We start from the raw sequence: 71,868 nt of genomic DNA, 5'->3' as shown, positions 1-71,868 counted from the left end.
CATATTGTTTTACAGTTCCTTTCAGGGGTGTTTATAGCGCTATTCCCGTTTAGGTTAACAAGACTATCTTTATACGCATTTTCTGTGCAATCTACGTTGCAATAAAGCACTGTCCCTACCTTCATACACCACATTAACTATACCTGTCACGTACAAAGCAGTTTTAGCTTTAACTTTAGCCCCTTTGTTAGTTTATCTACAAACCCTTTCGGAATCCAGGTGCAATGAATGAAGTGCAGTTGGTACAAATTCTAATATACGTGGTTTACCCCGGAGCTTTAGATAGCAATTAACATATCGTCACTGGTGGTGATCAAAAGAACAATAAGTGAACAGAAGGAAATAAACGTTTACTGGGGCGAACTTGTGCCCAAAACAGAAAGAAAACAGTCGATAACAACAGAGCTTCGCGGGCGTCGAAGTCGGCGTAACAGCAGGATCGAGCGCAGGGGCGAGAATGACTGCGTCTCCGCCACGCAGTCATTCTCACGCGTGTAGAAAATGGACTTTGTCCCTTTTCTACACGCGTGGGCTTCTAGAACAATCGGTGTAGAAGGTTCGACGCGTAGAACATCCTAACCTCGAATCAGCAACACGGTTCTCGAATTTACCAGAACATGACATTACAGGGTCAACAAAAATGTGTAACCGCGGCCAGGCATCGAACCTTGGTTTTTTGCGTTGAAGACAAGCGCGACAACCGTTAGGCCACAAGCGCGCTGCCTACTTGGTCAGTTGTGCGCGCGGCAATATATCTTCAGAATTTTAAAAATTAGCTCCTATATGATTGAAAGCAAATATATAAATAGTTGAAATGAAGTCACTGTTTTTCCGCATTGTACCATAAACATGTCGACTTTGCATGGCAAATTCATTCCCGAAGTCCCTCAAGCAAAGCTGGCTTCAACAGTAACCATAACTGCTATGGTGGCCTTGCTCGCGGTACTCCAAGAACCAGCCAGAGAGGCTCCAACTTGCAATCACTCATTGCTATTGTCCGGACAAGCGCAACACAGCCCCACAGCCCTTATATACACCGGCCACGTCCAGCCTCGAACCACCCAACAGTCTTCCACTTGTTCGCATTTCGTTGTTTCATTCGTCGAGGCGATCAAGGGCGAGGCCCCAGTACGGCGTAGCCCCTTCGTTCCCAAGCAAAGCGCCCCATTGTTTGCAGACGATGGAGTCTGCGGAGGCCCAGGACAGCGGGCGTCGTGTTGCCGAGACCCAGTCTGCGTCGAACGCCCTTCGGCAACGTTCCACCTTGGAAGACAAAGCCGACGACCTCGCCGCTCGCTGCTCGGACGTAATCGTAATCGTCGCAGCGGGCGCGTTGCCCACTCGGTGCCTCGAGGCCCTCTTGACCACGGTCGCCCAAAAGGGGTCGACAGAGCGGAGGTGCCTAATTGTGGTTGCTTTGGGCGGTCGGCGATTACGTAAACGTTACGTAGATGCTTTATCAGTTTTTTGGCACCGATCTCACTCTAGCTCTCGTTTTGTAACGGTCGCCTAGAGTCTAAAAAGGATGGAGCAATTTGGTTCATCAAAGTGGACATTTAGTACGGTGAAACCTCGAAAAAGAGAATATGCTGAAAAGGAAACGGGGTAATCACGAGGCTCGGGAACCTTGACGTGTTTTATTCGTCTTCTCTCTATTCTAAGTTTTGGACCTTCACAATGCTGAAAATTAACCGGCCTGCAGGTGTTAAGGCGTCCTAAAACAATAAGTGGACGACGCCAAAACGTTAAGGAAGTTTCATCATCATTACCTCTTTGCTACGCAAAAAAGGCCGCCGTGGTCTGCAGTATCCATAGGATACCAATAATACGCGATGACAAGAGAATGCACCAAAAGCCCTAAAAGGACGCAAAATATGATTTAAGAAATCGTAAACTTCTTTGTCTCTTGGTGGTCACGAATAAAAGGTGTAGGACTAAAATAAAATGGTTTAAATGCAGGCCGCTGATAAAGTCCAACTCACTTGATATCAATTTATACACTGTTTAGTTCCAACAATCTGCGATAGTAGATCCGCTTGGTCTGTCTAGACTGCGGTGAATGCGCAAAGTTTCCATTGTCTAACCTTTATTTTGATTTTTATAAGGAACACCGAAAGAATAAGAAACTTGTGGGACGATGCACGATGTACAGTTTCTTGAAACTGTACGGATCGCCCACCTGTGTCTTTTTAAATACTTTTAGCAAACTGTTACCATGTTCCGAGTAACGGTAACGGTTTGCTAAAAGTCCCTATTTTTTAAGTGTTCAGCCACCACGCTCGTGAGTCTGTATTGCTTTTCTTCGTGTACAAGAATTTGTTTTTCCTACAACAAGAACATTGATTCAACCTCGTTTAAAAAATGAGATTTATATCTGGTGAGAAAAACTGCATGGTCTTTGTTCCAGACCATATGACCTCTGGGCCAGAAACCCCGAAGGACTAAGTGGTTCATAGAAAAAAAAGAAATTCAGATATAAGCTCCTCGCAAATCAGTGTCTACTCCAGAAACACTCATATATTCTTGGAGGTTGTTGAATTAAATGTTACAGAGTTCAACTGGATAAATGTCCTACTGAAACAAATACCCCCAGCCACGATTAACTTAATTGAATTCTTGGTAAAACATTGCAACCTGTCTTATGTGCTTTTTTGTTTTTTTTCTATGTTAGCTTAAAAATTAGGCAGATAGCCCTGATCAGGGTACTTGTTGAAACCAAAAACAATACATTTTTAAGTAACTCCAACAACAGAACATAACATATAAATATATATTTAAAAAAACATTGATCTTTTGAAAGTGGTACTGGCATGAAGTCATTAAAAGGCGGATATTTAACACAAATGTGTTATAGACAGAGAGTATGTATGAACACTCGTCCTCGTCAACAGTACACTATATACTTAAGGTCCTTTGTTTTTGGGCGTTTTATAATATTTACAGACCAAACATGGCTCTCTTTTCTTTCTTTTTTTTTTTTTTTTAATTGGGGGGAACTTGATTTTCGCCGAAATTCAGGAATTGAATTCCACCATTTTCCGAATTACTCTGCTCCAAAAATATATTGTAAGAAGCAAAGGGTCGCAAGGAGCACATGCGTTAGTTGCAGACCTCGGAAACAAATCTAGATTGTGTTGGTGTCCGTTAAAAGAAGTGGCACAAATCAAGTCCCAAAATGGAGCTTTTATGTCTATTGTGAAGTATACGTAGCCCTTATTTTATTTCTGGTTCATCCAGTTGAAAACACAAAAAAAAAACAGGATGAAAAACAACTTTCAACATTTTGTTTGCAAAAACAGAACCGGTTTTTTGCTTCTGTCAAACTGAAGTAATATTACTGTGCATTGAAAATGCCAAAGGGTAAACTGTGATATAGAGAGTATGTTCTTTCAATTTAAATATGTTCAATAATCAAAGAGGACTAGGATTGATGTCGAGATGCTCCACTTGCAGAAGATTATGTAACAAGGATTATAAGAAAGCAAAAATTCAAAATCATCTCTTCTATAAAGTTCCACTGCTATCTTGTGTACTTTAGTGACTTGGTTGTGATATTGATTTAAACAGACCAATGTTATTTATTGTCAGTTATGCTTTTATCTTTGCAAATAGAACCGAAAACACTTGAATCCCAGGATATCTGTATATTTTTGTAAATACCATTTCTCCCCGATTACCATTTTGAAGTATAGCTTTTCCAATTTAAAAAAAAAAATCCCTAGAATAAAAGGAGCCTATATATACTGTAGATTGATGATCAAAACACGGAAACACAAAACAAGCTTAATTGCACAAATTTCAATAAAAATGGCTTTATAGAAAAAGAAACACACCGCTACTGAGTTTCACAACCAATCGCAGTGTGTTTCTTAATTAATTGTGAATTAAACGAACACTTATGCTAACCCTACTTTTCCGTCAGATATCGTAAAAGCTCATTAATGTCGTTGCTTTAGAATGATAAAGTGTAAACGACATAAATTTAAATGGTGAGAAGATTAAACAAAGCTTCTAGGAATTTCAATCTGTAATTGTAGCAAATGCTTTCGGGCTTCACAACATAAACGTACAAACATACAAACTGTGTACGTAAGAGTGCCTTTCGTATACTGATACAATTAATGTCAAGCTGCAACCGGTCAAGGGAAGCCCTTGACCACGCACCAACCTCTTTCATCCTACTGCCGTTTGCGCACGGGCAAAGACATTGTTCATATTCGATTTTAATTGGCGGTGGACAGAGACAGGCTCAACTAAACAATGCATAAACGCGGAATCGACACCTCCATCCAAACACAACAACAACCACCCACATGCTGTCACCGACCCTTTTAACACCCTTTCCCTTCTATTACGCGAGCCCGCTCGAACCGAAAACAAGTGTCCACGTCGAAAGCACCTTTCAAATTATCAAGCTTGGGGCTACCAGACTTCCCGCCGCCTTACTCATTTTTACCATTTTGTTTTCTTTCTTACACGTGCGTGTTTGTGTATGCGTTTATATTGGGCGAACCCTTCAGCAAACCTGCCTTCCGATAACCCTGGAAGGTAAGACGGCAAATCGGCGCAAATCATCCGCTTGTTCCAGGAGCTGCCAGGTCTGCCCCGAGGGCTATTCACAATGGAAACAAAGGAATGCGCCAAGAGATCGAGTTGACAACCAAAAACAAAAAAAAACAAAAAAAAACGATACCAAATAAGGGGCACTGTCCAAGAAATTCGGTTCTGATCGACACCTTTGTAGTTTGTTTATGTTGTTATACAGCTTTTTCTTGTCGATATCGGAGCAAAGTGCCTGTCCTTCCATTCCAAGAGTCACGCCCGGCCCAGGAGCGTTGGTCTCGAAGGCGTGCCTCAAGACTTTTCTTGGCAGGGGTATAAATACGTTGCACGGACAATCCGGAAGTCATACTTGAACTGTTACCCACACAGCAAGAGATCGAGAATCATGCAGGCTCTGGTAAGTTCTCATATCAAAACCACTGTCCTCGCCTTATCTTCCTCGTATCCAGAGCGCGACAATGCTTGTCGAATGAAGCTATTGTCATCCTACTCGAATCGGCTTAAGAAAAGCAACCTAGATTATTGTGTTGATGCATTAAACATATCATCCAGCTACTGAACTCTCCTGCGATCTCCACAACATCGAGTCATAGTTATGGGAGATCGGTGGCCGAGTGTGTTAATGCAGCGCAGCTGAGAGCATGTGTGGTGAAACTCGCGCTGCAGAATCCAGGGACCCTGAGTTCAGTTTCCACCCCTGCCTGTTTCAATCTGAAAGAGCATCGTACTGGCATGCGGTCGTGTATCACTACTTTTGATGAAAGTTAAAGACCCCAGGCAAGCAGCGGTATTGCATTTGCGAAGTTTTTCCTCTACAGTGGTGACACCAGGCGCCCACTGAGGTTCACCAAATTCCCGTTGTCTAAACGTAGACTCAACGCATTGACTTTACTTTATAAATGCATCACCTAGAAGCCTCAGGCTCTGAACAACTACAGGCGAGATGTATATTCGAAAAAATGTTAGACTCGTCATGACCTTGAAGGAATCAACCAAACCAACCTTAACTGTCACTTTTTTGTGTGTGTGTCAATTCATCGCAGACCGCTGCCCTCTTCCTCGGCCTTGTGGCCTTCGCTGCCGCTGGCTTCATCGGCCACGGTTACGGCCACGGCCACGGACACGGCCACGTCGTCGTCGCTAACTCCGCCGTCACGCATTCTATCACCCCTGCTGCTCATGGCGGATTTGGCCACGGTGGGTGCGGCGGTCACGGCTGCGGCGGTCACGGTGGATACGGTGGCTACGGACACGGAGGTTACGGTCACGGTGGACTCGTTGTCCTCGCGGGCCACGGCGGCTACGGCCACGGCGGCTACGGCCATGGCTTCGGGCATGGCTTCGGTCACGGAGGTCTTCTTCTCGGAGGCTTCGGCTACGGTCATGGACATGGCTACCATGGTTAAATTGTAAGTGCCAATGTTTCATACTGCAAAGTCACTTAATTTCCGTCAGACTTCCGAAACCATTTTGCGAATAGGTCGAACTATAGGGGGCCGCTTTGTTCAGCTTCTTTTCCACGGAGCTGGGAGCTTACCAAACACAAGGCCCATGGACTGGATTCTTTGCGGCACTTTTCTCGATCTAGAGCGGGACACAGATTGAACACAAACGGTGCATCAACGTTCGGCTCCTTCTGCCCAGCACTGCGTAAGAAACACGAACAGACTAGTCACGCCGTTGTTGTCCCCGTGGATTTAATTCTCAACTTAGCCGCCACGGGCGCAACGGTTAGATTTACTTTCCAACTCTGTTTCACAACAAAGAGTTTTAGTAGATCGTTCCGATGGCTCCGGTAATGATACCCGATACCCCGCCACAGTTTTTGCGCATTCTATGTACGTAATTGGCAAAACCGATGGTAGCAAACGCACAAAGGCGACGAGTGCGGTGACCATGCACTTTTTGGAAGTGTTTGAGTGGCTCCATCGGGCCATATAGCGTCGGCTGCGCGCGGACTCGGTGTGGAATAGGGTATACCAAGATTTTTCTCACTCACGCGCGATGGCGTCTCCGTAAATCTATAGCCTCGTAATGGGGGCGTAAAAGGTGGCTACGTGAATGGAGCTTTAGATCATTGCACGCGCTCTGCGTGTTTTCAGATTCATCAATTTGTAGAACCGATCGTGAAATAAAACTTGTTGCGAATCGAAAGAAACAACAAGGCTTAAATGACAGTCAAATAAATCATGTTGTTGGATGTACACTTGCCCAGAAGACCTTGAGTTATCTGGTACAAATCAACAAACTCCATCGTTTCTTTTTTTTTTTTCTTTTTAGGCATTGAAAGGTGTTTTTTGTTATCCTGTGCGGAATTGAAAAAGGTGCACCAAAAAGCCTTATTTCAAAAACACAATTAAATTGGCTTGTAAACTCCCCCCCCCCCCCCCCCCCCCCCCAAAAAAAAAAAAAACAGTGCAATCATCCACAATTCGCTGTGGAAAGTCGTCATTCAGAATAATGTGTCGATAATATTAAAATTGGCGCTTGGGATAATAGTTGCGTGTTAGTTTCTTTCGACAATGAGGCATATCGTCTTTAAAATCGGATATAGTCAGATACACAAAAAGCTAGCAAACAACCTTTAAAGTTAAGTTTCTGATTTTAATCCAGAGCGAAAAGTTAACGTTTAGTGCTATTTCGTGTACGTCTTACTGTTCAGCCAAATTCTCGTGCAACAATCGCGTCCGTATTGTTATTGCACTTTCAGCTACAACTAATCGCATATCTCTTAAATAGTAATCGTTAGCAACATTTAAATGCTTCATTGTTACCAACTCCTCACAAACGAGCATGTTTATGAAGGAACAGCTTTAAAAAAACCACTGAGGTGCCAGAAACTCTTTATTTATGGTTAAAAAAAAATGTTTGTTGCGTTCCTGGAGCTTGGTCAGAAGGTATACTAACCCTTCTGTTGCTTTTTCTTCTATCTTTCAGACTGCTTCCCTAGAAAAGGATCTGAATGCGGAGACCAACTAAGGACCGGAAAACTGTTATTTAATAATGTTTGAAAAGAGTGTTTAATAAAAGAGTATTTCTTAGCCCCCTGTGTCCGCCATCATTTCTCGCAGGACGTTCACTATATTCCCCTTCGTCATTTTTATGCGCCCATCTAGTGTAAAATTGAACAAATAAGGTGCCATAGTTTCAACACGAAACAAATAAAATTTCAAAAGACGTTTTCTAAACTTTTAGGTGATAGAATGACCACCAGTAGAGGCCGGGATAGACAAAAGCAGCGCCTGAACGTAAGAACCTCGATTTTTTTATTTTAAGTAAAGTGCGTTCTAAAATTATTAAAAATTTATTTCACCGCAAAAAAAAAAAATAATAATGAACTACACTTCGCCGGATGCCCAAATTTACGCCAAGATGTAGCGCAAAACGTCTGAGCTGGAGGTCAAAGTTTCAAAGCTAACCGTTGTCTCATTCAAAAATTATAAGTGAATTTCTAAAAATTCCAATGGTGAAATGGCAGGGGCCCGTTCTCGATGACTGGCGCCATCCAGCTCCACGTATTCACGAGCTCCGTCGGCTGCCATTTTCCAAATAAAAATTTCAAAATAATCACGGCACTTTTGAATAATATAACGATTAGTTACGAAACATTGGCACAGTATTCGGACAGCTAGCACTACATTTGAGAAGGGAATGAGCGGTCGCGATGAGTAGTTTATTTATTTATAAAACAAACTGTGTGTCTTGTTTGTTTGTTTGTTTGTTTGTTTGTTTGTTTGTTTGTTTGTTTGTTTGTTTGGGGGAAAGGGGGCGGTTTGTATATTCTAATAGTGAATGTTACATTGAAAAAAAAAATTTAAGGCGTAGTATACCTCTCTATATCAACAACCAGGCACGTAGCCATGGGGGGGGGGGGGGGGGGGGGGGGGGGGGGGGGCGGGGGGGGCATGAGGTTTGCCCCCCCCCCCCTCCCCCCGAAATCTTCTATTTTGCTGGGGCCTCCTCTCCCCCCTACCCCTCATACAGCATTTTTTCATGGGCGGGGCCTCCCCCCGCCCCCGAAACAAAATCCTGGCTACGTGCCTGCTGTGATTTGTAAATTAGGTTGCTAAAGTCGGATTGAACCGCTTTTGAGGCAAACAAGTGGCTCGAAATTTCGCCGGAGCTCTTGAAACTTCTGCCAGTGAAAGCCGTAGTAGCGTAAACTTCGTTTCACTATGAATGTGAATGAACCAGAGGAAATTAGCCGGCAGCGTTCGGAGACCGTGGGGTGCTGTCAGATTTCGAACGGAGCTGCAGACCGCCCAAGTATACCTTTTGGATGCCGACCAGCAGGGAGGCGTGCTCTTCGTTCACATCCATGCCGCTGTAGAGGAGGTCTGCGAGGGGCGTCACGTCCGGGACCGACTTGAGGGGCACTTGGGACAGCGGCAGGAGGTCGCAAAAGGCCGTCTCGTCCGCGAGGCTCACTCCGCCGTCCTCCTAGCCCGCATTCACCTCCAGGTGGAACGCGCTGCCACAGGAACTAGGGTAACTGTATAGGCTCTGCTTGCAGAGCCAGAGTATCGCGTTCCTTTTCCTTTCGCCGCCATTTTCGGATTGGCGGAGGAGTGGTCACGTGAGCAGAACTGGATCCGACCTTCGTGCGGGAAAGCGGCCTTCCAGAGCGCCGAGTTTCGGGGAGCATATTTTCCGCTTTGAGTTCGCAAAATGTAGATCCTATAGACTAAAATGCGAACAAACCGAAAGCTTCCTAAGTCATGGGACATTATGTGAATCAACTGGGTACGGAACAATCCCGTTTTTTTATAACGCGAGCGATGTTTGAGGACATCCGTCTCCAAGGTATGGGAAACAGACGACACGGACGACGATCGCGTTGCTCGCGTCTGCGGCTCTCGCGGAGTGATACGCGATACGCGATTGGCACATCCGGCCATCTTGGCGAGTCGGGGAGCTCTCGTCCGAAAGCGAGGGGACGGCGTTTTCGTCAGTCGCTGCGTTATTTAGTGCAATGAATTGACGAATTAACACGCGACCCACAGGAGCTGCGGGTGCGATTTTTGCAATCGAGAGGTAAACAGGAAACGACAGGAGAACGATGACGGTGCATGCCGCCTCGCATCTGCGCCTTCGCGTCCCCTGCAAAATCCAACCGTGGCTTCCCGCAGTACTTGGCTCCAGAATGACACCATTGCGGTACTCTGCTCCGCAAGCGGAGCATATACACTTACTCTAACAGGAACGAACGGCGCAATCAGTGACGGGGAGAATGGCGGGGCGCCACGTCTCTAATGAACGCCCGGCCTCGCGCTCTATGTCGCCCGCTCGTTGACGCTTGCTAGGTTATCAGAAGCGATGGAACATCTGGAACATGGATGGCACATTACCCGCGGTGGAAAGTAGTTCTCTTGATGTTTTTAGAGCGGAGCTGCTAAGGGCTAGTTTCCCCAGGATCGTGTTTCCCCCAAAGAAATGAAGACACCGAATTCTGGACACCTACCGCCATCTATGAGCGACGGCGGCAAGCCACATAACTGGTGGCCGCCATCGTTCATAGATGACGGCAGCCTTTCCACTCTGTCTTGCCGATTTGCGGCCGGCCATTACATTCGATTGTACAGCTCCGCTGGTCTTCCTTCTTCACCAAAGTGGAAAGGCTGGAAGTTTTTTCTGGTGAACACAAACGCCTCAGCGTGCATTGAGTCCTTGACCATGGAAGCTGGGGCGGAACTGCTGGTGCAAAGATGCGTACAAATAGATAACCGAACCTAGAAAAGCACTCAAACTGTTTTTTTAAAGGGGGGGGGGGGGGGGGGAGCCATATATTGCTCTACATTCGTTGCATCTTTCTAAACCAGATGATTTAACTGTTTTTGATAATGCCCAGAAAGTTTCTATTTTGAACCATAACTTTAAATGTACTAACATAAGGAGTTAATTATTCGAAAGTAACTAATAACCTAATGATACCGAATGTTATTATTTTCCCAAATAGGCCTTTTGGCAGAGGCCAACGCGACATCAACCTTTTTTTAGTGCGGTGCTTGCTTGCAAAGATGCTTTGGCCCGCGTTTTGAGGAACACCTGGTATAAATATTACATACCAAGATTCAGTAATTGCAGTCAGCAGGCCTATGACTTTCGGTAAACAAACAAGAAAAACTTGTTAGACGGCAAGATACAACAAAAATGGGGCTACATAACATTAAAAAAATATATTTTTTGTTTTACCACTAGAATAACAATATATTCAGAAAAACTGATAGTGAACAACACGTAAAACCCCATTGACACCAGGCTCCAGATCAAGCTCAATTTCAATGCAGACAAGAATGTCTCATTCTATTAAGATTTAGACTCTTCAAATCCAGACTGTCCAAGGCTGTGGAGAGCAAACCACACTTTTACTTTCGTAGGGCATAAGACGACCGTGGGATTGAAATATTATTTTTACTCCATTGCATCGTGGGAGTGAAACAGATTACTCCCATGGCAGAACGGGGAGGGGAACGTCGCTTCACTCCCTTCGCTAAAACGGAGTGCAACATTGCTTCACTCCCATTGCGACAAAGTAGACAAACTGCTTTACTATTACCACGACTTTAAGTATTTCTTTTAAATTTATTTTCAATTTAATTTTGTGGTTGTATTGCAGGGAGAGGAAGGTACCACTGATTTGCGGTGCACTTCCATCGGCATCAAGCTGGCGATGGCAAACGCAGCAGGGTAACGAGAGCCGTGATGGTGCTCTTTTGACGCTGCTTGACTGGTGCCGTTGGATTGTATTACGTCGGCTCCGGTAAAACAGATAGCAAACCCCTCGCCTCCCGAAAAAACTGAAAAAGCTATCGACGTTGTTACCGCGCTGTAGACCAGAAATTTAGCCACTGCAGCACCCAGTGGTGTCACCACTGGCAGCACCACTGCTGGCCTGGAACTATAATGTGCAACATCTACAGTAGGTGACAGGTTAAGAGTTTAGGGGAAGTTCCTTCCACCCCTCTTCCACCTTAGCGGAGCGAACGCTGGAAAGAAGGCGACCTCAGCCTTTGCTCCGCTGAAGTGGAAAGGGCTGGGAGGGGCTTCCCCGAACTCTTAAAGGGATACTACAACAAAATTTTGGCGCTTATTTTTTGGTCTATACGCCTTCAAATGAGCAGTATCACATCGAACACACCAATACCTTGTTAAAAAAAGCCCGAAAATGAATTTTAGAACCAATTAAACGATTAGCAAAGAGCACCTGGTAGATGTCACTAAAGCCTCGTTTGTAATGCCCGTCTAGGAACTTTGACAGGAAGTCACGATAACTGTCTCACCTAGAACTATACATGCTTTGAATCTGACGTCGCCCCTTCTTCTTCTTCTTGTTATGAGGTCCAGAGAAAGAACGGGAAAGCCGGGAGAGATGTTGGCCTCCTGTCCGGGGCGAGTCGCTAGCCGGCTTGGGGAAGGGGGAGGAGCCGTAGGTGGCTAAAGGAGATAGTGTGGAAATTTTGAAACCAGTCCAATAGTGTGATGGGTCATCCCGGCAGCTCTACGGCCAGCGCAAGAGATGAAGGAAGGGAGAGGGAGGAACTCCCCATCCAACGGGGCTCTCTTTTGTGTGTCCCACACGTCGCTATTGTCCCTCTTCAAAATTACAGAAGATTACCCCGTCACTCAAAGTTCACACAAAAGCAGATTTGCGGCTAGTTGCAGTGGTCCGATCCCTGGCGTGCTTTGACCGCTTCGGTGGCTGGAACGGCTAGGGCATCCTGACGACGTCAGCCTCGCCGCAGCTTTCTTCATCCAGAGACGAACTACGTCACGATTGCGCCGAATCTGACGTGCTCTCCGCTGGCGGCTCTCCGAGCGCTTGCCGGAGTGGGCCGTTTATGAATATAAATACAGCCATCAGGCTGAAAATACATACGTGCGATTGCCATTTACAAGTATTGCGGATTATATTCAGCCTATTTCTGAACAAATATAGTTCAAATATAGTTCGAGTATCCCTTTAACCTGCCGCCGACTATATATTGTCACGGATGACAAGTGATGAGGCGACGAAAACTGAAGCAAACTAAACGTTTAATGAGGCGAACTTGTGCCCAAAAACAAAAGGAAGAATATAACAACAGAGCGTCGCGGGCGTCGAAGCCGGCGAGACAGCAGAATCGAACGCTGGGGCGAAACTGACTCGACAAGGTCGCGAGCGGCCTCTTATCTAAAGTGCGTCGCGCGCTCGGAGCGAGAATGAACACGCACTTTCTAGCAGACTTGTACGTAATCCGTTACAAGTAACGGAATTACTTGTAATCCCTTACATTTATCAGTAATTTAGTAACGGAATAATTACATATTTTCTAGAGTAATTTTTAAGTAATTCCCTTACATTTTTGACCTAACGGATTCCTTGTAATCCGTTACATTTGTTATTGTCAAAACAACCCCCCCCCCCCCCAGTCTAAATAATTTTTTTTTTTTTTTTGTAAAATTGAGCGCAGTGACACTGTCACGGGAATCGACCACCGCAAAGGGAGGCTTGGCACTCTTCAGTTCCGCAAAGCCTTTTTTTGCAACACGAAGCCCCTGAGTCTATCTTTTCTTTTTTTTTAGACCCTAACATTAATGTAAAAAAAAATCCAAATAAACAATTCTACAAAAAAAAGAAGGGGGGGGGGGGCAAGTTATTTCCGCTTTTTTTAGTCCCTTTGTTTTTTTCTTTGCGATCGAAGTCGGGGAGAGGAGGACAACAAGTGATTGTGCACCTCTTCGAGAAGCTCGAGGCAGTAAGTGCGCCGAAAAAAATTAACAATGTCCTTCTCGGATATAGTCACTACGACCATTTTCATAATGTCACAACACCCTTTTTGTGAGTCAGCTTTTTGCGAGCACTTAGAAAATTGTAATAGTCTTCCTTTCTTCTTCTTCCTGTTTTGCCCCAGCAGGACGCATCTTATCTCAAGCAGATATTTTTACAAATAAAACATAATGGTGGCTGACGTAGACTTGATATTCTGGGCTTGAAGGAGAGAGTGAAATTCGTCAGTGGGGCCATAGCGCGGCTTACTTAGTACTCTACCCTTTGCTGCCCGTGGCATCAGCGGATGTCTATCTGAAAAACACCGGAGTAAACTGCAGTCGGTCCGTGCTCCGTGCGTTTTTGAACGGCACCAAGAAAGGTACACACGCAAACGTGCGTCCGCATTTCGTTGTTTTAACTGACGTTCTGTTGTTATGAGTGTCCTTTTTTTTATTACTTATATTTATATACTGGAAACTTTTTTATTGACCAACGTCTCAAGTGAGGCTTGAACTGTTCAGAGCCAAAGGAAGAAGAATATCAAGCCAAACCTTATTTATTATTTCATTATCACCTTACGGTTACAACTATGTTTTGCTATTGATGACTTCTACAGCTTCGCCGTTTAGACTATGGAGAGTTTTAGTAGATCGGTCCGATGACTCCGATAACGATATCCGATACTTCGCCGCCGTCTTTGCGTATGCATCATATCTTTATCGGGTACCGTTATTGCGGGTATCAGAGGTATCGGAAGGATCTACTAAATCTCTCGAATAGCAGCAACGGCTGCAACGACGAAGCTTTGCTCTACATTCGAAAAAAGCTCAATGCAGAGCATGAAGCATTCGTCAGGAACAATATGGCACTCCCATCCAGTGTCTCAGCTCAAATTGTGTTCGGCGTAGCAGTCGACATATTGAGTAGGAAATAAGGCAAAATGTCTGACGAGACTTTCGAGAGCCAGCTGTTGCTCAAAATACTGAAGTTCATTAAATGGAACAGGCGGCAACAATAAGAAATTGAATAACCATCTTCCATTTGTTTTTTACTTGAGGACAATAATGTTAAAAGTAACGCCACGAAAGTAACGGATTACTTTTTGGGGTAACGGTCAGTTACTTTCATGGGAGGGTAATTGTAATTGTAATAAATTACAATTTAGCATCGAGTAATTGTAAATGTAATTCCTTACTATTTTTCAGTAACGTGTACAAGTCTGCTTTCTAGAACAAGAAAGCAGGAATAAAGGATGAAAGTTAAGTCCGGAACAAGAATAATTGAGAACTTTCTAGAGCTCCGTGACCGACCGTTGCCTTCCCGGCACTGCGCGCGGCAATATGGTGATACGCGACCACACGCCGGGAGAGTGTTCATCCAGATCGAAACGGAGGGGTGGATAGGACCCGGCATATCTGGGTTCTGCAGCGCTGACCTTTCTCTCCGAAGTCACGCCGTTGCGGGTGCGCGCACGCTTCACTTGACGCGAATATTTTTGAGCGAGTTGATCTTGAAGATGCTCCCTACGGCTTTGCCGGAATTTCGTCTATACTTCGTTTCACCTTATGTGCGAGCGAAGGCAAAGCTGGAAGCGCGAGGACGAAAGCTCCGTGCGTTCAGGCTTTGCTCGAGCGCGCGAGCTGGGGAGAAACGCAAAAAGCGCTGGTCTCGCGCTTCTAGCTTTAGCTTCGCTCGCAGATAAGGTGAAACGAAGTATAATCCCTGGGGGGTATTGCTCTTGATATGAGCCAGAGCGCGTTTCACCGACACTCTGCCGATCGTCACACTGCTAATATCTTCCGGTGGTACTGATCTCGGAGGTGAGAACACCTTTATCCCGTGCGGCTTTGTCCCAGCTTGACGGCGACGTAATAGCGCGTACTCCGATACAAGCGTTTCAACGCTCTTACGAGTCGAGAGCCATGCAGGACAGATATACCATTTTACCTGATTTTGTAATTTATTATTTTCCCCCAAAGGGGGACGGGCCACTCCCGGAGGTAGTGCAATACCAGGTCGACCCTAGCGCCCTCGAAGCAAGCTTCGTAGGGACGCCACTTACAAAAAGAAGTTTAATATCTTGAACCAATTAGGCCCATATCAGATATTAAGCTGATAAGAACAGACTCTACACTTGATCTTAGCCAAAAGGCCGAGAAGCGATACCGCTGCATGGAGCAAATTCTGCCCCACCTACAACCAGCTTCCCGCGATAGCCAAGTATCTCATAGCTAAATATCATATTTGCCGATTTCTACAAAGGAACCAATAACAATATTCTGAATGTACATTTTACTACAACCAAGTTAGTTCTATCCCTAAGTTACATTCAATCGCAAAAGGAAGCCTTAAGCTATAATATCTATATTAAAGCGCACCAAAACGTGCGGCCTCTTGCGCACGTAAATTCCCCCCTCCCGCTTCCCACAAAAAAAAAAAAAAAAAAAAAATATATATATATATATATATATATATATATATATTTATATATTTATATATATCTTTGCGGTGTAGGCTACGTCTTTCATGGACCTAGCTGTCATATTTCGCCACGTGATCGCGCTCCCCTTCAAATTTATGCGCAGAGAGCGAAGTCAGGTGATAAAAAGTAGGCAGGCGATTGGACTGACGAGCGCGCAACTCGGGGAGCGTTGCAAGACGCCGGAAAAAACTTCGCCCTGTTAATGATACGTAATACAGTCGGTCCGTGCCGCCACGCAAAGTCGCCCTAATGCTAGCCGGAAGCAGTGCCTTGCGATATTATTATAGCTCTGTCCCCTAATTTTATTATTATTTTTTTTATTACTTTTTATTTTGGCCGCGGGGGGGAGGGAGGTACTTTTGCAAAGAAGTACTGCCTGTCCGCTGTTTTCGGGCTGGATGCGATAATTTAGAGAGGACATTTATTCAGTGCAAATTGCGCCTCGCGAGTGCAATAAAAAAATCCCGTGGGTCTACTTTCCCGCAGAGCAATCGAAGAGCCCATCACCGGGAGCCATGGAGAGAGCTTGGCGAATGGGTCGCAAATATATGTAGTGCAGTGGGGAGAATAAAAATCAATTTGATTTGAATCTCGATAGAAATCATGATGGACGATTAATTTCGTGCCTTTTACGGACTGGCATAGCCACTTGATTGGAACGCCTAAATGTTCACAAAGCCAATGTTAGAGACATGTGACCGCGCATGTCGACTAGTGCTAGACGGGCTTTTCCTCGATCTCATTAGAGCTCCACTCTGAACAGTTGATGAGGCAACTGTACGGTCAAATTACCCGCGAATCTGTGGCGGGTGCTAATGGCAGGGGAATGTTTTGAGTGGAAGCGGTTGGTTACGCGGTTGCGACCGTTCAAACATCGTTCGAAAGGCACGTTGTTCTCGGATAAGTGTTGATCCCAGGCACGTAGCCGAGGGGGGGGGGGGGGGGGGCATAGGGCTGGACTTCCGAAGCCCCCCCCCCCCCCTTAAAAAAAAAAAAAAATCTTCCATTGTGCTGGGGCCTCCTCTCCCCCTCCCCCTCATGCAGCATTTTGTCATGGGCGGCCCCCCGTCCCCCCCCCCCCCCCCCCCCCCCCGAAACAAAATCCTAGCTGCGCGCCTGCCAAAACAACCTTGACAAGGTCAACGGTAGAGGCAGACGCGGCCGACCGACTTCGTGAGCTGTGCTTGTAGCGCCGACTCCCGACAGGTCCAGCAAACAGCTAACGGCATTGGCCCGATTTTAGAGACAAGCTTCGGTATGCGGGTAGAAATTGAAAGAGAGGAGGAAACGAGAGCGCGCGGGTGTCGCCAGACCGCAGAGCCCTGGAGCCTCAATCGGGACAGTTTGCGAGAAAGTCGGCGAGAAATCTGGCAGCCGTGATTGGCCAACGCCGCACTCGACCTTGGCGCCGGCCAATCAGAGGCGCCGGATTTCTCGCCGACTTTTTCGCCAAGGGTCCAAATTAGGGCCCCTGACTGGAATGATTAGTGGATAAACGCAAAGTTCTGCGGAGCACGAGTTCGTCTGCTTCTTTTGCAGGGGTTGTGGTGACGTCAGAGCACCGAGCTGTGATTGGCTCTGACTGGAAGAATAGTGGGTAGACCTCAAGACAGCTAATTTTGAGGTCTATCCACTATCCTTCGATCAGAACCAATCAGAGCTCGGCGTTCTGATGTCACCACAACCCTTGCGGAAGAAGCAGACGAACTTGCGGTCCGTATAGCTGCCTTCGGATCTACTCACTATTCGAACGCGTTCGAATGCGCACGCCGAACACCGGACGCCGGCGTGCGGCGTTTGAATACGTTCAAAGGGTGACTTGAGATAAAGGTGGCTATACTTTGTTTCACATCAAAGTCCAGACACAGCCGTCGCTACTAGCTGATGGGACCAATTAGAGAGGATCAAAAGCGCACCAGTATATGGTGTCCGTCATGTTTTTGTACGTGTTCTATAGTCGCTGAAGCAATCATAAACAAGAAAAGGCCTAGTGACTTGCGCATTTGACGCTGCTGGTTGCTTGATTGGTCTTATTACCTCGTAGCGTTGGCTGCGTCTGGACTTAAGCTGCAACGAAGTATAGCTTTGCCTTTACCCCCTAATCGATCCAACCAGAGCTCGGCGTTCTGGCACCCCCGCGCGCTTTCGTCTTCTTCTTTTTCACAGTTTCTACCAATATACAAACGACAAAAGCGACATTTTGTCCCCCGTAAACTGAGCCAGAAAAATCGGTGCCTACAACCAGCAGCAAGCTGAAATGATCAGCACATGTGTATGATTACCAGACAGTTCTACGCTGGGAAATTTCGAGAAATTTCAAAACACATCTAAGTGGTGCCAACTTTCCGTTTTCTTTTTTTTTTTTTTTTTTTTTTTTTAGAGAAAAACGTGGATAGATAATGTTCCGAGTAAGCTTCGAACCAGGACAACACCGACCTAGAGGGCGCTGCAGCGAAGGGGCCCCAAAAAAACGTGAGCACAGCAAAGTCCACGCTTCGGCGGTGTGGTCGCCGAAACTGCGCTGCTATTTCAGCCTATGGATGAAACGGCACTGCGAGCATGTGATCGTGACTACGCAGAGATCAGCTTAAGATAAAAGACATTCGAAAAGCAGTGCTCGAAATTCATCGGAAATTGGTCGGAAAATGAGAGTTCACCAGTAATAGGCGAACGTGCATGACAGGAACACAGCTGGCGCATCGCGCCAAACGTGCCCCATTACTGCAAGCCCGGCACTTTTCTCGCACGTGGATATACACCTTTCCTAAAAACACTCGACCCCAGGGGCAACAAACCGTTTTCGAGCCCAGTCACTGAGTTTGAGGCTAGATTCGCACCGGCGTCCCTCCTAAACCTAACCGAGTGGACTGTGATTTCAATAGGCGCAGCCTGCGTAGGCGCAGTTTCAAACGCTGCTGGCGGCTAAATTCTCTTCTTTTCCCGCTAGATTTTGTGTTTCATTGTACATGTATTTTCCTGAGGACATTGAGAAAAGACTGTGCCACATTAAAAAAAACAAAAAAAAGCAAAAAAAAAAACCTGTAAACTATTTTTCTTGTGTACGCGCGCGACAGAACGAATGCGGCTGAAATGTATAGTTCTAGTTTTTTTGTTCTTTTTTCTTAGGATAAGTTTTGACGGCGCCGCGGGATTCGCCGCATGTGAAACGACAAAGCGCTTTGCTGTCAAAAATAAATTGCAACAGAAGAGGGCCGAAAGGCACGCATTTTTCACTCTCACAAATAACGTGTTTACCGATGGACAGGACACGGACATACAATTGAGGAAGTGTGAACATTCGAACAATATATCGTACGTACCACACGATGCAGCGTTATCCGAAAAGAATTTATTTGAGAAAGATCTCAAATAACACAGTCACAGTCGACGACAGTCACATCTTGACGATCGGACAGAATCCGAGATGACTTCGTTTTGGGGCACGTTTTGGGGAGAGCTTCCTTTTTTCACAACCGCACCAAGGCAAAGAAGAAACGCGATTGACCCTTTTCTCACCCCAACCCGCACAACTATTTTTGGAGATGACTGAGGATTCCACGCGGATTATCTCTGGGAGGGGGGAGAACAATGTTCGCAAAATCGCGTCGTTCGATGTACTTCACCTCCTTCGTTTCCCGTGAATGTCGAGCATTAAAGCTTGAATGGCAGGCACTTACCAGCCTTATTTCTCACAGTAGAAGATAACACAAAAAGGGTACGCAGCACGCATTAAAAAAAAATTAAGTGGAAACTTTCAAGAGGGGCGGGAAAACGTCGAATGCAAAACCGGAAAAACGTAGGTAGAGAACCGCGCTGAGCGGGTCTTCACAGTCCCAGAGAGTGGCAGAAAATTTCTAGCTGATAGAGGGCGCGAGAGTCGCACCAGCCGCATCAGCATCAACAACATGGCGGCGGCCTAGGAGCGATCTTTGGAAAGGCGTATAGATGGCGCCAAAAACAAGGAGGCCTCGGGGGCCTGCGTGCACACTTCATACAAAAAACAGTCTGTAGACACTGTCTGTGAATGTTTCTTGTATACATATATATTAATAAGTATTTATTCATTTGTTTAATTTCTTATTTATTTATCACCAGCGTTTGAAAACACAAAAAACCTTTGCCAAATAAAAAAAAAAGAAAGTATACGTCCTTCGAATATATTTAGGAGCATATAAGCACTCTTAGTGTTATACAAAATACTCTTCTGGCTTTTTTTTAGTTTTTACGAGCACGAATATTGAAGCGACACAGCGGACAAAGTGGCACTCAGTTTTACAGAACTAAAAAGTCAGCACCCGGCATGCAAGTCACATGCCTTCGTTGCTTCCAGATTTCTGGCCAAAGACAAGGCTGGGAAACAGCCAACAGACGCTTGTTTTGCTTCGATTAGGTCGTTTTCGACTGTCCACTTTCACCGCAAACCGGTTGATTGTTTTGTGTTGTTGTTTTCTTAACGATATCGGGTAGTTGCGAGTAATGCGAGCACGAACGCGTCGTAATGGCTCCTCAATTGAGGCGCCATCACGAACGTTCCCCGTCGATCTAGTAGCTGCCGGAAGTCGGTTCTCCAGCAAACAAATAAGTGGGCTCGCGTCTCTGCGACGCCTATAAGAAAGAATCAGAGCTAATAGATCAGCAAAGACGTGGTCGTAAAGGGGTAAGTGAATAATTGGTCAACGCCATTGAGCCGAACACTGATGTTGTTGTTTTCTGACTGACGTGGAGCAGACTAAAGATTTATATTCGAACAACAATCCGACCGTTGGGGCACCCGATAACGATCTAGCAACCATTGTTGCGTAAGCGCGAGGCACATTTTACTTCCTGTTAGTGACAGCAGACTGCGCAGGTGACCCTGCAGGATACAGTGCACACGCGCATCGATTAATTGCTTAATTGGCTTCCGCAAGAGCGGTCCATCATGCGCACTGGAACCTTCTTTTTTTTTTCAATAATGAACGCCATCTAGTGGCTGCTTTGCCAATTATCGGAGTCCGCCAATGTTGCTTGACGGTGGTTTTGAAAATGGTCCATATATCGACACCTATAGACCGACTGTGGAACGGATCCTGTGCATGCGCTTAAACTCAGAACGCCAACACTCTAAAAGGAGTTTGCGACTTCATATTCCTCTAGAACAATGAGACAGCCAATCAGGACGGATAGCAGAAGGGTCACAGTGAATGGCCAGGCTCGCAGCGCGATTAGACTAAAAAATGCGTTGTGCGACGGGGCAATGAGCATGACGTTTAAATTTCCTCATTGACGCTGCGGAGACCGCATTTCTTGTATATCTACCGTACTATTCCGGAAATACCCCCTCCCAAAAGATAGCCCAGCCTTACGGTTTTGACGTAATTTGATTTTCTTTCTTTTTAACACCGACAGATCACTTACCTTTAGTAATTTGCAGTGCCCTGCCCGAAATGGAGGCAGTTAGCTACGGCCGGGAGAAGTAGAAAAACTGCATACAGGGAGGACAGTCGGCTATGTTCCAATGCCCCTCCATTTGAAAACAAATTTAACAGATCACAACAAATATATATATATTTATTTGCCTCTCTTGCACACCGAAGTTAGCCCACCCCTCATTTTCGCCCAATTTGGTTTCGGTTTTAGGTGGGCCATCTCTCGGGATGTCACATCCTATTCTAAGCTTTGTTATTCATTGGAATCCTTCCACGATTTGCCGCGATTAATTGTTTTCCCTGCTCTAAAAAAAAGCTATTTTTTTTTTAATGTACGGCGTTTGGTTTCGTGTTTCCCCGCGGGCTCCGAAAACTCAGCTGGGACACTGTCTCTACGTAGTATATCTAGCGCTGCACTGGCAGGTCGTCGAAGCGAAGTGGCAGTGATCAAGCGTCCGTGGTTACGGAATCGGTAAAATTCGGAACACGATACTGTTTTATGGCACCCAATCGTACTCCGGAAAATTGCTGGAGTGGCCAACAAGCTGTTTTTCGGTGTCCCGCCAAGCAACATTGAGCGTTTGCTGTGACGAGGCTTAGGCTATGTGGCGCAAGCTACCGCCCGTAACAAATAGTATAGCTATTAACATCCATTCATTCATCCATCCATCCATCCATCCGTCCATCCAAGACCCAAGCATCCTGTTTTTATTCCACAGCTGACTTGTATGGTACTCACTACAAGTGAGTACCATATTATTTGTAATCGATTATTTTTTGGAGTAGTTTTCTAATCATTTGAATATATGTATTAGGTAGTAATCACAACAGTAATATTTTGTAAGCACTATAATTACTTATAACCGTTATTTTTTTCCCCTACAATTTCTAATGCCGACCTTTGTTCGCTCAAGTGTTTTACCATGAAAGTTTCGATTCAAGTCTCCCTCAGGAGACTTGGTTAATCCCTCAGTATTGTGGAATTAAGACGATAGGTACTTTATAATACGGTGATTATAATCCAGTGTTGGACAGTAGGCAAGACCCGTTTTCAAACCGGCAGAAAACTGTTGTTTTGGAACTCTGAAGTAATCTGGAAGGTAACGGTTACTTTTTCAAGAAACGGCCAATTACTTTGCTTCTTAAGTGATAAAGTAATTTGATTGAACGCTTTTTACGCGAGTGTAATTATAATTGTAATTCATTACTTTTTTTTGGGTAACGTGATTGCGGCATTAGCCGGCTAGAACACCGGAGAACGAGTCACAAAGTATGAAGCATGAACATTGTGAGCATAGTATTCCGTGTTTTCGGTATTTACGTACAAAGCCCCAACATTAACCCACGAGCCGGTTTTATCTAGTTCGAGGAAACCCTAAACACCCCAAATTAAGTTGTCTGTGTTTAAGAAAAACTAAAGCTCCACGAAAACAAATCTTTATCAACAGCACTATTTTGTGGGACTCAGAATACAGTGCACACTGAACTTTCCGCGGGTCTGCTTCCTTCATGGGGAACCACACACCAGGGCCGGTTTTCTGAGAAATGCGGTTATCTCTCCCGGAGGTTTAAATCACCCGCAGGAGGAATTTTGAGGTCACGTGACTGATCAGTATCGCGGTTTGTTTATCAATGCTGGTATTTCTCCCGGCGATTAACTCACGCACAGGATGAATTTTGAGCTCGCGCCACTAACTCCTTGAGGAGGAGAAAGTAAAGGTGCCGAGCATTCCAGCCAAATGGCTGCCGTCAGTATATCCTCGCTTCGAAAATTAAAGTTCGATTTTGCGCGCAAAAGAAAAGACGATGAGACTTGAAATGTAACTGGAAAAGCTCCTGATAATCGAGAATTAAAGAAAACAACAGGCTTAAGACTTACGAAGTGTTGTGCGAATATTCGAAATTTCGAATAGTAGTGTCAAATAATGCGCTATTCGATATTCGCTTCGAGATGAACTGCGATATGCGTGTTTTTCGAAGTGTTGATTGCGGCGTGTTAGCCCCGTTGAGTGCGCTTCTTGCCGACCACAGGTGCATTGTGGAGGAGCAACACCCGCTAAAGCCAGCATTGCGGTTGTAGCTTCTCCGCAGTGCACCGGTGCTCGGCAAGAAGCGCACTCGATAGGGTAACCCGCCGCGGTCAACACTTGGGAAAGTATGAATAACCCAATTGCGGGCTTGCGACGAAAGCGCACTTTTAAAGCCGGATAGTGCACGCGCGCGCCTGGTGTATTTAAAACGAAACAAACTTTGTGGATGTTGATATCTGGGTTGCAGTATTATTTTCAAAATTAAACTGTGGCTGTTATGCAGGAGTACTTGTTAGGCAGAGATGCCCTGGCAACCTGCAATCATCATTCGTGGTTCTTTTTTTTTTGTTAATTGATATTGAAGAAAGAATATTTGCATATAACAAGGTTCGGAAATTCACTCAATCAGGTACAGCTGGGCATCTTTATCGGTTTAATTTTACGTCAAATCCGCCGTTTACTTGCCATCCCAACATAAAACTTTCAGAAGTCACAGTCCATAAATATAGTGAAAAAATTGTAAGGGTGCAGGCGAGCTGGTGGAAGTTAACCATAGTTTTGTTTAACCCGAGACTGGGGTATTTCGGAAAAGGGACAAGAAGAAAAGAGGCCACAAGGAGGCGACGTCTCAAGACGTCGCCTCCTTGTGGTCTCTTTTCTTCTCGTCCCTTTTCCGAAATACCCCAGTCTCGGGTTAAACAAAACCATAAATATAGTTAGATTAAAATTAGCTTATAAATGGACAAGTGCAAGCTTGGGAACAACTGTCACGAGTCTAGCTGTTTGTTTTTCTTTTTCTTCTTTTTTTTAAGCATGGTGCAACAATAGTGAAAGGCTTGGATAAACTATTCAATATTCGCTTCGACAATATTCGACCAAAGCCACTATTTGCTTCGCATTCACTTCGAACTCAAAATCCACCCTTCGCACATGACTAGACTTACGTTTGCTGAGAGGAATCGGCTGGAACGTATACGCACTTTCTCCCCGCGGGGTCGGTCACGTGACCCCAAAATCCCTCTTGCGCGTGAGCTAACCGCCAGGAGGAATGGGATATCCGCATCGATCAGCAAACCGGTCCATGGTGTCGACTCTTTCTTTTATCGGTACCGAGACAATACTCAAGTATTCAGGTCAAGCGCATGTTCCCTGGAGGTTCGAAGATCCCGCGTCCGTGCCCTGTTTTCGTCGATATAAACCCCGATAAACGTCAATGTTTTTTAAATATTGTGCATATTGATACCGATAAACACCGAATATCCGGTATATAAGTCGAAACAAGGTACCGATAAACCCCGGAAACAGTGAACCGCAATTATAAGCCACGCGCTGCGTTTCGCTGTCAGTGACTATTCGGAGAGCAAGTCGTCTGTTTCTTGCGCAGAAGTTGCAGTGACGTCAGAACGATGCCCAGCCCTGATTGGCTTCGATTGGGACGATAGGGGGTAGACCTCAATGCCAGGTGCCTCGAGGTCTACCCACTACTTTTTTTTTCTCGATCAGCTAATAAGAGCTCGGCGTTCTGACATCATCGCAACCCCTAACCAACAAGCAGACGAACTTTCGCTCTGCATAGTGTAGATATCGTGGATCCACGCGTCCCATCGATAAGAGGAAGTCGAAAGAATGGGGTTAACCGGTCCGCGAGCCCGTCTTTCTAAGCACGATTTATGGTAAAGAAAAATCAAAGACGAAATAACCAACGCTACACTTCCGCTACGGCCTTAATGTGCACACAATCGAGCGAGGGCGGGGCGGATAATCTGTAATCTTGCCTTACCCACGGCCGAGCAGATGTCGCAGGAGCCTGGAGAAGCTGAATGCTTCGAATATGTTTAGAGCAGACTGCGCCCTAAATTCGCATTCCATCTGCATGTCCCCTCGTTGCCGCGATCAGAGAAAGGTGGGGCGGTTCGGGGAAGGGGGGAAGGGGAAAGGGGGGGAGGGGGGAGAGACTATTGGGCATTTAGTGGTTCCTTATTCGTTTCGCCAATCGTCCCATTGGCGAGAAGATGGAACTGTAAGGTGCGCTTTGTCTCGGAGTTTACTCATCACAAGGCCTGTAGACCAGTGTTAGACAAAATACTCGATAAAGTATTTAAGTTAATTTACTAAATACCTGCTTCATAAAGTATTTAAAATACTACTCAAGTTACTTTCACTGTAAAGTATCTTGAGTAGAGTACAAATACTAAGAAATGTATTTCAGTTACTTTTGAAGATACTTCCACTTTGCGTAATTTCTATCGACGTCAGTGACAACGACAATTGTACAGTTGCATAAATATGATTTATCAGAATGGTTTATTAGCACGTAACAAAGAAAAACGGCAAAAAAATATTCGTAATGCTATTTTATGCAGTCCAACTATAAGGATCAGGATATTGTCACGAATGGCAAATGATGAGGCGGCGAATAACTGAAGAAACTAAACGTTAAATGGGGCGAACTTGTTCCCAAAACAAAATAGAGAAAAACTAGCGTCGCAGGCGTCGATGTCGGCGAAACAGCAGGATCGAGCGCTGGGACGAGATTGACACCGGACCGCCACGCGGAGCACCTTTTGTACCCGCGGGGGTACAAAAGGTGCTATAACTAGATCACACGACAAAGTTCTTGCACTTACGAGAATGGTAAGTTGAAAGAATGAGCAAAAGAGGAGTCCGCTCCCTGGAAACAAACTCGCAGCGCGATAAAAATTCGTTTACCGCGCTTATACGAATATGAGTGAATGGATAACAAAGAGAATTCGCATAATAGCCAAAGCACTGGTCGCACCTTCTTCAAGTAGGTTTCGCTAGGAACAGGATTTGCTTGCTCGAAAGATTGTTCACGTTTGTTCATGCCACACTCACACCACTTCATACCGAAAAACACGAAAATGGCGGAATATCAAAAATTTATTTAAGATACTGAGTGCAAGATATTCATAAATGTAAATAAAATAGAGTATCAAACGCTCACGATCAAAAAAAAGTATTTGCAAGATACCAAGACACTTCAAAAAGTATTTGAAATACAGTATCCCCAGTAGAGTATTTGAGATAGGCACAAGTCTGCTCTGGACTGAGTTCGTCTCGTTATCTGTGTCGATCGAGCGCGGGGTAGAAATTGGATACGGGTGCCGCGTCAGCTTTTTCTGATGGCATTCGTGCGCAATTGCTGCATCGCTGATTGAGTACGAGCCACCGCCGAAGGTTGACGCAGTTATCGGATAGATCAGCCGAGTGCTGCGTCATAACCGCACACGAATCATTTACGTTGTTGTTGTCCCCATAGGTTTAGTTATCAACATAGCCGCCAGGGGCGCCACGGTTGAATCTCCTCTCCGACCAGGCAAGGAAGCTTGGTTCGACAGGTGGCGCCATCCTATGCGGACGTTTTGTAACTCCGGTGCGGCTTGCGGCACCGGAGTTACAAATTTGACCCACACTCGGATGTACGATTTCCCCGCCGAGCTCCGACGCAGCGCCGGTGTGCAATCGTTCGGTGGCACGGCCTGCCCAAAGTTCCTCTTTTTTTTTTTCATCACCGGCCGCGCTGACGAGCAGCCGACTGAGGCACCCCCTGTTCGCCGCCCTGAGGCCATACTCGTTACCCGAGAAAATAAACACGTTTTGCGCATAGCTGCCACGCTGTGCGAAATGGTACTCGGAATATTTGGCAGTAAGAGATCAAAGACGATGCTCGCGCGTGAAATGCTTGTGAATATATTTTAAATAACGAATAACTCACCTTAAATGCGCACGCAAGAATCTTAATTTACCAAATGAGGGGGACAATAAGTGACACTCCGTTAGAAGCCCGACCTCATTTACTGCGGTTATTAAAGTGAGCAGGAGTACAGGCGCGAAAACAAAAGCACTGCTAGCATTATAGCCACTGAGGGTATAAGAAAAGAGGGGCGTGATCAACTCGGTGCATTATTACTGTCGCTCGGCAACCAATCTGGTTGCGGCATTACTACGCCAGACGCAAAATCACCAAGCAAGAATTCGGAGCGTAATACGTCACGGGCCAAGGGTCAAGTACACAATATGCTTGCTACAGTTTTCAAACTTCTGACTAGAACACACTATGTCTCTACTGAGTTCGGAATGTGTGAAAAAGCGGCCTTTTGGAGTAATTCAGTGCGTCCGAACAAGGTCCGTGTTATTGAGATAAGTATAGTGCATCTACGTGTAGAAACAACTTTGGCGCAGTAAGTCTCGAGAGATTTTACCCGATGTACAACTTGAGATGAAATTTGAATATCTACTTTGTCGCAAAATGAACACCAAAATGTGTAACGGAAAAATATATATACTTTTTTCAATTACATGGTCCTTGGGCGCTTTTTTTTTTCATATTGACGTGAATTGGGAGTTTTGCCTATAACGTCATGAGCGAACCTTTATTCAACGAATTGTGATTTTCTGGTAAAACACCAAGCCTCTCTAGTGAACAGCAAGAAGTCGCAGTTTATTAATTTTTGGGGGGTTCAAATTTGATTAAACAAACTCCTTCTGACTCCTGCGCTTTAACTGCACTGTGTGCTCTAGGCCCCTTGTAATATTTTATGACCACATTCAGCATAGTACAGGCCCATTATGCTGCTCGCTGAAGCTCATGTTCAACATGAACCAAACCGTATTTGGTCATGCATCTCGACATTTCATTGAAACATTAGTGCTGCTTTATTAGACGCACTATTGAAACGAGTCCTATATACAACCTAATTGGTTGAAGTTTCTGCCTGCAATTCTATTTGCAACTACGGGTGCCACTTCATGGAATTCAACTTTATTGAAGACAGCTGTGCTGTACAACTTCACTGGTTGTAAATTTGACTGCGACTTTACTGGACCAAAACCTGTTATATAAACTAATTGGTTTTACCTTTTGCTGCACTTATATTGGACCTACTTTGGTTGTAACTTTCTCGGGTGCAACTTTATTGAACCCAGCACTTCTTCTATGCAACTTAATCGGTTTTAACTTTGACTGCAACTGTCCTGAACGGGATCTGGTTATACAACCTAATTTGTGTCAACGTTAGTTAAAGCTTTATTGGTTCCAAAGCTGGTCGCAGCTATGTCTGAGGCAACTTCATCGAACCAAGCCCTGCTCTGCGACTCAGCTATACTTAAAACTCGATTGCAATTTGATTTATTTCAATTTTATTGGATGCAGCCTTATTGAATCGAGTCTGGCTATACACCCGGCAAAACAAATGAAACTTGGAGGTAGCCGCCAGCGCATTGGCTGACACTTTCATAGGCGTTTAATAATACAAGGTCAGCTTCCGTCAGACAAATGATGTTGGTATAGGCATGACGCAATATTTGCCTCCGTGTCGTTTGATCTGTGCGCAGATATTGAAAGGCACGGTGGGTTTGTTTTGCAATAAATTAGGTCCTTTATTGACGAAGGAAACCAATATGATTCGTTTATATAAATGGACTAAGTCTTCTCTTGCCGAGGCCCCCCGAGAACAGTCGATCTCCAGACAGGGCGTCGTCTTCGTGCAAGTCTTATGAGTGATGGTTTCTGTAAACATAAATTGAAACACGCCTTAAAACATCGTGCTACAAGACTTCGAGTTTCAATTAGTTGTATTAAAAGTCTAGAAATCAGATGATCCTACTAACCGATTGTGACTGATTCGAACAATACCACGCTAATAATCACCACTATTTCAGATCATCTCTACCAAGATGATTCTTACTTCAAAGCGGAGATTTTGTTTCTTATTATATTAGAGTAAGCGGTTTCAAGCAGCACAGGTAAAACGAGATCACTCGTATTTGATTAAGTAAAGGCATGAGAGCAGAACATTTCTAGAAGGCAATGAATTCCCTTCGACTTAAGTTAAAGCCGACATCAACTGCAGTTCTAGATGAGAGTAATGTGAGATAGTTGGAAGCGCGAATTCTTCTCACTATTCATATAGTCTCGTCGGTCAATTAAATCTCTATATAACTAGTAATATTTCCTTGATCCCAATAGCGCTTTGGAGGGGTCTACTACAGTAGGACAACTCAGCTTAGGATATGTAAAATTCTGATGGGTGGGCTAACATTGAGTAAAGTAAGATTATGGTGAACTACGTCGGCCTCGGTAAGCTCAGACAAGACAAAGAAATATGAGATTCCGCTACGTTCTGCTAGGTGACTTTATGCATGCCAAGTTGGGATCGAAAGGAGCGATAAGATCAACGCTTTGGGCAAATCATGAAAGCATCGTACGTGAGTCTTAGTACTCACCGGGAGCTTGATACTCTAGCCCTTGTAGCCGTAGCCGCCGTAGCCGCCGTAGCCGCCATAACCTCCGTGGCCGAGAGCGACGCCGTAGCCGACGCCGTGGCCGACAGCAACTCCACCGAGAGCGACTCCGTGACCGAGACCGACGCCGTAGCCGAGGCCGCCTCCGTAGCCACCACCGTAGCCGCCGCCATAGCCGAATCCGCCACCGTAGGCGACAGCAGGAGCAGCCACAGCCACAACAGCCGGACGAGCGACGGCGACCGGAGCAGCCACAACAGCCGGACGAGCAACGGCGACGGCGACCGGGCGAGCGACAGCCACAGCGACCGGGCGGGCCACGGCGACGGGAGCGGCAACGACGGCGGGGGCGGCATAACGCAGACCGCCGAAACCAAGACCATAGCCAGCACCGTAGCCACCGCCATAGCCACCGCCGTATCCACCGCCGTAGCCGAGACCGACGGTGCGGTAGGAGGTGGAGACGCCGTGGTTCACGCTGGAACCGTAGGAAGAGGAGACGAGAGCGGGAGCCACGGCAACACCGGCGGCGGGGGAGGCGGCGAGAGCAACACCATGACCGTATCCACCGTAGCCGCCGAGGGCGAGTCCACCGCCATAGCCGCCGTAGCCTCCGACGAAGCCGGCTGACGCGGCAGAAACGAGAGCGAGAAGGCCGAGCTACAAGATGGGAAAGAAAATATTAGTCGGTTGGGATATACGCTAATGCTGTCAACAGTATATCTGCTGCCACGGTTTCATCTAATCTGTTTTCCAAAGAACCGAACTTCGTTAAATGAAGTTAACCATATTCCTAGTGCGATGGAGCCCTAGGTGAGAATTCTTGGAGCCTAAAAAGGAAAAGTTCCCCCGAAGCAAACAGGACAGCTGAAGCACCATCCCAAAGCCAGGTATTTTAAAGATGGTCTGCGGAATAACCCTCTTAGCGAACAAGCTTTGGAAATCTCAGAATGCCGCAAGCAGTTGCCGTCTAGAGCCCCAATCAACCAGTGAGCCAGGCCACAAGAGCCAGAAGTTGTTTCTTGTTAGCTTCTCTCTGTCAGCTAACATCATGGTATCCAGAAGTACAGCTTAAAGTCCGTACGAACGATGATCTTAATAGAGAATTGTTCCATACGGCTTAACTCCTCGCACAACACAGTTCTTAACCATTCCCGAACAAAGCGGGCGTTACCAGAAGGCCCAGAGTGTCTTACGTATCCTCGCGTCATCCTCGCACAAGACTCTCCGGACAACTTCCGTTATACAAGCCCATCTCCCTGAGGTACTCACAAGAGCGTTCATGGTGTACTGCGGTTGGGGTGTACTGTAGTCAAACTACTCGACAGAAAGAACTAGTGACTGCACTGACCAGGCCGCCGCCTTATATACCCGAAAAACGAAGCACGCCATTCTTTTACCGGCCCAGCGTCCAGAAGCGGCCAGCCAATGATCTGGCAGAGGGGGATAGCCCCGCTAAGGCCATCGGTGCCTTTGGGCGTGCCACCCCATGGCTTCCTCCTCTTTGCCGGCTGGCGAGCCAAGGTCGTCTCTGCCGCCGCCGCCGTGTTATCCCTGCCCTCGTGGACACGGCGTGCCCCAGCCCTCTTCAGTCTGTTTAATTGCCACGAGAAGAGGAAGTGCGCCCCACCGTCTCCGCGTGCCCGAGTTATGCAGCGCACGCAGGAACGGGTTTACCAACGGTCAAAGCGGCCGGGCCTTTCTCTAATGGTGGGGCCCCTCCAGATCAATATCGTTCCATCACGGTGCCGGGGTGTCACTACTCTCCGCTTTTACCGTGACTTGAGATAGAGTGAACGCTACGGCTTCTTCCAGCCAATCAAAGCGACGGAGGCGAAACACGTGACAGCCTTTACCAAAGGTACAGGCGCGAGAGCGTAACGCATGCAGTTGGAGAAAGGTGAAAGGGGAACCCCTTTCTTGTGTGCCCCAGACGTCGCTTTTGTGCTCCTTGGAGATTAAACCTGTGGCTCAAAAATTTGCTTAAAAGCTGCTTTCGCTTCTTTCCCACCCGTGGCTTCGACAGCACTGCGCGCGACTAGTTAGATAGGGACATAGTCCGGTGTCTCCCTACGACGCGCTGATTGGCCGACCGGGACCGTCGCCTTCGCCGTTTACCAAGTTACCGTGGGACGAAGAGTCTCCGCTTTCAAGGCGCTTTGGCGCTTTCTCTTTCGGCGAGGGAGGGAGGGTAATGAAGCAATGGTGAGGGTGCCCACGGGGAGGGAGATACGCTGGGCAAGGGCCGGTGTAGCCGTTTAGACCTGCCAGCCGCGTGTGTGAGGGGCCGCTCCCTTCGCCGTATTCGAGAGAACGGGCGGAGGTGATCTCATTTCGATCGGGGTGGCTGCGACTTCGCTGCCGTGAGAAGGTATACCCGGTAGCAGACGCGCTGCCGGCGTCTACCGTGCTAACAGCGCTTCTTTGAGGACTGCCGAGCTGGCGCTTGGCTCGTGTCGATTGGCGCGAACAGTGTGTGTAATGCTCGGGTGTAACAAAACGTACGTATAATCTCGTTGGTTTCACCAACGGCTCACCGTTGGTTTATCAGTCGCAACGCTGCAGCTTGATCGTGTACAAGCGACGCGTACCTCCTGCGAAGCAAACTCAAATTAGGCGTTCGTGTTCATAGTCGCAGACAGGATGAAAGCCACAGGAAGGTTCTTCAGTCCTTCAACCTACAGCGCGAGCTTTCTACTTTTTGATAACGCCACGGCGTCTGGTGAGCCTTTAATGCGCACGCGCAGCCAAAAACACGACGGAAGGCAAGGAGCGCCTGCTAGAATCCAGGCATCTGAAGGAGACGCCCTGTCGTACTTTTCTCATCTGTGACTGTACGGAGCGCAACTTGGTCTGCTTTTTGCTCCGGGGTTGTGGTGACGTCAGAACGCCGAGCTCTAATTGGCTCCGATACAAAGGATAGGGAGTAGACCTCAAGGCTAGCTGCCTCGAGGTCTACCAGCTATCCTGCCAATCAAAGCCAATCAGAACTTGGCACTCCGACGTCACAACAAACGCTGCGCAAGAAGCAGACGAACGTGCGTTCCACATTGACATCGTAAAGTCGGTTTGCCTCTAAGTATGACGACACTGACTTACACACTAGATGAGAAATTTTGCCAAGGACTGCTGGTCTGAGGTCTTTAATGTGCACCACACGGTTCTGATTACACGAACGCACGACAATATACGATGCTCATCCAGGTGGAAACGGACGTGGAGTGGGGCGCGATCCTTTCGCTCCACATGGTCCGAGTTGGGGTGCGCTAAGACACTCGGCCACCGAACACCCTTGTACACCCGTTCACGTTGACCCCGTGTATTTCAGTGTACACGCTCAGCGGCACCCTGCACGATGACGCAGGTCTTTCCCACACCTGACCCTTCGGTTCCGGTGGTTTCTGGCAGGTAAATGAGATCAACAATCATAGAACAATATTCGGTCGTGCTTTGCTTGGTCGGAAGCGGAAAGCTAGGGCAAAACGTTTCGTAGACATGAACGAAGACGACTCGCCTTTCTGGTAGCTACTACGGCTTTTTCCTTAGATCAGGCATGCCCATTGCATTCAGCTACGCGTACTTTTTGGACGACTGCCAGGTTGGCCCGCATGCCGCAAGGTTCGTTTGATCGATTCGCAGCGAAAAAGAGAAACAAGAGTCTCGTAAATGGAGCACTAGCATAATTAGAAGGAGCCAAGCACATTAGAGGCAATGTTACGCCAATAACTCGCTGGCGTTGCGTCAGTGTCGCTGCCGTACGTAATTGTGTTCTCGTTAAACTTTATTCTTTTCCAAAGCTTTCGTGAGTGAGGTATCTTTAAATATTGATCCCATTGAGGGTGGAAACATATACAACGCGATAAGTGAGATACATACCGCAATGTAGCGCTTTGAAAAATATTTCAAAATCATTTTTTTTTTTGGGTCCCTTTTCAATTCAAAACTTTACTCGAAGGACCTTTCGAAACCTCAAACCATCTATCGAATTTCCCACGAAATGATACAAAGAGCACTCAACAAGTTATTTATCCTACTTAAAAACTTGCCTACCAATGGAACAAAGCTTGCTTTTTCTTTTACTTTTCACTGTAAGCACCGACAAACCGCGCAAGCCCGATTCCCTGAATTCGCACGTTCACTCAAAGGGTTCGTCTCCTTGCATCAACAATCGCAGCTTAGACACAAGTTACACATACGATTCTAATCAACTTACCTGACGCATGAGCCTCCCCTGCTGTCCGTGTCTGGCGTGTTTTTGTGTGTCCCTTGTCTCCCTTCGCGTTCACATGCCAAGGTGCTTAACCAACAGGCTCTCCTAATTCTATCTACGAAAAATAACGTTTTTCTGAAGGAAGGGTAAACGATTCGGTGGCCAAAAAAGACGAGTCGACGGTCACAAAGCGGTGGTCTTTGTGGTAGTGGGGAGAAAACCTAATATTCTAATTTTCGATCGCGCAGCAAACAAATATTTTATTCTTTCCGCCAACAAATCAGACTTCTGGCGACGAGAGCAATCGTCCACGGTTGTTTCATGGTCTTTACAGTCAACCATTAAATAGGTTGCTGTTGGTAACCTATTGGTTACCATCCTAACTTTGTTGGTAACCTATTTAATCAACCATTAAATAGGTTACGAACAAGGCATACTTGACATGTCCGCCAACAATGTTTGTTGATTGCCATTCTGGTGCAAGCGAAACCGAAAACGAAAGAAGCTATATACACTTTTTCTTGTTTTCCTTGTAAAAATTGTTCACAATAAAAAAAAAATATCATTGCAGCCCTTTTCTGTCTTCCCTCACAAAATTTTTGCACGATATATTACGTCATTGCGTCGTCTGGTGACGTGTCCACCTCACGTGGTTACCGTCCGCTAAATCTATGACGTCACATCCGGGTAGGTTCGCTAAATTTAGCGAATGACGTCACTTCCGTCTCACTATTTCCAGCTGGTCCTTTCCGGCACAGCCGGGCCTATGACGTATTTTATGTGAAAATATCAGATTCACGTACGCTGGTTCGCATTTACACATAGAGGGTACCAGGAAGGTTAGGCAACGTCAGTATAACGTCGGATTAACCGAAGGTGACCGTGTGCAATCGTCCCCACGATATTCCCACGACCATTGCTGGCACCGCAGACATCGATTCATGGAGGACAAAGCTCTTTAGTTTGTATTACATAAATCTTCCGCCTTTCAAACTTTTTTTTTTTAACTTTGTTGGTTTGTGCTCGCGGTTTTGCCAAAGCGTAATTCAGACACAGCGGGGTCGGATAAAAGCGAATGCTCCGCGCATGAAGTGCGATTATACGAACGCGACAAAATGAATGTATGTGCAAGTTATTGCCGTCCTGTTAATCTCAAACGACACTGCGCTCCCATACTTCCGCCTCCTGACAACCTCGCGTTGAATAGATTTACATTGAAACTAGTTTAACCCTGCTTCCTATTTGTTGCCTTTATTTAAAACTTCGTCGTTCCCGTGCTCGCTGCGAAAGATTAGTTGTGCTCGTGGGGCGAAACCTCATGAATCTATTTAGTTAAAGTAACTAGTCTGTTTTCCATAATTACATTTTGGCGAGTTGGGCGTTTACGGAGGTCATTTTGTGCTTTGTGTGGTTAGTGCTTTTGCTAAACTTGTTTGCATTTCGGTAGCTTATATCTCCGGAACCTTTTTTGTTCTCGTGGCCCATTTCCGTTCGAATTCGGAGCTATAAATCGATACTTCGTTCAGCTATAGGGAGAGAAACTGAAGGAGAGGAAGATATAAGAGCGTGCAAATGACGCTAGAACGCCGTGCTCTGATTGGAAGGATTAGGGGGTAGACGCAAAGGCTAGCTACTTTTGTCTCCACACACTGTCCTCTTTCAATCAGAGCCAACAAAGGCGTCGTCTGCTCGTCGCGTAGGGTTTAGCGCTTAGCTGCATTAAGTTTATGATATTTCAAATCCCCATTCAATAAAGGCCGACAAATATAAAGAGAGACAGAGAGAGAACGAGAGACAGAGAGGTAGCATGACTTTCCGGCGTTAGGTGGATACTGAAACCATGCGATGGACCATGTTCAAAACTCGGTTCAAAACAACGCTGTCGGTCGCCATGTTGAGTGCGAGCCCGGAGTTAAGCGCCTACCGACGGAACGATTTATTGGAAGTATACGCCAAACGCTGACGTCACACTCGTTTCAAATAAATACGAAGAGTGCACTACCTAAATGTTGTGGCCATGTGTAATTCGTGCACTTACATCTAGATGGTCGCGTACATACTTTTGTGGAGGGTTTATTGCGACGAAATAAGGAGTGGGCGTGAAGGTGCTTAAAATCCGCAAGAATATACCACAGAGCCGTTTTATAGGTAGCATTCCTGAAAGCCCACGGTTCATATTACTGACGTATAGAATCAATGTAGCGTTGCACGAACATTCATATCTTTGAGTAGTATTTTGGAATAATACGAGCTGCGGCCGCCTCACGAGGGCGCGCGCTCGGCAACCTCGGCAGTAGCGAAACATGGCCGTCCAAGCAAGTACACCGCAGACGAACTAAGCTATACTCTGTTTCACCTTGTGTTGTACCGCAGGAAAGGCTAAAAGCGCGAGCTCCTTGCTCTAGGGCACATCTCGGCGGCACAAGCTCTCGTGCACTATGGACAGCTGCCAACGCTATCAGCTCGCTCTTCTAGCCTTCGCTGCGGTACAACATAAGGTGAAACTGAGTATAGGGAGCGGAACAGTGACACTCATGCTGCCTATTCACAACTCACAAGACGTCCTTTGGTGTCTAAGAATTTTTTTTTTTTGCCGATAACTGCGAAACTTGAGATGATACAGATCGATGTTTACCTTTCAGTAACATTTTCTTTAAAAATAAAGCCGTGTATATACTGCAAGAACATGAGACAAACTGCATGCGTCATTGGTTTTGATTTTTCTTAATTCAACAGTAAAGCTAGAATATTTGAGCCTAGCAAGAAGTTATATAAATCACCTGAGTTGGGTATGACCAGGCATCTGTTTAAGATTATTTTTGGCAAATATCGCGCCTTATCACTTCCACGTTGTCCTTTAAATATTCGGAGTCACAATCAATAAGCCGTAGTTTATGACAAACTTAACTGGGCTTTAGCAGGGAAAAACCGTTGACGAGTTCAGCTAGATCTTAATTTAATTAGGAAATCACAATTACTACCCATATGATGACTTTGTATCGTTATAGATCCATGTCTTCACGCAAAATGGCTCCGATGAGCACAACGTGTCTGTTCTCTCGTCTAAGAAGTTCACGGGCTTTAACTCCGTCATAAACAACGTACACAAAACGTTTAATTTCGTGCTCAATATTCAAATATTCTAAATGTGCCTCTCCATATACAATTTTCCTTACCTTTAATTTTATATAACCTATGGTTTAGCTATATTTCATTCCGCACGAAGCAACCCACTAGTTAATGCACCATGCACTGGTTTTCCACCGACCAACAAATACAAAACATGTAACACTAATATCGCATATACTTTTACAACCGCGCTACCCGCACGCCTTACTTCGATATCGTTGTGAAGAGAGAAAAAGCCGTTACTCGATCACGCATGCGTCGCTTGCGCAGATGGCGCCGTTGTCGCGCCACGCATGACGCAATCAGAGCTAAATCTGACCTCGCGCGCGGCGATCACAAAGGTTTAGCTCGGCAGTACGTTTGTCGACCCGAGCGGGAGTGGTCGCCTTTGATAGAGCTGAGTCTGCTATACTAGGTATCCATCGAACTGAAACCGATGCATTTTGTTGCAGAAATATGACGCCATCCCCGGTTCGACATGGGGGTTCCAGGAATGGCGTGAAGAGACTCGGACAGCAAGACAGTGGGATGCCAATCCTCACCCACGCCATTTGAAAACGACAGAACGTGGCCATCTCCATAGGAAGAGAGCACGAATGCACGATTGCACGATTAGATGTATAAGACTCCACTATAGCTGTAACATAAGTTGAGCATGTAATCTGTGTAATGAGCGAATAAATATAAGTTGTGTATTTCGTTACGTCATTTCCGTTCCCTATACCCAAACATTCCCTGCAGCAGACACGAGACGTTACACGTATTCTGCTGCGGTTGCGTCCCCGACACAGCCTACCCGGTTTCGTATTTAAGACCACTCAAAGAAGTTTGGAGATCTCATATTACGTTGCCCTTTGTACGAGAATACCATCGTGGCTTTAACCCGAGATTGGGCAGAAGGAGGAAGAATTTCTTACAATGGGAAGAGAAAGTGACGGGGACTGACAACCTGTGTCCCTGCTACCTTTTATTCCACTGTAAAAAATTATCCCTCCTTCTGTCCCAGTTTCAGGTTAAAATCATGGTAAACTCCCAACAGCACGCCTGCGCACTGACTGTAATCTCGCTTTACGAGACTCCCTTAGACCGTTGCAGAGGGTTGAAAAGTGTATGAAGGCCATTGTGTGACATAAAGCGAAAGGTGAGAACGAAGTCCATCGTAAACCTCTCCGCAATCTTGTACACGTTACTTTAAAAAAGTAATCGATTACAATTACTATTACTATTGGCTAAAAAGTATTCGATTAGAATACTTGATTACTCGACAGCAAAAGTAATTGGACATTACTTAAAGAAGTAATCGTTACATTTCCGATTACTTTATTGTGTGAAGACTCATCTTTAGCGCTCATAACAATGAGCTACTTCCAACCTATATTTCACATTTGCAGAAGTATTGAAGAAGAAAAACTGGCTCCCTCTTCGTGGTCGTTGCACTTTCTCAATGCGGACACAAACATAGAATTCGTTTGAAGACGTTTAATGATTTGGGCGTTCGCCAGTGTGTGTGTGTGTGGGGGGGGGGGGGGGGGGGAGAGAGAGAGCTAAGGGGGTTCGCTTGAGCAAGGGTTCTCGCTCAAAGTTTGCGTCGCTCATTTTATTACTCACATGTGGATGAGCTCGCATGTCATACAAAAGAGCAGCAGCTCCAGGATTTGCAACGGATCATGTGTAGTATCCATTGGCGGAAGAGATCGCCCCGACCACTTCTCAACTCGAAACATTGCTTGTCACAAAGACCACGTAGGGGAAATGGGGAAATAGTTCAACTGCCTTTGTTATATTTTGCATCCGCTTTAGGCATTCTTCGGTTCTGGTTCTGCTACGGGCTGCGAGTAGGTACCCTAAGCAGGATTTTGTATTTTTTTTTATTTATGTGTATCTGTGCGTGAGGGGGCTAGTTTGAACGAAGGACTCACAAAGCTACATTCTGCTTCCTCAAACTTCGCCCTGAATGGCCTTTGTCACGCACTGTGGCTTCCCTGGGGCTTCACACTCCCAGTCCCAGCTCGAAAAAAAAAAAACAAAAAAAAACGGACATTTCACAGAAACTGTACATAGCAAGAGATTGACCTCGTTTCCTACAGCTCCGTAAAAATCTTTTTTTTTTTTTTCGATCGAAAAAAAAAACAAATTTTATTTTTGTCAATTCATAAAAAAAAAAAAAAAAAAAAAAACGTGTACCGGAGGGGGGGGGGGGGGGGGACAAATTGTAACGGTTACAAGTAATTTTATTACTTCGAAAAGTAATCAGATTACTCTTGTGATTACTGCCTAATAAAAGTAATCAACTGATTACGAAATTACTCCCAAAAGTAATTGATTACATGTAATTTGATTACTTGTAATGCGTACGGTACAAGTCTGCCTCTCCGTTATCTTTTTTTTTCTTTCTTTTTTTTTTTTTTTTGGGGGGGGGGGGGGAGGGGGGGTAAATTACAGGGTATCGAACCGAAACTCTTTTCGGTTAAGGTTCGGGTTACGGTTCAGAGATTTTGGTTCGGTTCGGATTCAGCTGCGGAACAGAAAAAATAGTGGTTCAAAGCTGGTTTGAACCGGTTCGTAACGGTTAAACTAGAAGTCATTTTTTTTATATTGATTGAATTGCTAATGTTTGAAGGAGTACAGAACGGATAGAAAATGAAATCGTTATGAGATTTCCCACCCGTCTACTGATATTAGAGACAGTTAAACAATAACTCTTTGTAAAACAGCAGCAATGATGAAAATCAATTATCAGAAAGACTCCTTCTATTTGTACATGACGAACTGGCCGCCTTGCGTATGTCTTTAAAAAACACTGCAGAGAAAAAGAAATACCTTTCAAACAGCCTGATTACGATTTCGCGCACCCCGAGTTGTTTTTGTTTTGATTTTCTTATAAAATAAGGTAAGTAATTAAAGCAACATTAACGGCATGAGAGACATATAGGTTTCCTGAAAAGGGGTTATCACTGTGCCTAAGAGCAACTTTTTCAGGAAGACTCAAATGAGTCTCAAACTGTTAATATTGATTTCAAAAAAAATTTCATTTTGGGGCAAAAAACATTTCGTGATGTCCAGTTTGTATTCAAGTTTTTTTTTCTTTTTTTGCAGTTCTTTTTATCAATCAATCAATCAATCAATCGTTTTATTTATGGCCTTTAAGCCAACGGCGACCCTGGACAAAAATCTGCCAGTGCTTGACGAGGTCTGGGGCCCGTCTCAAATTTGTCAGCAGACATCCATTCAAAACACTGAAGGATATTACGTGCAAGTAAAAGATACGCTGAGTAATCACTTCATGCAAACAACTTCTAACAGCATTATACAAAAAGAAAAAAATATTCGCAGAACTTGTGACAGATTGAAAAGATATACAGCTACATACAGAAGAAAATTACGCAAAACAACACAAGGCACACATACGCATAACTTCTAACAGCACTGTACAAAATGCAAAATTTAAACAAAGGTATGGGTATGCCCAAGAAATTTCACGGAACAATTCACAAGAAATGCATAAGTAATGATTTCCTTCCCATTTGATATATATCAGTATTATTATTAAGAAGATGATTAAGTAATAAAAGTAGACGATATGTAGTTGACTGGTAAGTATAGTTAGTACGAGCTCGTGGTACTATCCATTTTTCGGAAAGACGGGTGTTGAAACTACGAGGATGTTCGGAGAGCTCCGACATCTTGCATAAAAGCGAAGCATGCTCAGGAGGTGAAAAACGAAAGCTGTGCAGTAACCTGTAGTCATACATCTTATCAAGATTAATTATTTTATATTTGGCAAACAAAGGTTTGGTGTGAGCGAGATAGTGCTCATTCGCAATATAACGAAGCACCTTTTTATGAAGTAAAGTAAGGCTTTCTTTGTTTGTTTGTGTAGTTGTCCCCCAAACAAGATGGCAATAATTAATGTAAGACTGAAATAGTGAATAGTAGATTTCTAATCTCACGTTAACTGGGAAAATATTGCGGCAATGTGACATAACCCCAACCACCCTAGACAGCTTCGTAACAAGATAATTGACATGATCATTCCACACAAGGTGTTCAGAAAAAATTATTCCAAGCGTTTTATGTTGTTTCACTAACTCAATTGGTACGCTGCCTATTGTAATATTATGATTAATTGGCAGAGCCCTGCTCTTTGGTCGAAAAACTATAGCTTTAGTTTTCTGGGTGTTAATTTTAAGGCCATTGTTGTTGGACCATATAAGGAACTGGCTAAGAACATCATTTGCGTCTACGAATAATTTTTCAGCACTCGTTTCGGCGAGAAATAGGCTGGTATCATCAGCGTATATTATGTATTTTATTTGTTTGTTTATATTTACAATATCATTAATATACACATTAAATAACATTGGCCCAAGTATACTACCCTGGGGATCCCTACATCGTATGTTAAGAAAAGGCAATGTATGACCATCGATCACAACAGATTGCTTACGGTGCTCCAAAAAGGAATGTAAAAGGGACAGAGTTACACCACGTATTCCATAACAGTATAGTTTATCAAGTAGTATTTTATGGTTTATGAAATCAAATGCCTTACTAAAATGTATAAATATACCAAGGGTAAACAACCGATTTTCTATATTCTTCAAAATAATTTCTGTTTGTTGAAGCAATGCAGACTCAGTTGACTTTTCTTTGCGAAAACCATATTGAAAATGCGATATCAGAGAATGTTTAGCAAAGAAAGAAACGAGGAGTTGTAAAATAATTGTTTCAAGCCCATTGGAAAATATAGGAAGTATAGAGATAGGCCTCTAGTTTGTCGGTAGATTTTTATCTCCTCCTTTAAATATGACTGATATTTTAGCTAATTTCATTCTACTAGGAAACGTCCCCTGTGACAAGGCAAGGTTAAATATATGCACCAGGCAAGAGGCTATGATATTTATAACAAATTTTACGGGTCTAGCTTGTAAATCATCTGTGTCGCAACTTCCACTATTGCTAAGACCCGTAAATATAGAACATACTCGTGTTCGTCAGTTGGTTCTAAAAAAATTGTTTCGTGCACTATATCTTGTATAAAACTGAAGGCATTAACATCATTTGGCAGTGGGCTTAAGTTTACGAATACTTTATTGAAGTGTTCTGCTAGTGATGCCCCAGAAACGTTTTTCCCGTCAATAGAAAGTTCACCAATAGCTTTACGCGGTCTACTATGGTGTAACACCTCATTTATGGATTTCCAAACTAAGTCTGGTCCTTTTTTGCAATTTCGATTAAAAAGCTGTGTATGATACTCCAGTTTAGCTTTCCGCAATTCAGATGTCAGGCGGTTACGAAATTGCTTGAAGATTATCAGTTAATCGGGATCTCTCGACGTTAAGAAAGACTTATATAAACGATTCTCCTTTTTTAACATTTTCAGGTGCAGAGGAGTGATCCAGGGCTTCCGAATATTTTCAGAGACTGTCTTTGTTAATAAGGGAAAGTTTGAGTACGGGTATAAGGGAAAATAAGCAGTACGTGCAGCAAATTTGACGACAGCGACAAGTCACAAGCAGATAATGAATGGGAAAGTGCAAGGGTGGTAATATTACGCTTAAAACACAAGCATCGCGGTTCTGTCCTTCCGTGAAACAGGCCACAGCAATTCGAGACTCCAGCTCGTTTGCTCGCCTTCTCGCGGCGGAAACGGAAAGCGATCTAGTGAGGGTCCCTCGATTCTCCTCTTCAGCGGGCATGGCGGAACTGCTCGCGATTCTGACTCGCCAACAGTGATTTCTGAACGCAAATAACACTCTTCACAATCCAATGTAGTGCTAAAGACGTTTTGGGTTTTACCTTACTTGACAGCTTTAGTATTGTGTATAGAAGCAAACACAAGCGTTGTTCATTTGTGTTAGAGTTAAGTGTCAATCCAAAACCACAATGTTGGGCTTCGCGCACACGCGGTGTGAAACACGCAATGCTAAAGCACACACACAGTGCTTGCGTCCGCTCGTATACGCAATACTAAAACTCACCACTGTTTCAACGGTTTTTCAACGCCAACGAAAAGTAGTGGACGCGCGGAACGAGCGAAGAGAAGCGAAAAGGGCAGCCCTGGCGTCCCGCTAAGAATTGCGCAACAAAGGGCGAATCTTCGTGTAGTCTACTTGAGATACTTGTTTTCAAACATTACTCGCATTATGCGAAATCCAACTTTGGCAACATTTAGTTGCTACGCGTAATTTTGGATAGTTTTAGAAACTTTCACCGCGCTTACGTATACCTACTTCACGGATCACTGGTGGCAGTGGAGAGTGGCATCTCCACGACGCCAACCACGACGGTTATGAGAATTAACCACGCCGCACCTCCGTCCTCAAGTTCGTGACGGCAGCATTCCACCCGTATTGCGCGACCGTGCTACAGCCATTGCTTTCGTTTCTTCTGTAAGCAAAAAATACGACTTTTTTTTTTTGTAGTAAGAACAGCTTTTTTTTTATTTTCTTACGTTTTGTGAACATTTTTTAAACTCATCACCCGTAGCGATATTTTGCAAAATTTGGATTGAATATGTTGTTCTTGTGCTGAGAATAATGCTAAAGCAATAAATTATCTAAATGCCAAAAAAAATTAAAGGACTTGCTGTTCGTTATTTTACATGTCATTTATCGGAATTAGAAAAAACAGCAAGAACACAAAAAATATCGGCGTTGATTTTTTTTTTATCAAATACGATATTCTATGTTACCTGTAAGGCGTATGAAAGACCCTGTCTTTGAAGGGACGCTGATTTCTAAAATATTTTGGAGTGCCTGGATCGGACATGTATGTCAGAATACGAAATTTCAGCGAATAAATTTTTAGCTGAAGAATTACGCTGTGATATAAATATTTAGTTAGGAGAGAAACCGAAATTAACACCTATTTTGAAAAGGTAACTCCAAAATAGAAGTTAGTTTCGATTTCGTTCCTTAATTAAAGCGTGCCTCCTGACGTAAATAATGCGCTAAACACAGCATTTCTTTTTAGGATCAAGTGGTGATTTGCGTGCATAACGCCCTAGCTTCGTCGTATAAGCGGGGATAATTTGTGTCACTCAGTGAAGCTTGCACACTAGACAAGGTGACCTTCTCCGACTCTCACTATAACCGCCATTTTGGAAAGCGGGTGGCGCCACCTATAGACCGACACACTGTTTACAAACAAGCCGGCGTTTGCCCACACCTGGTGTGGGCACTGCGCATGCGCAGAAACCAGGTTCGCGTGAACTGAAGCGTCTGCGCATGGGCAGTACCGTCAACAGCGCCACCGCAGCTGCGTGACGTCAGGGCCGCATGTTGGTCTATAGACAGTTGCAGTCGCGAATAAGTCTCCCCGCGCCCTGCACTTTCTCAATCATTATTTGTGAATGAACCGTGACTTGTCGTGAACCAGTTCGAAACTGTTCCTTCGTTTTGCTCCGGTTCCGGTTTAGCTCCAAAATGGCGGCAACCATTTCGGTTCGGGTTCTGTTCTGGATCCAAAAAAAGAACAAGCGGTTCAGTTCAGTTCCGGTGACGGTTCAACACCCTGAAAGTACAGTATGGAGGACTAAACCTATTGTTGTTCAAATTATTTTAAAACAAAATAAATATGTGCCTGCCAGGGATCGAACCTGGGACCTTCCGCGCGTTAGGCGGATGTGATAACCACTACTCAACAAGCACCGGTGGAGTGCAGAACCAATCTTCCCTATCCAAAATATTCTATGGGATATAAATCACCTGGCTTCTTTTCTAGGCATTTTTTTTTTTCGTTAGTCTATGGCACCGGTCTCAAACTCATTTGAGTGCGGGGGCCATATAGCCCATCCCTCGAAAGGTCGAGGGCCAACCTAGGGGGGTATTTTAAAGGTCATGCTCTCTTTTTTTCTGTGTGTGAACTCCCGGTGTACGTACTGACATCTTCAATCTTGCTTTGTTTATAGGACTAATTTGGGACCTTGCCTGATGGGATAACAAGAATTAAATGGTCACCGCTCCTACGAGAGCAAGCACACTGCTGTTTTTGTTCACTAATTCACTAGGGAATTATTCAGGCTTTAGATTTCTCTAAAAAAGGAGGAAACCTCTTCGTATGACAGTGCTTTGTTTCTAGTGGAGTCTTGATAGCAGTAGTCTAAAAAAATACTTGTACTCGAATGGAGATTTTTTTCTGAAGGCAAAAATCTCAAGCTCTTAGCTTTATCTTTGATCATTCCCCTGCTGAGCAAGAGTTTGTGCAGCCGAAGTGTGTCCTTGAGCGAAGTTCTCGCGCTTGCAGCCGAAAAGCGAAATTTTGGTACATGTGACTAACGTGACCAAACTTGGGGAAGCAAAATATAAAAGAAGACACAAGGAAAATGAAAACAGAATGGCAACTGTGCGGATACGTTATAAGAGCAGAGCTATGTTTCAAGCGGAAATGAATCTGCAACATGATATCATTATAGCGCATACCAGGGATGGGCAGTATTTCAAATACAAGTATTTGAAATACAATATTTAAATTTTAAATACTTGGTGTATTTTGCATTTGTATTTAATTACAAATTGGGTAATGTATTTGACGTGTGTATTTAAATACTAAAACGTGGGTATTTCAAATACAATTGTAATTAAATACAATTTTCTGAGCAGAAATACATCCGTCAAATTTATTGCCACGACAATTCTTGTTTTTACGCATCTGGTTGTAAAATGTGGTCTCCATCTTTTATTCGGCCATGGGGCTTTTTTCTTTATCTTCTCCGGCTTTATTTTTAAGCCACTGTCGAGAGCAGGAAGAAAACTACGTTCTGCACCGAATGCAGTGTCTTTCAATTAAGCACAAGCGTTTAGTGACTTTGTGATTACGGTGCTAGTCCAGGGCCAGAATAGTGACGAGATCGACGTTCACAGGCAGACTGGCTAAATAAGTGCCTGTGACAACTTGCAATGCTTTCCAGCCTGATTTCAATCCATATTTTTGCCTGGAACATTCTAAACGCGTGGGTCGTCCAGATTTTCGTAACTGGTGCGAGTTGCAACAATAAAAAAATGCTCTAGCTAGTGCTGCGCGTCTTGGTCGTCTCGGTTCTTTGTTGGTCTATACCAAAATGTAATCGACAAAAAAATCAGCTTGAAGCTCTGTACTTTTTCCCCCTATTACATCCAAACTGATTCCATTTTTTTTTTTGTTATATTTCTATTACGTTACTACAACCTCGCATACTAACTCCCGAGTGTGCGATGCAAAATTAAAATGAGATAGCCAGAAACCGGTTGCAGGTGCCCTGAAGTCGCTGACGCAAATTTTGAGGAATGTATTTGGAAAAGTATTTGGAGGAGACCAAATACATTTGGTTGTATTTGTATCTTGAACTTAAATGCTTTTTTCGGAAATGTAATTCGATTTGTAATTAAATACATTTTTGACGAAGTATTTTGTATTTCTATTTCGATACATATTTGCATGTATTTTGGCGATCCCTGGCGCGTACCATTTCTTGCGCTCAAGACATGGGAACGAGGGCTCGGAGCCCGTTGCCCGCAGGCCGCGTCCCAGCGACTCGCGGGCCGCATGCGGCCCACTGGCCGCGTGTTTGAGACCCCTGCATGGTCTATGGGGTCATATTGCAGCAGCGCATTTGCTTAGATGGCTTGTTCATTTATTCTAGTTTAATACTACCAGACGCTTTTAGTGATTCCAAGAAAGAAGCCGCAAGTGACTGACCAGAGAGGCCATTACTTCGAATAAAATGGTAAAATGAGTTGATTTTCCATCCTGCAATGGCACAAAGGGAAGGGCGATAGAAACAAAAGATGCCCCTTTGCAACATTAAGGGTTGACGTTCCCCGTTGCAATGAACAGCACCTTAATGTATACTATCCAAAAAACGCAAAAGCTGAGAACCCCGAAAAAACAGAGAATATGTCAAAATTGCATTCCAATATATATGTTAAAACAAAACACCAAGAGGAGCGAAGCTGACAGAACAACGTAAAGAACCTCAGAATGCCGTACCGACGGTCGGCACGCCGTTCTGAGGTTTACCAGAAGCTCTCTTTTCAATATATATACGTTGCACGAAGTTTGTTGCATTTGCAAATTCACACATCAAATAAACGAGCTGATTGGTGTGCAATTAGATTGTTAATGCAAAAAGTGGTACGAAGATAGCGGCTTATTTTTTTTCTCTCAGAAAGACAGTGACTTTAGTAATTACAATAATATTTATATATCGACGTGCTTTATAAATATTTACTCAGATTTCAATGAAAACTTGAACATTACCTTCGTTGTTGTTGTTGCTTCTGTCCTTGTCGTTGTTGTTGTTGTTGTTCCTGCTGTTGTTTTTGTTGTTGTTGTTGTTGTTGTTGTTGTTGTTGTTGTTGTTGTTGTTGTTGTTGTTGTTGTTGTTGTTGTTGTTGTTGTTGTTGTTGTTGTTGTTGTTGTTGTTGTTGTTGTTGTTGTTGTTGTTGTTGTTGTTGTTGTTGTTGTTGTTGTTGTTGTTTTCATCACAGTCAGGTCCGATCACCTAATAATGCTGGCCTTGACTTCCGATATCGTCACGTGATATTACAGCTCGCCATTACCAAAAGATAGCATCCTCTGATTAATATTACTATTTCTCTCTTTCTTTCTTTCTTCCTTTCTTTCGTTACGAGAGAGCGTTTAAATGTTTGTCACAATCTGCGAATTCAACCCAAAAATGGTTAAAGAAACAAAAACCACTTCTCTTAGTCAGTGATGGCAAATAAACCTAGAAAAAAATGCTAGCATCATTAAAATATATAACTAGGTAATTGTAAAGAACGTAAAAATATTCTGTGCGAACGACATTATTAAATACGCTACACTTCGTCGGAAAACAACTTGATGCATTACTTTCATGGCTCCGTTTAAGCATAAGATATAAAAGAGGTATTGATACCGCCAAAATACTACCACTCGTCTGCCTAAATCCTTAATATAGCTTATTTACACAGTTGTCAGATTGCGTATAATATTCAAGTAACATCAATACAGGTCGTAACCGTGCTGTAGTCATGGAAAAAAAACTATGTGCCTGCCAGGGATCGAACCTGGGACCTTCCGCGTGTTAGGCGGATGTGATAACCACTACACAACAAGCACGGACGGGAAGACCAGAACCGATTCCGCTCTGCCAACACGATCAATAAAATCATGATGGAGACGCTTGTTTTTTAGGAAGAAGGGGGGGAGGAGAGGGTGGTGTTTTTCTTATATCTATTCGATACTCTACTTTGTTTTACCTTAAGTTCAGACGCGGCCGACGCAACGAGCTGATGAGACCAATCAGAGAGAATCAAAAGCGCAACATCTTGGTATTCGCCATGTTTCTTTAGGTATTCTAAAGCGCTGAACCAATCATACACAGAAAGGCCCAGTGACTTGCGATTTTGACACTTCCCGATTGGTTCCTTAACTCGTAGAAGCCGTAAGTGATTGTCTGAAAATGTTTGTGCCACTTTGTCAAAAAAAGCTATTGGATGCATTAGTTAAATTTTTCCAAATTCAAACGAGGTGTATTGGTGCCTCCAAATTTTACCGCGCGCCTCTAAACTTCTCAGATCGCAATTTACTGTTAAGTCAGATAACATCAGTGCAGATATTGATCAAGGAAAAAAATATAAATATGTGCCTGCCAGGGATCGAACCTGGGACCTTCCGCGTGTTAGGCGGATGTGATAACCACTACACAACAAGCACCGACGAGGAAGAGAACCCGATCGTGCTTTTCGATCATGATTTTCAATGGGAGCTGTTAAAAAGACTTTCTTTTTTTTTTTTTTTCTGAAAAGAAAGGCGGGGGGGGGGGGGGAGAGGGGCAGTGGAGGAGGGGCGAGGTGGCATGTTTTTTTTTTTCATAATTTAGTTCTGCCACACGGTTTCTTTGATCCCGGAAAAGAAGCCGGAAGTGATTGACCGGAAGGAGTATTGTTTTGAAGCGAAGTTATCAGTTACTTTATTTCCCACCATGCAGAGGCAAAGCTTTGCATAGGCAAAGGCTTTGCAGAGGCAAAGGCAATGGAAAAATGGTGCACTTGGCGAGCTTGAAGGGTTTGCACTCGCCATTTTAATGAGAATAAACTTGGTATATCCAGAGAAAATCAAAATAAAATGCAAATATTGATAAGACAACAAAAAAAATACTTTGTCGGCATTATTTTACGATAATTTTTTTTAATCCTACGAAGTTGCTTGGGGTCCAATAAAGATTGTGGTGCGAGGGGGGGGGGGGTACACTAGGGAAGTACCGCCTCAAATATTATCTCAAAAGGTTACTCATATATTAATTAGATTAACATGTGTATTGATACATTCTTCAGAAACATGTAGTCAGTTTTCAATATAAACAGCACTAATTTTTTTGTTGTTGTGCTTTTGATCGGAGTGTAGTCTTATCTCATTATAATGTTGGCATTGACTTCCGAAGTCGTCACTCGCTTTTTATAGCTCGTCATTGTAAACAAACAAAAAATAAACATGGCTTCCGAGGTGGTTTATTGTGCGATATCCAGCTGATCAACTTTTATCACATTTATTTTTTTTCTTTTATTTTTTTATAAAAACGTGCAAGTAGACTGTGTTTTTTTTAATATTTTCAGAAAGCCTTTGGCAAGGTCCCCCATAAATTGATCCCATACAAATTAAATTTGTTTAATACCCCTGAAAGTATTATTAACTGGCTCACTGATTATCTTATAAATAGAAGACAGGCTGTTTTAGTTAACGGGAAACGTCGTCGTATTTAGAAGTAACATCAGGGGTCCCGCAGGAATCAGTGCTAGGTCCGCTTTTATTCCGAATATATATAAATGTCATTCCTGCAGACATTGGGTCAAGCATTCGTCTTTATTCGGACGATTGTGTCTTATGCCGCAGCATAAACAGATATTCAGACGGTCTAGAGCTAAAGGAACATATTGATCGCTTATCAAGATGGAGCGAAATATGGAAAATGAATTTAAATGTTCCATAATGCAATCATACGACATTTACCAGAAAACGACATGTTTCTTTTAGTTACTCAAATTACGACGGCCCCTCTACAAAAGGTGAACAAAGTAAAATATTTAGGCGCTCAGTTTTAAGAGAACTTAGCGTGCAGCGCGCACGTAGACTACATGACGGTTAAAGCTAACCGTGTGCTAAATTTCTTGAGGATGAACTTTCACCATTGTCCTTCCAATGTAAAAAACACCCTTTGTCTTTCTAATGTGAGGCCTATTTTAGAATACGCTAGCCTGCTCTGGGGCCTCAAAGAACGCTATTTAGGACAGAAAATTAAAAAAAATCAGAACAAAGCTGCTAGGTTCGTTACAAAAAATTACTATTTCCAACAAAGTGTTAAACGTCAATTAGACTGGGAACCTACGAACTCTAGAAGATGCCGCCTCCGTTGAAAATTGTTACATAGGATATATCATGATCAAACCAGCACTGGATAAAACTAAATTCACTGAACTGCCACACTTTTATATCACGCAGATTAGATTGTTCCAAAAAAAATTAGAGAATTTTCAGCTAGGACTAATATATCAAAATTCTCATTTTTTCCCCAATACCATTAAGCAATGGAAAGAATTGCCCGAGGAAACTTTTTCAATTCCATCGTCTGATAACTTTTTTGATAAACTGTCACGTGATAGCTGGGAATAACGAAAGTGAATTTTTCTCTTTGAGAATCTGTTTTCAGAATGCTTGGTCTGTAACACTGTGTTTTATGTCTTCATAACTTGACCTGTACGGAAAATTATATTTTCCGTAGAGCCAATGCCTATACCTTAATACCATTGTAGATCCATTTGCTAAAATGTTATGATTTTGCAGCACAATATTTTGTGCGAATTTGTTTACTTTATTTCGTGTGTTTCGGTATTTGACGACTGTGATTCTTGTGCAAATGTATCCTCTTCCCCCCCCCCTTCCCCCCGCTTCAATAATGCCTCTTGCTGCTGCGGGGTAACATGTAATAAATAATAAATAAACAAGCCTCCTCTTACTGATAATATTTTAACGACGACGAGATGAAACTGTACGTGACAATCTGCGAAGTCAGAGCCAGAAAGGAAAAGAAACAAGAAGTAAGTATCTTACTCAGTAATGGCAAAAGACCCGAACAAAAATTCTAGCATCACTAAAAATAAGGGCTAAGCGTTTGTGAGGAACGTAGTAGTATTCCCAGCTAATGTCCTTACTAAACGCACTACGCTTTGTCAGAAAACCAATTGTATTCATTACTTATACACTGCCCTTTGTGTATAAGGTAAACACTCCTCCACAATTCAAACGATGTACAACAGATCCCACCCCGTGCCTTTTTTATTTCTTTCATTTACAGTTGAGTGAGATAACGTATAGGCGTATGGCAAGCAGTTGTGTTTCGAGTGCTAGTCTGGCCACTGTGGATGAAAAACGCTTTGTTTGGGCGCCAGTCTGAAAACCACGGGTGCGCCTCAGCGGTGCTTGAATATCAGACGATCTTCCTACACCAGCAGCAAGATGGCCGCGCCCAAAGGCCGTACTTGCAAACGTTTATAGATTAACACTCTGTTTACAAATAAGTCCATGTTTAACCGCACCAAATGTGGGCACCGCGTGAGCACAGAAACCAGATTTGTAAAAAGCCTCTGCTCATGCACCATGTCTGCAGCAGCGCCACAGCGTATTCTAAGATAGGCCTGACATTAGAAAGAAAAAGGGTGTTTTTTTTTTCACGGAAGGACAATCGGGAAAATTCCTCCCCAAGAAATTTAGCACACGGTTAGCTTTGACCGTCATGTAGTCTACATGTGCGCTCCACGCTACGTTTTCTTAAAACTGAGCGCCTAAATATTTTATTTTGTCCACCTGTTGTAGTGGGGCGTCGTCAATCGAACCACTAAAAGAAACAGGTTGTCGTTTTCTGGTAAACGTTATATGGTTGCGTTTTGGAATATTTGAATTCATTTTCAATATTTCGCTCCATCTTGATAAGCGATCAATATGTTCCTTTAGCTCTAGACCGTCTGAATATCTATTTATTTAACCACCAGCTCGCCTGCGCAATCACTACATTATCATTATCTATTTATGTTGCGGTATAAGACACAATCGTCCGCATAAAGACGAATGCTTGACCTAATGTCTGCAGGTATGTCATTTATCTATATATATATATATATATATAAAAGCGGACCTGGCACTGATCCCTGCGGGACCCCTGATGTTACTTCTCAATACGACGACGCTTCCCGTTAACTAAAACAGCCGTCTTCTATTTGTAAGATAATCAGTAAGCCAGTTGATAATACTTTCAGGGATATTCAAAAAATTAATTTGTACAAAATCCAGTTATGAGGGACCTTGCCAAAAGATTTCTAAATATATATATATATATATATATATATATATATATATATATATATATATATATATATATATATATATATATATATATATATATATATATATATACAGGGTGTCACAAAAGAAAATTTATACGGTCTTTTTTACCGCAAAAATAAACTAGCCATCGCCGAACGCTCATTTACCGCCCAAAGGAAGAGCTAGATGGTCCCAACCAGATGCCAAAGTTTCAGCCCGATCGGATAACTTAATCAAAAGTCATGAGTGATTTTCTGAAAATTTCAATGTGAAAATGGCGGCCGACGGAGTTTTGAAACACATGGGGTTCTATGGCACCAGAAACCGAAAACGGGCAAAAATGGGCCTCATTTTCCCATTGAAGTTTTCAGAAAATTACTCATAACTTTTGATTAAGCTATCGGATCAGGCTGAAACTTTGGCATGTGGTTGTGACCTCTAGCTCTACCTTTTGGCGGAGGATGGGCGTTCGGCGATGCCTAGTTTATTTTTGCGGTAAAAAAGACCGTGTAAATTTTCATTTGTGACACCCTGTGTGTATATATATATATATATATATATATATAAAAAACGAAATCTACTTGCACGGTCTTATGAAAAAAAAAAAGAAATCAATGTCGTGATAAAAGTCGATCAGCTGGGCATCGCATGATAAACCAATTTGGATGACTTGCCTTTTTTTTCTTTTTTTTACAATTGGGAGCTATAAAAAACGAGTGACGATTTTGGAAGTTAGTGTCCGCATTACTATGAGATACACTCCGATCAAAAGCACAACAAAAAAGATAGTGCAGTTTATATTGAAATGTGACTAAATGTTTGTGAAGAATCTACCAATACACATGTTAATGTAATTAATATATGAGCTAACCTTGTGAGATAATATTTGAGGTGGTACTTCCCTAGTGTACTGCCCCTCGCACCAAAGTCTTCATTAGACACCAAGTAGCTTGCTTATTTTATTTATTAGCCTGAAAATACTGCCAACTCCGTGGAATTAAAACAAATTATTGTAAAATAATGCCGGCAAAATATATTCTTAATGTTCTTATCAATATTTGCATTTTAATTTATTTTTATTTGTACGCACCAAGTTGACTCGCATTAAAACGGCGAATGTAAACCTTTCAAGCTCCCCAAGTGTACCTTTTTTTTCCATTGCCTTTGCCTCTATGTTCCCCCCATGGTGGGAAATGAAATAATTGATAATGTTACGTAATAGTCATACTCCTTCCGGTCAATCACTTCCGGCTTCTTTTCTGGGATAAAAAAACCGTGTGGCAGTGTTAAATTATGAAGAAACACGCCAACTCCCCCCTTCTTCCTTTCCCCCCCCCCCCCCTTTTCCATAAAAAAAAAAGAAGAAAGCCTCTGTAACAGTTTTTATAAAATATCATGATCGAAAAGCAGGATCGCTTTCGTGCTCCTTGTCCGTGCTTGTTGTGTAGTGGTTATCACATCCGCCTAACACGCGGAAGGTCCCAGGTTCGATCCCTGGCAGGCACAAGTTTTCTTTTTTCTCGCGACCGCATATAAAATTTACCTGTACGAAAACTAAACTTTCGCGAATCCGCGACATAGGTAGCATTGCGAAAAATAGATCCCGGGAATTATTCTCTGCAGTAGCGAATCCATAGCTGAGGTACAGGGTGTTTTTTTTTTTTTTTATTCTTTACAGATTTGTTAAAAAAAAAGTCATGAAAGCTACACTTATGCGGTTTGTGCGAGTGAGTTATACGGCCAGGGTGGCTAATCTTTGTGATAAGTCGGTTAATTAATTAAAATTCGTTAATAAACATTTTTAAGTACGAAGAATCGTCATAAGGTTTCAATTAGAAACTTACTGAGTGTCATCGAAAACACCAAATCAACTCTTTTTAGAATGACTTGAAGCTCGTGGGAAACTCGGGGGCGCGCCAAAGTTACTACTCTAGAAGCAGGTGCAAAGCTAGTATTGGCGGAACGCAGATGATTAGATTATCATCTCGCTCTGCCACGTAGTAAGGTTGGGCCTTAAAAACTAAACGGTTTAAGCATAACCGCAATAAAATAGTATACACAAGAAAAAAAAAGAATTATTGCCACAAACACCTTGAGTTCTAGCGCCCACCAATCGACAAATGAAGTGATATGCTTAGTCGCCATAACAATCAGCTACGTCAGAATTTAATATGGCGGAGGCCGTGAAAAATCGGATGGATGATATTGGCTATGCCCTTTGTAACGGGCGGTTTATGTCACTGATCTCTATGCCGATTTGCCGGATCGCGCATCCCCGCTTTGAGCCCACAGCGCGATGGCGGGCGGCGGAGAAAAGCTCACCGGAGAAATGCTCACCGCAAAACCGGTAGATGCGGAGAAAAGCTCACCGGCCTTTGAGCGGATGAGAAGAAAAGCTCACCGATTTTTCTTTTTTTTTTTTTTTTTTTTTTTTTATTTTAGCGGATTTTGAGTTAAACGTGGCCAAATTTGTGGGAAGCCTCTGCTCATGCACCGTATCGACAGCAACGCCACAGCAGCGGCTTGATGTCGATGCCGCTCGTTGGCGTTGAGTATTCACTATGTAAACCACACCGTAAACCACTGCCGGATAATTGATCGCCTTTCTGCGAATGCGGCCACCAGTCGGCCATCTTACGTCACCCGGTCTAGCGCTGTCGAGCCTTGACAGTTGCCATAGTTAGCATCTGTAGGTCACGCGACAACAGACGCAAAGTTCACGTGACCACAGCCCTGACAACGCTTCACCGGGTGACGTAAGTTGGCCAACCGGTTGCCACCATCGCGCTATGGGCTCGAAGCGGTGATGCGCGATCCAGCAAATAGGCATAGACATCAGTGATATAAGCCGCCCGTTACAAAGGGCATGGCCAATATCATCCATCCGATTTTTTGTGGCCTCCGCCACGTTGTATTCCGACGTAGCCGATTGTTGGGGTGAGAAAGCAAATCACTTCATTTGTCGATTGGTATGCGCTTAAACTCAAAGTGTTTGTGGCAATAATTCAACTTTTTTTTCTTGTCCATACTATATTATTGCGGTTATGCTTAAATTAATTAGTTTTTGTCACCCGACCCTATAACGTTATATTCTTTTAACATGAACATCTATTGTGCAGGAGTTTATTTTCACGGGTTCCGTGTTTTGGCAAAGTTTGCGAAGTATGGGAAATTTCTCACGGTCACAAAATTTCGCGGTTATAGGTGTGTTATATATAGGGTTCGGGGTTTTCGATTTAAACCGATAAAAACCGATAAAAGTACGCCGAATCCATTTTCGGAAATTCGGTTTTAACCGAAAAAGGTCAGTTTTTAGGTTCGGAATTTTTTATTAAAACCGATAAAAGTATGTCGAATCAATTTTCTAAAATTCAGTTTTAACCGGAAAAGGTCACTTTGACCTTCCAGTCGTACCGCAGAGCCGTGGCGAAAACGTAGAACGACAGTGTCTATCGAAAGGTGTCCGAATGTATGGGATACACGGATGCCATCACGACGTTTTGGTTTAATGTGCGCACCATCGATCGGAACTTGAAGTCTGAAATGCTTCATAACTTTGCCATGTACGAGCATGTTTTCAACCCCGTTTCAAGGAAGACTGATTTTATGCAAGCTCTGCATGCTGTGTTGAGCTTCACAAAGTCGCACCGTGTCTCTTTTGGTGGTCACAATTGGTTGATTGGCCGATTTTGGCTCAGGCAGCGCTTCCTCTCCTCAGCCTGCCAGTGTCCAGTATTAGTGTTGAGAGGGCATTCTCGAAGCTCAGGGCCATATAGCAACAGGAAAGAAAGAGTGCGGATCAACCAGGAGAACCTCGGAATGTACATCTGGGTGTACCATTACAAGATACCGCAATCCCGATGTACAGAAGGTGAAGTTCTATGTTTTTCGGGCATAGGCTTCATATCTGACTTCTTCGTGCTTCTCAGGTTTTTCCTTGTTTCTTCTAGAGCTGCACACATTTGCCAAATAAAGTGCTCATTTCTTTTTCAATGTACCTATGCCGTTATTCTTTGAGTGATCACAAGTATCAGAGCTACAAGGATCATCCGATCCGGTGTCCGTTGGTGTTTATTTTATATTCACCGAAAAAAGCCGATAAACTTTTGTGGGCATAAATATACGCCGAAAAACACCGAAAATTGAATTTTAAAATAAACACCGAAAAAAGTACGCCGAATTTTGAAAAAATAGAAACCGAAAACGCAGAACCCTAGTTATATAGAAGCTATGCATTTGGCTACTACAGGGAATAATTCGCAGGATCTTTTTTTCGCAATGCGACACAGGTCGCGAAATTCGGGAAAGTTTTGTTCTCGTACAGGGGCCCTAATCTGGACATTTGGCGAAAACGTCAGCCAGAGATCCGGCAACTATGATAGACATTTAAAAAAAAAAAAAAAGAAAAACGGAGATGTCGGACGACGTTAAAACGTCCCAATTAGTACGTTTTGTGTCTTGTCCACTTTTACGTCGTCCGTCGTCTCCGGTTTTTTTTTTTTTTTTTGTTTTGTTTTTTTTTTTTTTTTTTTTTCAAGAATGTGTAACATCAACTAGCTAGCCTGCCTACTTACTCTGTCTTCAAGCTATGATAGGCCGGCGCCAAGGTCAAGTGTTGCTTGGCCAATCACGGCCCCCAGATTCCTCGGCGACTCTTCGCCAAGTGTCCAGATTAGGGCCCCAGGTTTTGTGGTCGCGAGGAAAAAGAAAACATGTGCCTGCCAGGGATCGAACCTGGGACCTTCCGCGTGTTAGGCGGATGTGATAACCACTACACAACAAACACGGACGAGGTGGACGAAACCGATCCAGCTTTTCGATCATGCTATTCTATATAAACAGTTGAAGAAGTTTTTTTTTTATTTTCTGGGGTGGGGGATTTTAAGTTGAGGGTGAGAGAGGGCAGAGGTGGAGGTGGCGTGTTTCTTTATTATTTATTACTTTCACACGGTTTGTTTGATCCCAGAAAAGAAGCCGGAAGTAATTGACCGGAAGGAGTGTTATAATGAAGTGAAAATATCAATTACTTCATTTCCCACCATGACATAGAGGCAAAGGCAATGAAAAAAAGGTACACTACACAAAAAGCACATGATGTATTTTTATTTTATTTATTGCGTGTTTTTGACTCAGGTGACAAACAAATCTCACATACAATGAAAGGTTTAAAACAAAATCCTCAAAGGCTATTGAGCACATGCAAAAATCAAGCTCATCAAATACCTTCAAAGACCAGTGATGGTCCCCAGTTTCTCAAGAAGCGGCAAAAAGTCTGTGGGTGTCTGCTGTAACTTAAACATTTCTTTCAAAAAAACACATCGTTTCAACAAAATACTTCTGTGCAGGACGCACGTCGACATCCCCCTGTCTTACAGCCATGCGGTAGCGCCACAAGCTGTGGAGACCAAGCGACCAGCATGATAATGTCATAGGGCACAATGTTGCATCGTCCGTCCAAAGAAAAAGAACGAATGCCGTAAAATGTTAACGGTGTTGTTGTTGTTTTTTAATAATTTTTTGAAGGACATCCCAAATGAACACTGCATCCCAGCAGTTAAGAAAAACGCGTTCTATCGTCTCTGGCATTTTGCAAAGTAAACAGCTCACCGGTCACACAACAGGAATACATTTTCCCCCTACAAATATTTTGCCGGCGAAAATTCACTGAACAGATAAAAAAAAAATCGTAAAAACAATTTTTTTTTTTTTTTTGCTTTCACGTTTTTATTTGTTTGACACTCTTCAAAACATCCTGAGCATTTTCCGCACTGTACAACGAAAGGTACAGCGGAGTAGGAAAAAGGGATACAATCTGGTTTTTGGTAAAACGCTTTCGTGACGCACAGGACACATACTCGGGCGAAAACCGCGTTGCCGAAAACCGATAAGCTGACACAACCTCTTTCAGAAAACCGCGCACAACAAAACTGGAATCAATTTTAGTCCTAACGATAGAATCAGACAATACTCTGCGTAGCCGCACCTGAATAACTGACCACAGAAAAGGGTCCTTTTGGCCCCTGTGATATCAAAACTTATTAACGATGTCTGACAAAAAGATTCGACAGCCCCCCCCCCCCCCCCCCCCCCCCCGCCATCCTTGTCACGCCGAAAAAGATTGGTTCGGATCGTTCTCGCCCACATTGAGCTCTAAAAAAACACAGTGTATGCGCTGGATGTTGAACCGCGGAACAGTGCAACACCTGCAGCACTTACCAAACCTTTGCAACTAAAAAGGCGTTACATACTGAGGCACGCGCAAAAATGGGAAGCAACCTACGAACGAAGGGCAAGGGTAAGGCGGGCCGGGGAGGAGGAAGCAGACGGAACGCCAAAGAGAGAAGGAGGTTTTCCTCTCTCTTCTCCAGCGTTCCGTCTGCTTCCTCCTCTTCAGCCAGTCTTACCCTCGCCCTTCGTTCTTAGGTTGCAACGGACTATAGTCTTCTCCTTTATCCGCCCCTGCGCGCAGCGACAAGCACAGGCTCTATTCGAGCTGTGTTGTTTCTATCACTGATATATTGATGTTTCTGATATATTGCACATCATACGGTGTTCAAACGTGTTTTCCGGGGAGGAAAAGGTTACAAAAAGGAAGAAAAAGGCGTGCGCCTGGTGTATCATGGGCGTGTAATAAATCTCTCAAAGTTGTTTTTGTTTCCTTTTTTTTCAGTTAGACGAATATATTATTATGTAGCTGTATTTGTACAAGCGAATCTATATATTGGTGCTCTCATTACTAGGTTTCTTGAGTGAATTCCTATGTACATGTGGTTTCAGATGAATTCGACCACGGTTGTCGGGGGGAGGGGGGGGGGTTCAGATTTTTTTAAATGAATATTTGCGATAGCTCAAATCTTAATATAAAATATTGCGCTTTAAAAAATTAAAACACAAAAGTATTATTAAAAAGTTTTAAAGCGTCACCTCATAGAATGCGTCAATAACTTGACTGTTTTTTTTGGTTTTTGTTTTTTTGTAAATTCGGTTGTTGTTGAATGTTACACTCATTGGCAACCGACACAAAAAAATCGAAGAAAATAAAAATTGCCTTCCTAATTAATTAAATTGCAAAAAACTCAATATTCTAGATTTTTGGCAAGTTTAGAGCAAGATTTGATTAATTTCATAATGCTCACCCACACAAACAATATACATTGAGATAGCTTATGTTTAAAGCTACATGCTGGTGGTTGTTTCACATCATAGTTTTTACCGGTTTAGTTTCTAAGGCAATCTTAAACTGAGCTAAAAGTTGCTCAAAATAGCAAGTTTGCGATTTCATGAAAAATTAGAAAGAAAAAATATCACAAAAGAGGTATTATTTCATATTCTAAAACAAACAAAAGTCAACCTTAAAAATCGAGAAAAAATATATCATCAGTCTGAAAAGACTGAACAATTCATAAACAACGGCCAAATGAGCAAAAAAATAAAATCGAGTTTTTTATGCATTCTACTACGTAGCACTTTAAAGAGTTTTTCTTCGGAAATTTTTATTTTTAATTATACGTAAAGCGTAGTTTTTGTTTACCCTAGGACTTGCGCTATCATATATATTTATTTTGAAAATTTGAAGACCCCTTGCCTCCTAAGTTAGGTCGAATTCAAATGAAACACCCATATGCTTTTCTTTTCTTTTTTCATTTCTGCTAGGTTTACTGAGTGGCCCGCAGTATGTTCTGAATAAAAAATAAAATACCCAGACCACAAAAACATAAATAAATGAAGATGAATAAATAGACAACTTGTAGCCTCCAAGACCAAATTGCAAGGGTTCCTAAATTCATGCATCAGTCAAGATTATTCAAGATTCGCAAACACATCATTCGCTTAAAACAGAACTATGCAAAGGTAGCAACCTGCTTCCAATAAACACTAAACGATCACTTCCCCGCTAAATATCAACATAAGACGTTTAAAAAAACTACAACCGATACATTTGTTGTGTGCATTTTTTCCTCGATTGCATAAATGTGATTAAACTCTCCTGATATCGAAATACATTTTTTTTTAAGTTACTTAATTCGCTTATTCGATACCTACATCGCCCAGTGGGCATTGCACGAGGGAAAGGCGTAATAAATTACGTATTGACAAACCGCACAGACGTTTTCTGTAACTAGAACACGGACGAGTTCCAGTCTCATAAAACAAGGCACTTGAAAGGTCTCCAGGACCGAGTGGTATTCAGTTCACTGACTTGTTTGATAGATCTCTTGCCCCACCCTTTCAAAGAGAAGCATTCCGACTCCTCCACTGTTCTCGGAAGGCCATTACGTCATGAACGTGTAGACGACATTTCATTAATCGCATCAGCGATGTGCCCGCCGTCCGAAAAGACAATGTAACAATCAGCCCGTATCCACGCGTCGTTTACCCCGGAGGTATACAAATGGCGGCGGACCACTCCCGCTGACCGCACTCTCCACACTCTCCACCCTCTCCACCGACTCTGCGGACTCTACAGCGGTGAAGGCATTCGAGGAAACCGGAAACGTCCTTGCATTCATTTCTTCTAAGCGGTTGTTGGCTGCTCCTTCCATTGTTGCGATATTCAGCTCGGTTGCTGCACTAACGCTTCAATCACGACACAAAGGGGGAGAAAGTACTTATGTAAGGAAAAGGACTGCGCTAAGCTCGCCATCGTAACTCAACTCTTGCAGGAGGTCTTCCAGCGAGAGAGAAATATCGTGCCGAGGTGACGCAAGCGTGGGGTGATGCTCGTTCTCGAAGTTTATCGCCTCCTGCTCGAGGGCTTTCTGGAAACTTCGCGTCGAGTTGGCCGTCAATGTGTTTACGCGAAGAAAGTGCAGTGGGGCTCGTGTAACGCTAAGGAATGGGAGTCAGGGTCAGATGGAACTGCAAATGAGTCTTGTATTGTCTGGTCTCTTCGGGGGCAGAGCGCGCGTCGTAAAGCATATGGTTTTAAGGAAGGTCCTTTTTGAGACATCATTAACTGATGCTGCGGGACTACTGTTGCCCGTTTTCGTCGGAGTTCTTAAAGAGGCCTCGATATTTCAAAAGCGATGGGTAACACACCAGAAAGATGGGTGAGACGCGCACTGGTGAGCTGGTGTCAAGTTGGTATAATTTAAATTGAGAGAGGGAAGGAAAAGAACGACACGTAAAGGAAGGAACAACACACAAGGTTTCCTAACAGAGTAAATAACTCTTCGCCAGCTGCGTTTGGAAACTTGTCCCTTCTTTGTGTCTTTCTTTTTCTTCCCTGTCTCAGATTAAGTTGTGTCAACCTACCAGAGATTTTTAACAATTCAGAAACAAATAGTATACAGGTAATACAGAGAGCCTCGGCCTACAGTCTGTTCCGCAGTCAGTGTCACCTCCTTTGTGTGATGTAAGGAACATGAGGTCGTGTGCACTCTACATGCCGCGGTAAGATGAATGTCTGTCGAAACCTTCTGCACAAATTATGCAGCATTGAGGAAACGCTTCTGTTTATGGTATTTCTAATTTCTTGTTGTTGTTGTTGTTGTTTTTTTTTCTTTTGTCGTTTTTAACAGAAGCCTGCAAAACGGATCGGGTACCCTTGCTATGTCAGATATGCGGCGTACACACTACCATCATCATATTCCACTTTATTGTAACTCAGCACTATGTCATTTCTCCATTTCACCACATCACACAATCGTTTCTTCAGTTTATTTCACAAAGGAAAAGTTTTAAGGCATCACTATCAAGCGCCTACGTTACCCGCATCACTATGCGCTAATGTTTTGTTAACGACTAACACAACTACGAAATTACGCGTATACAGCACACTTGAAAAGAATGCTCACAGCATAAAATTGCAACAATGGGCGATTGGAGGTTTCAAGGTGAACATTTTCTCTGTTGCACTATTTGTTTGGGAGTTAATCATAAACTCATTATCGGCTTGAAGAATAGTCATACCCAACTACGAAGGGTAGCAGAAAAATAAAACAAAAAAAACAGGGCTCATTCCTGGTCATTTGTTAAGGATGTGCAAAACGTATACCCGTGCATGCTCAAGCTTATCAATCGTTCATGTATACGAAACTATACTTCGTTTCAGGTTGCGTCCAGACGCAACCGACGATACAAGGTAATGGAACCCAGCCAAGCAGCGTAAAAAGTGCAAGTCACTAGGCCTTTTCTGTTTATGATTGGTTCAAACATGACGAGAACCGTGATATTGCGCTTTTGATGCTGTCTGATTGGTGCCATCAGATCATAGCGTCGGCTGCGCCTGGGCATATGTTCAAACAAAGTATGGGCAGCGAATGGCAGGGACAGATCTATGTTTGTGGCTTAGGGAGGGGGAAGCGGTTTGCAAAGAGTTGAAATGGCACGAACTTATTTAAAGTAACGGCCAGGTCCCGATGTCACGGACGAAGGTTCATTTTCTACAAAAACATCTGCAAACACACACGTAGAAAATAACACGGTGAATCAACATACTGAGTCCACAAGCTAGCCGTGCAACGTAGTACATACCAGCCCCTAGTGTACGCCATATTTCACGCGATATGTAGAGCTTGTATGGCAAGAATGCGTTCCCGGAAGGGTCTCAATACTTTTCCGTATGCATGCGAACAACAGCCTCCCGTGTGCTGCCATTTTTGTCAAAGGGGCTGCGGGGGACGCGTTCTGCGCAGGCGCTAGTAGTTCTCTTCTGCAAAACATCAGACGCCGCGCATGCGTCCACTGTGACTCGGCACTTTTCGCCTTGGGGATGAGCTCTGGAAAGGTGTATTCGTGGCTTAGCAAGAACGGACGGCACTTGGCGCGAAAACACTGAACATGCCAAAAAAGGTCCTTTCGCGATTTTTGCTCGTCCCTTATGGCTTTCGTGACTGCATGTTGTCGGCGGCTGGCGCGATAGGCGTCGAAGTGAAGCGTGAAGTAAATCGAGGGAAGTTGCGTTGGTTGTGTCCGAAGCAGCGAAAACGGCACCAATGACGGGGCCGCGGGGAAAACCGTGGCTCATAATGGCCCGAGGTATTAGGTGTGCCTTGCATTGCTTCTCACGTTGTGGAGGGCAAACAGTTGTCCCAGTGACTCTGTCGCTACTGTCGCCTCAGCCATTTGCCTAGGCCGCTCGGAACGCATACTAAAGCAACCGCGTCAAAAATGAATCGTGCGTTCATCAACGTTCAGCAGCGCGGTAGAAGAACAGTATAGGCAGTCCTTTCAGCGCTCTCTCAAAGGGTCAAGCCTCAACAAGCTCGCTCACGCCAACACACCGACGCAGGTTTGGAACTGTGGTGAATAAAAATCGAGGCAAACCATTTTCAGTTCAATGCTTGCCTGCTGAAACCCGAGCGTTGTTCGTTGAGATGACACGCAACACGGCACGAACCTGTTTTTGACCGCCATATTTGCCCCCCGCGAGTGGCGACCCCTATTGCCGTTTGCAAGTACGGCCTCCGGGCGCCGCCATCTTGTTGCTAGTGTGGGTAGATCGTCTGATAGTCAAGCATTGCTGAGGCGCACCAACGACCTGAGCAATGCTGAACTATCAGACGATCTATTCACACTAGGAGCAAAATGGCGGCACCCAGAGGCCGTACTTTCAAACGTCTATAGGTCGCTGGAGTAGCGAATAGAGAGAGAAACTGGGGGAGAGGCAACAAAGTAGGGGAGGGGAGAAGATGTGAGGGCGCGTGAAAGTCAGGGCGCCGAGCCCCGATTGGAAGGATTAGTGGGTAGGTGCAAAAGCTCGCTGACTTTGCCTCTACCCATCGTCTCCCTCCAGTCAGAGCAAACAAGGGCGCACTCTGCTCCTTGCAAAGTGCCTCGCATCCGAGCGCCGGACGCTGGCGTTCGGCGTTCGAAGGCGTTCGAACAGTGGGTAAAGACAAAGGCGGCTATCTTTAACGTCTACCCAAAATCCTTCCAATCAGAGCTCGGCCCTCGGATGTCCCACGCGATCCTCCTCTGCCTCAGTTTCTCAACGCGTAGACCGCGTTTCAACTGTTATGCGCCAACCACGTTGTTAGAGTCGCGTGTGGCAGTACACCCGTTGTTTGATGCTTTAGGTTATTTTTTTACAAAGCTGTTCTCCTGTTCGTGAGTACGGAACTGCTCACAACCTGCATGATTTAAAATTGGCATGGCAGCCTGTATAAAAAAGAAAAAAAAAGGTCATTTTGGACTTGTCTGGCATTCACAGGTGCTTCGTTGAACAAGCTCCCCAACGCCCACCGTCGACAGATCCCTGCGTACTTCCGGTTTTCCTCTTATTTTATGTTTTTTTTTTTTTTTTTTTTTGCATCCTTTTGTTCTTTTTTCTGCTCTCAATGGGCTCAGGTTCTAACAAACGTACTGCAATCAATATTTGCCCGAAGAAAAATCGACTTTCTCGACCGCCGCACATTGCGGAAGAACCGATGAACAGAGTACCGGAAGTTTACTGTGGCACGAATAAGCAATAAAGAACCGAGTGAACAATACAAAACAAGCCGTACTCGCAAACGTAACAGATGTGCCTCGTTAGCACCGCTTCCTTTTCGCCTTCGAGCGTGACTTATTGGCTACGGAAGACCATTCTTGTGAATAGGCGTTGCCGCCGAAAATAGCCACCTGTATTTTTTTATACAGTTGTTTTTTGTCGTTTTTAAGGTCGTCGTTGAATTCCTAGGTTCAAGTTCGGCAGGTTGGACCATTTCAAACTTTCAGCACGAAGTTCAACGAGCGTTCGACTGAAGTTTGATTATTATGCGCATGCGCGTAAATCGAAAACGAGCCGACGTCGTCCTTTGAAGGAAGGGTGCAATATTTATCAGATATATTATTTCCATCAGAAGCTAACCAAATCATCAAAAATCTGAGATGCTTGTTTTTATATTGTGCAAAGACAGGTAATTCGTCTCTAACATTCATAATGCACTGCTGATTCATTTGTTTCTGCGATCTTTTTGAAACTTTTCCCTTGGTGTGGGGCAACACTTTGAGAAATCGAACCTCGTCGAATTTTGCCAAAAGGTCGAAAATTCGCCAAACCAGTCGCCGATTTCAGTTTGGACAAAAGTTCGCGATGTTCCTAGTTGTTGAGTCGTCGGCGTCTGTCGGGTTAAGGTCGGTTGACGATTCGACAAATAAAGCCCACCCACTACGTACCAGCCACGTTTTCAAACCGCTCCGCGGAATAATCAGAAAAGGCAGTGGGTAATCATGACGAGTCATGTGACGTTCGTCAGCGTTACATGCGCCTACATAACGGACTATTTGTGCATCGCGGAGGGAATAGTGACTGGCGGTAATGAGGGTGCGGAAGCCACTGCTGGTACATTCTTAGCTTATGTCTGACTGTGTGGAGCGCAAGTTCGTCTGCTTCTTGTACAGAGGTTGCGATGATGTGAAAATGTCGAGCTCTTATTGGTTGGTTGACAAAAATAGTGGGTAGACCTCGAGGCATCTAGCATTGAGGTTTTCCCACTATCCTTTCAATCAAAGCCAATCAGAGCTCGGCGTCGTTCTGACATCACCGCAAGTCCTGCTCAAGAAGCAGACGACTTGCTCTCCGGATAAATGAATGGATGGATGTTAATGGCTATACCTTTATAGCGGGCGGTAGCTTGCGCCACCTAGACTATGTCTAAAACGACAAACATATGATTCCTGATTCCTCCTGCTTTTGACGCCAAGCCACCGCGGCGGCGCATCGCGCATGTGCGGAAGCTTCACCTCACGCGAATCTGGTTTCTGTGCATGCGCAATGACCAAACCTCATATGTGTGCAAACTCGGGCTTCTTTGGAATCAGCGTCTGTTGGCGAATTGTATACTTCGTTTTCAGCTTAAGTCCGAGCGCAACCGACGCTACGAGCTGATGGCACCAATCAGACAGCGTGAAAAGCGCACCATCATGGCGTTCGACGTGTTTCTCTGCGTGTTCTATCATCCCCGGCAGCTTGTCACGCTCCGCCAAATTCAGACCGGGACCATCCTCGCCCTTAAGCGCGAGACACATGCGCGAAAAATCCATCCGATCCGACGTCCGATCCGGCAATGCGACTGCCTGATCCGAAAAATTTGGTCGCTTCAGACGCCGGATCGGCGATCCGACGTGCGTCCAACGCGCCAGATAGTTTCGCACGGCGGACGGATTGTCGGATGCGTCCAGCCAATGACAGCACAGCTAGCGCGAACGTCATGATGACGCACTGAGTCTGGCGGGACGAAGCGAACGGCGAGGGGAAGCCGGAAGCCTGGATCCCGCTGACCCATTCGAGAAATATGGCTTCGGCAAAGAATGCACGCGCTAACGAGAACGAGCTTCTAACTTCGCTCGTGTGAGCGAAACCGTCAATCTGGGACCAGAGATCTGTGAACGCGGACCTCCGCTGGAGTGCTTGGATCTCCTGGGCGGAGCCGAACGGATAGTCGTGTCGCATGCAAGTTCGGAAGCGTGTGTCTCAAACTGTCGCGTGCGGCGATTCGGAGCGGCGTTCGTACTGTCGGATCGGACGTCGGATCGGACGATTCTGCCGTCCATGTGTCTCGCGCTTTACTGCTACAGCGGTCCCGTCAGCACAGCAGCAGTCACCGCGAAAGGGGCAGTGGTGCTGCTACCACCACCCTTTCCGGTACATTCGGATTGTGCCATAAAAACGCTGATCTGGAGCACCTGTTCTGGGACTGCCCGCTATCCTCGAAGCCCCGGACCCGCACCCTGGCTACCATCCCGCAGGGTTTCAGGCCTACCTCGCATGCATGCCTGGGCCTGCCCGTACCAGAAGCGACCGCTATCGAGCTCTGGCTGTCGCTGCTCGCGTACATCCAGGGCCCTGCAACTCCCCCTATCGGAACGCGGTTTCAAGGCACTCAGCTCTCCACCACCGAGCCCAGACAAAAGACCAAGCCTGAACCTAACGCACATCTGTCCCCTGACGCCGTTGCACGATACCGGCCAACACATAAGAATGGAGGCCCCCTCTCCCCCGCTCCCCTACCCTAAACCCTTTCACCGCAGCATTTTTTAATGCAAAAAAAAGGGAAATAAACGTTCCTATTACTACGACTACCGTCATCGCTGCGCCAATCATAAACAAAAAAGGCCTAGTGATTTGCGCTTTTTACGCTGCTTGATTGGCCCCATCAGCTCGTAGCGTCGGCTTAAACGAAGTATAGTATCTATTAACAATATGATATTCGAAGAACATAAACGCGTACCTTTTGTCGCTTCAAGAGTTACAGATTATTGTTTTATTTTTGTTGTTGTTTTGTGCGCCCGTCCTTTTTTTCGCAGCATTGTTATTTTTATGTAGTTTTTTTTTTTGTGTGTTATTGTTTTGCAGATTTGGAGGAAAATATTTTCACGCCTTCGCTCTATAGATGAATTAATAACTTGCAAAATGGTAGCCTCTTTTTTTGTTGTTGTTAATTGCGTTGTTGTTTGGTGCCACTTTCTGTGCCGTGTTCGCGCGCGTTTAAAGGGGCATTGGCACGTCAAATCATATTTTTAATATTTATCCTAAACGATCGAAAACGATGCCTGTACATGATTCCAATATTCTAATCTTAAAAACTCAATATTTGTGTAGTAAAAAAAAAAATTTTCAAAAGCCGAACTTGAAGTTTTCGCGCGATCCGCGCCACTGCAATAAACCCTTTCTGGAATTCAGTGCCATCTGGTGACTCAAATGGCAGTTTAACTTTCACCATGCTAATGGCGGCGATGGATTTGTGGTCTGCAGTACTTTATGGGGCACCGTCACTTTCGCAAGTCAACGGTAGACGAGAATATGCGCTTCACTGTACACTTATTTTTCAATCTCCTTCAGTGTTTACGGGAAAAAAAAAATGCAACCAGTCAGAACGAAGCACCAACCCACATGGACGCCTTAATAAAGTTCTATACATCAAGGTGCTTTGAAGGCGAATGTGGGCTACTAACACATTGACTGGGCCCGAGTTTGGAACGAACGCTTACGCAGCTCTTGCATCCAACTCCTGATTCACGTTGCGCTAACATCGAGAATGTATAGGCCTCCAATCATCTGCTTAGAAGCATCTTCAACTTCTTCCTTCATGAGTAAACAGAAGGCCGCCATTAGTATAGCACATATATGACATTGTTTAGATGATGATAGAGATCAAAGTGGCCAGACTGAATTCCGGAAAGGACCTATGACGCCAAAGACTGAGTTATCCTGTGTTTTTTTCCGCCTCCGAAGTGTAGTGTTCGTCCGCGATCAACCGCCCTTCTCCGTGCGTGGCGCCTTTCGCTGTGAGCAGACGACGCTTCACTTTCGAGTTTAAAGTTGCTTCATCGGTGACTGTCTGGTTGTCACTTTCTTGGCATCGCCCTTTCTATGTAGTGTTTTTTTTTATTATTATTAATATTATTGTTTATGTGCATTCTTGATGTTTGGTTTGTGCCGGCCATCTGAGTTTCGTTTCTCTTTTGTAGATTTCTTTGTCTGGGCTTGCTGAATGGTGTGACCGCGGACGGGGGCTGCCGCCTCGTTGGGCATGCCTATACGCCTTTTGTGACGGCCCCCAAACAGCTGTACTACTCATCGGTTGTCTGAATAAAATTGTGTATTGGATTTGAAGCTGAACATACACACTTAAAAAAGTGGTATATTCTTACATCCCTCGTCACATATAATACACCCCAAACTTCAGTTCGACGTACAGCAAGCTGTCGTTAAACCGATGGTGCAAAGTTTCACAAGCGGCTTAGTAGCCGAGTTGTACAACTTATTAAAATAGTTAATGTACTGCAAAAACTGACTGCAAAAAAAAAGTAATTGGGGTATTCTTGGCCCTACTACAAAACCTCAGTGCTTTTCTTTTTGTAGTCTTTGATACGTACTTTGGCTGTTTAATATCTCATATCACACAGTCATCAAGCATCTTGTAAAAGTTGGGGCCGTCAGTTTGACGTCAGTTCTCTGTACGCGGAACTGAAGTTTTGGGATGTACTATATGAGACAAGGAGTGCAATGGCTACATCCTTTTTTTCAGAGTGTATTGAAACAGCGTACTGTCATGTAATCACTACTACTACCAGATGCACGCTAAAGACTCTTGATTAGCAGCAGCACTGCACTGACCATATTGCTCCTCGATACAAATTCGTAACTAAAATTACTCTTGTCTGTTTAATGTATCACATTTGTGGTGAACTTTCACAAGTCTGATGTCGGTGTACATAACGCGACACATCTTGCGGAAACAAGCAATCGCCGTTTTTTTTTTTTTTTTACTGTTTTTCAGGTTACTTTGAGGCATGCTTCTCGTTGCTTATTTTCTTCGCCAAATTTAGCGGGGAAAATGACGTCTCGTGGCTTGATATCACGTGACCTACACATGAATTCAATTTGCGCGCTAAATTTAGCGGGGAAAGTGAAATGTGATCTATCGCGGCTTTTTCGATGCTGCTAATCGCTTAATCCAACGGTCGGCAACCTTTTTGCAGCGGCGGGCCGAGTCGTCATGAAGCAGACACAGAGGGGGCCGGACGGCAGGATGCGAAGACGAAGGGGGCGCAGACAAATATCAAAAAGGCAAAAAGGAAGTGAAGACCGTTTTCTGTAGTTTTGCCGGACAATAATATTTGGAAGCGCTCCTTGTTCCTGTCTAACACCATATGCGATCCTAACTTCCGCGTGGTTCTTGGGTTTGTGAGGAAGCTGCAGGGGGTCATTTTCTGAAGTCGTGCCGGTGGCCGCATGAAACTGTCCCGCGGCCCTTGGGTTGCCGACTCCTGGTTTAACGAGACAACAACACAGCTAATTCCGCCCAACTTTTTTCTCTTTTTTTTTTTTTGCTTAAAATTGAAGGCCGTTATCAAAATTAGTAGTGTGAAATGCGTTCCTCTGGGCCACTAACCGGATAACATTTGGTGTCCGTACCCGTCCTGAGTAAAATGCTAAAAGGCGTCTATGTCCTGTTTGTGCTAACAGCGGTGCGCAGTGTACACCAATCAACACACCTTGCGCAACCTGATCGGTCATAACTCATATTGGTTAGCACATGACGTCACTTCCGCCCCCCCCCCCCCCCCCTCAATTAGACCTTGACATGTTCCGTTAACCTGAGAGATGCTACGCTGCCGAGCGCTGACGAACGTTCCGTCATTGTAGAATAACGTACAGTGGAAGCAGCGCCTGAACCTCCCGTGCGTCGACCAATGATCGTGACGTCAGTGCAAGGGCCCTGTACACAAGCTTATTGTTATAACGTTACAGTAAAGGGGATGAGCTGCCTGTCAAAGGGAGCACGCGCCGATGGCTCGCGCTTCGATGAACCCACTTCGGCGCATGCGTGGTGCCCGGCAGTCCTTGTGGTGAACGAGCTGGTTTACAATGAATCGGCTTAAACGAACCTCGCATAATAAATACATGGTTTGCACTGGCGTCATATGAAGCGGTCATTCTGAGGTCCTTGCTGCTGGCGAGCATCTTCTTCAGTGTACGTTTTGCAAACTGAGTTCGTTTTTCTTGGCAAGAACAAGTAAGAATGACCACCACCATGATGCGTTATGACATGATGTAGAATCTATGTATGAAAGTAGTTCCCTGTTGTATCCGTAAGACCGCCGGTGATTTTTTCCAAAGACGAAAGGCTAGAGCCCATCCTACCTTGCTCAAACAGGAGGTCGGAAATCAGAGCTGTATTTTGACCAAGCAAGCAAGTCTTGGTTTTTGTTCGAGGCTTCTAGAACAAGACGAACGTTTTCCGGGCGCCACCAGCTAAACCCGAAAAGCATAAGTTCGCGAGAGAATTGATCTATGCATCTGCGTGTTCCTGTGCGGGTGGACATTTCATGAATCGCTGCGTGACCATGAACAGTAAGAGCCCTCGGCTTGTGAACTCGAAAGTGGTATAATCGATTAAAATTACAATTACGCTTAGTTTAAATGTATTCAATTAGATGATTACTTGAGAAGATAAGAGATCGGGCGTCACTTGAAAAAGTACACCGTCACTTTTCTAATTACTTCAGATTTTCAAAACGACAAATTGTTCTGACGGTTTGAAAACGGTTTTGTGTGCTGTCCATGGTTGGGTTAGAATCCCCAAATTATAAGCCATTTATCTTCTAAATCCACTAATGTTAGTAAACGACCCTCCCATCATGGACTTGGTTCGAGGATTTCCATGTAGGATGCTTGTACTGTACAAACAAAGGGTACCATTAGGAAAGGGAGAGAAAATAGCAAAGGTTAGAAGTCATTTTAGTACTTCGAAAAGCAATCAGATTACTTTGAAAGATTACTTTCTAATAAAGGTATTCAAATGATTACAAAATTACACAAAAAAGTAGTCGATACAAGTAATTCGAGTGCCTAAGTTATGAATACCGTGCGAGTTAAACTTCGTTTCACCGACACAGCCAATTCTACAAACACGAGCATGTGGCCCTGAACAGTGCCTGTCCTGCACAAGCGCGCGTGCTTGGCAAGGACGCTGAAACCCCGGAGCTCGCGCTCGTAGCATCGGCTGCAGTGTGAAGACTTCAGCTGAAACGAAGTATAATCTGCCTGGGGGGCATGTATCCTCACTAGTGCCACTAAACGAGCTACGCTTCAGAGTAACGACACTTGGCCATATTGTGTCTCAAAATCATGGTTGCCAGTTATCTGAAGCTTTATCTGAAATCACAGGAAACGCTTTTTTCGTCCTCCACAAATGTTTAAACCGTTCGCGACAGAGCAAAGCAATATTACATGACCTTCCTAACACCGAATCTAATGCTGG

At 44.3% G+C, this 71,868-nt stretch overlaps 3 protein-coding genes and 6 non-coding genes across 9 annotated transcripts; 2 read left to right on the top strand and 7 right to left on the bottom strand.

Moving 5' to 3' along the window:
• Positions 1-4,948: 4,948 nt before the first annotated feature.
• On the top strand, positions 4,949-5,906 carry LOC121046528 (cold and drought-regulated protein CORA; the record flags this gene model as incomplete). Its single annotated transcript, XM_040500863.2, has 2 exons — positions 4,949-4,960; positions 5,607-5,906. Coding segments are annotated over exons 1-2 (312 nt in total), but the record flags the coding sequence as incomplete, so codon positions are not given.
• Positions 5,907-15,290: 9,384 nt separating this feature from the next.
• LOC115314458 lies at positions 15,291-15,476 on the bottom strand. The gene has a single exon (XR_003917538.3). It is a non-coding gene; the product is annotated as a U2 spliceosomal RNA (small nuclear RNA).
• Positions 15,477-28,611: 13,135 nt separating this feature from the next.
• Positions 28,612-30,835, bottom strand: LOC115331702 (cuticle protein 64-like). Its single transcript, XM_029993924.3, has 3 exons — positions 30,769-30,835; positions 29,479-30,156; positions 28,612-28,762 (listed from the first exon to the last, which is right to left on the bottom strand). Exons 1-2 carry the CDS (start codon positions 30,778-30,780, stop codon positions 29,494-29,496), a joined length of 675 nt encoding a protein of 224 aa, XP_029849784.1. The 5' UTR covers positions 30,781-30,835; the 3' UTR covers positions 28,612-28,762; positions 29,479-29,493.
• Positions 30,836-40,271: 9,436 nt separating this feature from the next.
• LOC121838393 lies at positions 40,272-40,818 on the bottom strand. Its single transcript, XM_042294624.1, has one exon. It carries the CDS (start codon positions 40,816-40,818, stop codon positions 40,324-40,326), a length of 495 nt encoding a protein of 164 aa, XP_042150558.1. The 3' UTR covers positions 40,272-40,323.
• Positions 40,819-44,414: 3,596 nt separating this feature from the next.
• On the bottom strand, positions 44,415-44,487 carry Trnav-aac. Its single transcript has one exon. It is a non-coding gene; the product is annotated as a tRNA-Val (tRNA).
• Positions 44,488-47,844: 3,357 nt separating this feature from the next.
• Trnav-aac lies at positions 47,845-47,917 on the bottom strand. Its single transcript has one exon. It is a non-coding gene; the product is annotated as a tRNA-Val (tRNA).
• Positions 47,918-48,441: 524 nt separating this feature from the next.
• On the bottom strand, positions 48,442-48,514 carry Trnav-aac. The gene has a single exon. It is a non-coding gene; the product is annotated as a tRNA-Val (tRNA).
• Positions 48,515-53,607: 5,093 nt separating this feature from the next.
• Positions 53,608-53,680, top strand: Trnav-aac. The gene has a single exon. It is a non-coding gene; the product is annotated as a tRNA-Val (tRNA).
• A 3,207-nt stretch (positions 53,681-56,887) lies between these two features.
• Positions 56,888-56,960, bottom strand: Trnav-aac. The gene has a single exon. It is a non-coding gene; the product is annotated as a tRNA-Val (tRNA).
• Between the last annotated feature and the right edge of the window lie 14,908 nt (positions 56,961-71,868).

The sequence above is a fragment of the Ixodes scapularis genome, unplaced genomic scaffold (genome assembly GCF_016920785.2).
Source record: "Ixodes scapularis isolate PalLabHiFi unplaced genomic scaffold, ASM1692078v2 PGA_scaffold6__148_contigs__length_123643588, whole genome shotgun sequence".
NCBI lineage: Eukaryota > Metazoa > Arthropoda > Arachnida > Ixodida > Ixodidae > Ixodes > Ixodes scapularis.
Note: the sequence above shows the minus strand (reverse complement) of the source record. Positions and strands in the feature narration are given on the sequence as shown.

Excerpts from the sequence above, each read along its gene's own strand:
- LOC121838393 (XM_042294624.1), bottom strand. The coding sequence starts at position 40,818 with ATGTCACATTGCCGCAATATTTTCCCAGTTAACGTGAGATTAGAAATC.